This window comes from Lolium perenne, chromosome 7 (genome assembly GCF_019359855.2).
Source record: "Lolium perenne isolate Kyuss_39 chromosome 7, Kyuss_2.0, whole genome shotgun sequence".
NCBI classification, from domain to species: Eukaryota; Viridiplantae; Streptophyta; class Magnoliopsida; order Poales; family Poaceae; genus Lolium; species Lolium perenne.
This window is the reverse complement of record NC_067250.2, coordinates 332,607,901-332,679,989: the sequence shown is the minus strand read 5'-3', so window position 1 is coordinate 332,679,989 and position 72,089 is coordinate 332,607,901. Positions and strand designations below refer to the sequence as shown.

At 46.3% G+C, this 72,089-nt stretch overlaps 2 protein-coding genes and 1 non-coding gene across 3 annotated transcripts; 1 reads left to right on the top strand and 2 right to left on the bottom strand.

Moving 5' to 3' along the window:
• Positions 1-17,903: 17,903 nt before the first annotated feature.
• Positions 17,904-36,434, top strand: LOC127314327 (guanine nucleotide exchange factor SPIKE 1). Its single transcript, XM_051344783.2, has 29 exons — positions 17,904-18,336; positions 18,531-18,693; positions 18,783-18,904; positions 19,085-19,197; positions 19,302-19,357; positions 19,453-19,550; positions 19,715-19,852; positions 19,918-20,232; positions 20,324-20,587; positions 20,701-20,868; positions 20,955-21,146; positions 21,246-21,289; positions 22,001-22,070; positions 22,178-22,339; positions 22,919-23,026; positions 23,181-23,218; positions 23,789-23,933; positions 25,602-25,728; positions 25,854-26,047; positions 26,324-26,454; positions 31,457-31,532; positions 31,658-31,768; positions 31,897-32,079; positions 32,264-32,407; positions 33,470-33,643; positions 33,717-34,064; positions 34,154-34,483; positions 34,605-35,765; positions 35,872-36,434. Exons 1-29 carry the CDS (start codon positions 18,241-18,243, stop codon positions 36,124-36,126), a joined length of 5,526 nt encoding a protein of 1,841 aa, XP_051200743.1. The 5' UTR covers positions 17,904-18,240; the 3' UTR covers positions 36,127-36,434.
• A 1,617-nt stretch (positions 36,435-38,051) lies between these two features.
• On the bottom strand, positions 38,052-39,885 carry LOC139834080 (uncharacterized). The gene is made up of 2 exons (XM_071824471.1): positions 39,312-39,885; positions 38,052-38,371 (listed from the first exon to the last, which is right to left on the bottom strand). The coding sequence occupies exons 1-2, from the start codon at positions 39,883-39,885 to the stop codon at positions 38,052-38,054; spliced, it is 894 nt and encodes a 297-aa protein (XP_071680572.1).
• A 23,918-nt stretch (positions 39,886-63,803) lies between these two features.
• On the bottom strand, positions 63,804-63,875 carry TRNAP-AGG (transfer RNA proline (anticodon AGG)). Its single transcript has one exon. It is a non-coding gene; the product is annotated as a tRNA-Pro (tRNA).
• Between the last annotated feature and the right edge of the window lie 8,214 nt (positions 63,876-72,089).

Genomic DNA, 72,089 nt, shown 5'->3' with positions numbered 1-72,089 from the left:
CAATAACCAACAGCGGGACCTGGAGATCCATAATGACTCCTACATATTCAACGATGATTTCGTGATCAAAAGAACCAGAAGCAATTGTTACCAATTCCCTTTTGTCGCGCAATACTTTACTTATCCGAGATTCGATCATCGGTATCTCTATACCTACTTCAATCTCGCGTCATTGACACGAGAACGAAGCGCAACCGTCGCCTACCTTGCGACGGGAGTTACTGGCGCGCAGCGACGGTGCAGTTTCCAGAGAGGCGCAGTGACACGTCTCGTCGCGCCTAGCTCTCCGTACCGGTGTTAATGCGCGCCACCGCTCCCTCGTCCCTCACACAAACCCTAGAGCCTCAACCCCTAACCCTAGCCGCCACCATCTCAGGAGTCGATGGCCATTCCATGGCTGGTAGAGGTCGAGGTCACGGCCGTGTCTGCGGCGGCCGTGCTGGAGCAGCAACACCATCGCAAGTGATACGTTGCAAACGTATCTTTTGATGCTTCATGCTTGTTTTACACCAATTTATATATGTTTCATTTACACTTCGTGGTACTTTTATACATTTTCTGGAACTAACCTATTAACAAGATGCCACAGTGCCAGTTCCCTGTTTTCTGCTGTTTTTGTATTTCAGAAAAGTTTTACATGAAATATTCTCGGAATCGGATGAAACAAAAGCCGAAGTTCCTGTTTTACCGAAACGAAGATGGAGTCCAGAGGGCAGGGGGCAGACGAAGAAGTGCCAGGAGGCGGGCACGCCATGCCTAGGCGCGGGCACCCCCTCGCTGACATAGGCATCCCGAATGGGCCTGCCGAAGATGGTACCCGGGGTTTTACTGAAGGCCCAATACTCGAAGGATAAGAAGATTCGGGAGCCCAAGATTTACTAAGGAAGGATAGAGTTGTAATAGAAAGTGTTGTTTGTAATCTGGCGGGATGAGTTAGAAACCGTCCCGGACTCTGTAAACTTGTATAGCACGAATCCCTCGACTCCACCTCCTATATAAAGGGGGAGTCGAGGGACGAAGAATCAATCGAATCATTGTCTGCAAACCCTAATTTTCATAATCGTCGAATACTTTTCGGCTGAAACCTTCGAGATCTACTTGCCCTCTACTTCTAACTAAACCCTAGCCTACAATCCATAGGCATTGACAAGTCGATACCTTGTCAATTGGCGCCGTCTGTGGGAACTAGAGGCGTAAGGAGCTGATCTCGATGGCACGCTCAAGATCTTCGACATCGTCAACCGCAAGCAACACAATGGATCGAGGTAAACAGATCGCTGTTGGTCTTGTCGATTTTGTTCCTCACCCACCCTCCCGTTTGGATGCATATGCGTATCTGGTGGAGCCCATGGAGATGACGTTCGGAAGGTTTCACTTTCGCGTCGAGAAGGAAGGATCGTATCGTGTCGATATTCCGATTTCATCGGGATCGTCGGTGGTCGATTCCGATTTTTCAAACTATGCATCGTCAACCGAGTCAGGAGAAGAAGAAACCTCGGCGACACGCTACGTCAGCACCAGAGCAAGAGAGAAACTCGCCAAGATCTTCAACGACATGTCGTTTGAGTCATCTGCGGACTCATACATAAGCGATGGCTCAAGCGATGTCGACAGTTACGACTTCATCGACAAATCTCCTACAGTGGGCAAGGTCTTCATCAATCTCAACAATGATGTCACCAAACCCAATGTAGATCTGAGTACAAAGTATCATCAGATTTATGCCATTGAAGATCAAGAGGAAACATCTGAGGCTTTCGACGATCTGGGAAATCCATACGTCGATCCCTCCAATCTGCGACAAGGCCTGGGCAACAAATACGTCGGGCCAGAACCACGAGATAGAGTTCAACTTTCACAAGCAGCGTGGGACAGAGCCGCGAGAGCTATGAACGGTACAGAACCAATGGCTACCACGGCCACACCAGAAGAATTACAAGCATACCAATATAGGCTCGCACGAGCTGCTAGAGAATTGGAAAAACAGACAGCTGAGTTGAACAGAAGAAAGGAGGCAGCTTCTGCATCCAGCAGGAGAAGGGCAGATCTAAGTAGACAATCTAGAACTTCGGGTGATAGCCACAGGGAGGCTCGGAACAGAGGAAGATCAAGGTTACAACACATACCCGAAGCAGAAAGAGAGCACTTGGTTCAAAACCTCGACATGTCCTTTATGTCGATAGACACAAGAGGAAACATTATCCCTAAGACACCAGAAGCTGGGTATATGGCGACACAAGCTTTTATCCTCGCATCTAAACCACCTCCAGGTGATCCAAGGGAAACACTATACAATATGGCGATAGCAGGAGTTGGAGCTATGGGGACAGCGTTTGTATCAACGCCTCCCGAAGGAGCGGCAAGGCAAAATAGTCCACGACCCGCAGCAGCAACAGCGGCAGCACCTGAAGGACCAAGTGGAGCAAGAGACACAGCAGCATAAGCAAGAGTCGACAGAGCGCGGCAGAGCAGAAGGGATCATCGGCAATCCCCAGAACTTAACGACGAAGATATGTGCGGCTTGCCATGCTTCACGAGGAGAGTCCGAAAAACTCGAGTCCCCTCAGGATTCAAGTTACCCGACAATTTCAAAAAATTCGACGGCCTTCAAGATCCAGAGGATTGGCTAGTCGACTATCTGGAGACGGTAAAGCTCACAGGAGGAACCAGGGCAACAGCTATGCAAAGCATTCAGGTGCATCTGAGCGGAGCTGCACGCTCCTGGATAAAGAAGCTCACTCCAGGATCTATCGACAGCTGGGAAAGTTTCGAGGATGTGTTCGTCAAGAACTTCAGATCGACGTGCAAAAAACCTGCGTCACTAGAGGAGTTGAGAGCATGTCGACAAAAGCCAGATGAGTCAATGAGAAAATATATCCAAAGATGGAATATCATCAAAAACTCGGCAGAAAATATATCTGACGAGAGAGCAATAGATGCGTTTGTCGCAGGAATCAGGCGTGGAGATTTTGTCGAGGACTTGGGGAGGACCAACCCAAGAACAGTATCCGCGTTAATGGAGATAGCAAACAAATGGGCAGATGGAGAAGATGCTGTCTATAACAAACGACACAGGTCGCCAGAAGAGGACCGGGGGCGAAATTATCAACCAAGGCGACGGTTTCCTCGGCAGTACCAGAATTATGACGCTCCAGGACAAATATCGGCAGGTTTCCGAACAAATACAGGAGGAAACAACAGAGATGATTATCAGAGAAGCAGTGAGCAGCGAGGTGACAACAGGGACGATTCTCGCAACAACAGACAAAATAGCGGGCCAAGGTTCCCAAGACCTTTCATATCCCCTGAGGAGATGATGAACGGGCCGTGTCAGATGCACTTTTTCATTGACAACAATGGTAAAAGACAGTCAGGGCACTTGCAGAAAGACTGTCGAAATTTTCAGGCAATGCTAAGGCACGCAGAAAACGCTAATGCTCGAGCAGCACAGAGAAATCTCCGGGAACCCAGGAGCGAGGTCCACCTGCCACCACCTCCCGCAATTACAGACGACAATCGACATCAGCTCAGAATAGCAGCACCACCACCACCACCACCTTACGTTGATCCCAATTCTCATGGAGCGGTGTCGATGATTCAGAAAGCAAGGCCGTCAAATAGAGCTCAGAAAGTAATTTCACGACAAGTGTTTATGGCAGAAAAAATGCCTCCACCAACTGTCGAATACCTTAATTGGTCAGGGCAAGATATTGGGTTCACCATAGCAGATCATCCGCAACAAGTTCCTCGACCAGGGCAGTCAGCACTTATTCTGCCAGCAGTCATTGCAGGGTTTGATGTCTCTCGAGTGTTCATAGACGGCGGCAGCAGCTTAAACCTCATGTATGCAGACACACTGAGGAAGATGAACATATCCTTGGCAAACTTGAAACCAACAGACACAAGGTTCCACGGCATCACACCGGAGAAGCCAAATTACCCATTGGGAAAAATCAACCTTGACGTTCAGTTTGGAACCCGAGAGAATTATAGAATCGAGAGGCTGGAATTTGAAGTCGTGGATTTTCCGTCGCAGTACCACGCTTTGTTGGGACGACCAGCATACGCTAGATTTATGGCAGTACCACATTACACATACCTACTGTGGAGATTGCCTGGACCAAAGGGACCAATCACAGTCAAAGGAAGCTTCGCCCTAGCCGATAAGTGCGACAAGGATTTTCACCGACTGTCAGAAACTTTCGGGATGCAAGCTGAGTATTTGGCGTCAAAAAGTATGACTGACTACGACGTGCTGCCAGACGTTGGAAGGCCAAATAAAGAGTCAACTTTCAATACCGAGAAAAATTCTAAAGAGGTGCAGATCCACCCGACAGACCCGAAAAAGACGACATCCATTGCAACAAATATGGATATCGCATAGGAAAGCGCGCTCGTCAAGTTCCTCCGTGAGAACTGGAAAATCTTCGCATGGTGTCCAGCTGACATGCCAGGAGTACCCAGGGAACTTGCCGAGCACCACCTAAACTTGGATCCAGTAGCGAGACCAATCAAACAACCTTTACGGCGTTTCTCGGAACTAAACCGCAAAGCCATGCTATCAGAAATAAATCGACTTGAGGAGGCTGGCTTTATCAGAGAGATATCTACAGAAGCCACATGGGTAGCTAACCCAGTGATGGTGCCGAAGAAACACACGACAGTCCTTCGCATGTGCGTCGACTTTACGTGCCTCAATAAACATTGTCCTAAGGATCACTTTCCCCTCCCAAGGATCGATCAAATCATCGACTCCACGGCAGGCTGTGAACGTCTTTCCTTTTTGGATGCATACTCTGGTTACAACCAGATCAGATTAAAAGAAGATGATGAAGCCAAAACAGCGTTTATTACACCTTACGGCGTGTTCTGCTACAAGACAATGCCTTTTGGTCTAAAAAATGCGGGAGCAACATATCAGAGGATGATGCAAAAGTGTTTAGCAACACAGATCGGGAAAAACGTGCAAGTATACATCGATGATGTCGTTATAACGACAAAAAGGGGGCAACACTGATCGAGGACCTCAAAGAAACTTTTGACAACCTCGACAAATTCTGCCTGAAGCTGAACCCGACGAAATGTTCTTTTGGCGTCCCAGCAGGAGAACTTCTAGGATTCCTAGTTTCAGCAAGAGGGATTGAAGCAAATCCCGACAAAATACAAGCTATAGTAACAATGAGGAAGCCAACAAAGTTGAAAGAGATACGACTAATCAAGCGAGTCGCAGCATTGAGCAGATTTGTCGCCAGACTAGGAGAAAAAACGTTACCATTTTACGCTTTGATAAAGCAAGGAGATAAATTCCAATGGAACGAAGAGGCCGATAGAGCTTTCGAGGATTTGAAACGCAAAATTTCGACACCACCAATTTTGGTGGCGCCAAAGGAAAAGGAACCTCTCCTGTTGTATATTGCAGCCACACCTCAAGTGGTTAGCACAGTCCTAGTAGTCGAAAGAGAAGAAGAAGGCAAAATCCATGGAGTACAGAGGCCAGTATACTTCGTGAGCGAAGTTCTGTCGCCCTCAAAACAAAGGTACCCTCAGTACCAGAAGCTAGCATATGGAGTGTTCACAACAGCACGAAAATTGCGCCACTATTTTTCGGCACACCCGATCATAGTGGTCAACGAAGCTCCCTTATCAAATATACTAAACAATCCAGAAGCCACAGGTCGTGTCTCCCTTTGGGGAATAGAACTTTCCCCCCGGGACATCACGTATGAAAAAAGAAAGGCAATTAAGTCACAAATCCTGCCAGATTTCATCGCAGAGTGGATGGAGTTGCAAAACACAGGACCTCCAGACCTGTCGAGAACCTGGACAATGAACTTTGATGGGTCCAAGAGACTAGAAGGAGCTGGTGCAGGAGTAGTACTCATATCACCTGAAGGCGACAAGTTGAAGTACATCCTTCGGATGACGTTCCCTAACGCATCTAACAATGAAGCAGAATATGAGGCTCTCTTACATGGGATGAAGATGGCGAAAGCTTGCGGTGCAACTCGACTAAAAATCTTTGGCGACTCACAGTTGGTGGCTCAGCAAGTTATGAACCAATGTGACGCAGTCAATGATAGCATGATGGCATACAAGGAGGCGTACAACGAGCTCGAGAAGTTGTTCGATGGATGCGAAGTAAATCATATTAGCAGATTGAGCAACGACGAAGCCGACGTTCTTGCAAACATCGGGTCGCAATGCCTGACAGTCCCGCCAGGTGTATTCTAGGAAGAGATAACAGAGAGATCCACTAAGTCGACAAAATCAAAAAAAAAGGAGAAGAAACCCTCGGGGGCTACCAAAGAAAAGCAAGAAGATGAAGAAGAAGATCAGGACTTGGTCATGGTGATACAGATACCGTGGATGCAGCCGTACATATCATACATCCTCAGGAAAGAAATACCTGACGATCCAGTTGAGGCAAGGCGAGTAATTCGACGTTCCAAAGCTTTCACGGTGGTTAAGGGAGAATTGTACAAGCGAAGTATTTCGGGCGTCTTGCAAAGGTGCGTCACACCTGAAGAAGGAAGAATAATTCTGAAGGATGTACACGAAGGAATATGTGGCCACCACGCAAGTAGTCGAGCTATCGCAGCCAAGGTTTTTCGGGCAGGATTCTACTGGTTAACAGCAATCGAGGACGCCAAGGACATAGTAAGAACTTGTGACGCGTGTCAAAGATTTGCCGCAAAACCTCACTCTCCAGCAGCAGAGCTAGCACCAATACCATTGTCATGGCCCTTTGCTCAATGGGGACTTGATATGGTGGGTAAGCTACACAAATCCTGGCCAGGAGGAAAGGAGTACATGCTCGTAGCTGTCGATAAGTTTACAAAGTGGATAGAAGCAAAGCCGATAAATTCACCAGACGGAGCACCCGCAGTAAAATTCGTAAAAGGCCTCGTCTTCAGATTTGGAGTGCCCCACAGCATCGTTACAGACAACGGCAGTAACTTCACATCCCACGAATTCAAAGATTATTGCGAAGAGGTGGGTATCAAACTGAACTTTGCGTCAGTTGCACATCCTCAAACCAACGGGCAAGTCGAGAAAGCCAATGGCATCATCTGAAGTGGCATCAAGAAGCGCTGGTTAGGACCACTGGAAAAAGCCCGACATACCTGGCCAGAAGAACTACCAAGCGTGTTGTGGAGCATCCGAACAACACCAAACACAGCAACGCAGGAAACTCCGTTTTTTCTGGTTCATGGAGCAGAGGCAGTACTACCAATCGAGATAGAGCACAACTCTCCACGTATCGCTGAATATGATGAAGAAACGTCGAGAAGAGCGCTAGAGGACGACGTCGACGCACTTGATGAAGCTCGAGATGAAGTATTATCTCGGGTAACCAAATATCAACAGGACTTGAAGAATTACCACAGTCGACGTTTGCGGCCAAGATCTTTTCAGGTGGGAGACCTAGTTCTTCGGCTCACGCAAAAAAGTCATGAAAAACTCGAGTCACCATGGCTTGGCCCTTACATTATGACGGAAGTAATTGGAGGAGGAGCATACAGGATAAAGGACAAGAAGACAGGGGTGGAGGAGCCAAACCCCTGGAATGTGGCGCAACTTAGGCGGTTCTACGCCTAGAGTCGAAATATAGTCCTTGTAAAACTTCAATGTACTGAAACGCCCGCGAGTTTTCAGACGCACTCTTTTCCTTTTTCGGGGCACCGAGTGGGGCCGGGAAAGGTTTTTAATGAGGCGGGCTCGCGGTGCTGCAATATAGTAAAGATAGTGCTCATATACCTTTTTCTTTATCGACATACTCGCAGTTTCCAACCCGACGAATTTCAATATAGTTCATTGAAAAAGAAAAGCCTCGCCTTGGTATTAAAATACCTCGTGAGCTAATCAAAATGCAAAATAGTACTCAACAAAGAGGCTCGGGGGCTGATACCCGCCATAAATACATATGAAATAAATGCCTTGGTTCAAAAACCTCGCAATATACAAGTACAGTACATAGCCACCGAAACACTCGGGGGCTAGTCAAACATAGAAATATGACGATCGCTTTACAATATATAATCAAAGTCATGGGTTGCAAAACAGAGTTATTTACAAAAGGAAAATAACTACTCTTGATTCAGTATATCATCAAGAGAAATTCTGTTTTCTTCGGGAGCAGCGCCAAGAAAGTCAGCATAATGACCGTCAGTGAAAAAGTCGGCATCCATCCGAAGAAGGTCTTCAATCATTTCTTCGGCTACAGGAGAAACCTTCGTATTAATTCGGTCGACACCAACTTTTCGGCGCTTTACTTTCTCATGAACCTTTGCAACAACCTCGGTAAGGTCAAGCTTCGAGTGGCAAATCTGAAGCATGATAAGGGCAAACCTGGCACCAGCTACAAGTTGAGCTTTGACAAAACCATGGATCCTGTGGGCATCCTTGAAATTCTCCATTAACTCGGGAAGAGTTTTTGGTTGAACGTTCCGAGGAAACATGGAGTTGTAAACCATAAATAGAGTCTTGGTGCAAAAGTCAAGAAAATCGCGAGATTGAGAGACGCGATCCTGAAACCTGACAATTTGGCGAGTCCGCTCTGGGGTAGCCCAAAACAGAGAACCATGGTCAAGGGACAGGTTAACAAGGAAGTTCGTCCTAGTGTTTACCCTTTCTTCTTCGGCAACAGCATCAGCAAAGGAACCTATTCAAGTAAAGAAACAGAAAACTTCAAGAAACATAGCACGAAGATAGAAGGCAATGGAGGATGAAACAAACATACCTGACATATCTGCACTAGCTTCATTCATCAAGTCAAGCATGAAATTTTCTCGCGTAGTCGCCTTTTCAGCCTCGGAAGCAGCAATTTCCTTCGCAGCCACGGCCTCGCGAGCTTGTTGAAGTGCAATTTTTTCGGCTTCAGATGACTTACGGGATTGCTCCATCATCACAAGTGTCTGCTTCTTCGCATAATGAAGTTGCTGTCGAAGTTCATCTAGTTCTTGCGGCAAGGTATCGTCGACAGGTGCAGTATCATCAAAAGCTCTCCTCGCGCGAGAAGAACAAGGCGACACATTGGAAGGAGCGGAAGGTGGAGTATAGTTATCAAATATCAACTGAAATTCAAACAGGACAACATCAAATGACAAGCACAGATAGAGTTTTTCATTAATCTCTTGGAATAATTACAAGGGCACTACAATGGAGCTAAGGAAATACGTGTCGCCAAACGACTACTTTGGTGACAAGAGCAAAAGAAACAAAGAAAAACAGAGGCATGCAACTAGACCCCCGGCCTTGACGAGCTAGGAGTCGACGCCGGCTTAATCCCGAGATAGGCCAAGATCTTCTTCGTGTTGGGCTTGGCTGCCTTAATCAGTGACCTCCATCTTGATTGCTCTATCTGCTCGGTGTCGCCAACTTTCGTCCAATCAACAGCCTGTTGACTGTCGGCAACCAAAGCGACAGTGCTTTCAACGGCAATCTTCATATTCTCTTGGCGCATCTTCAGTCCAAGGTCATCCGGTGTATTGAACATCTTGGCAAGGTTGAGGAAAGTTGCAGGCTCCTCTTTCTTCGGGAAGAAGTAGGGGAACAATGCCGACAAGACTGCGCTAGCATTCGATACACCTTCACGAATCTCAGACCCATGAAGCTCCAGATAGGAAAGTGCGTCAAGGACAGGGTCATTGACAGGATTCGTCAGATCAAAATCCTGGTTTGTTTGGGCTGTTAAGGAAACAAAGCATTAGTGAACAGACAAGAAACAACGATTCTCATAAAAATAAAAAAGGGTCAGCAAACTTACTGAAAGTGCGGCGACTCTGAGTTTTCAGGCGCTTGAGGATTCCTTCTTCACGAGAAGCTTGCGCAGCCTTGTGCTCATCTAAGGCAGTTGTAGCATCCTCAAGTTTTTTCTGCAATTCTTCGACACCAGCAGCTTTCGCCTTGGCTTCATCAGCTTCGACCTCGGCTTTGCTAGCAGCAAGGTCGGCTTTCTTGCGAGCCGTCTCACTTTGCTCAAGTTTTCGAGCAAGTGCGTCCGCGCGTTCGTTGGCCTCTGCAAGTTTCTCTGTCGAGATATGGAAAAGAGAGAGAAGAAAGATCAAAAATCGCGACAAGCAACAGGAGTAAAAAATCAAGGAAAAACAGCAAGTATAAAAGTCGTTACCTTCGACTCTATTAGCATATTCACGGTACCCAATAAATTGGGAACCGATGCAGAGAAGATCTTTGATCATAGGCTGTTCAAGGTGAACACATCAAAAGAAGCATCGGCATGAAAAAGAGAAAAGGTGTGAAAAAACAAAGGAAAATATAGATAATCGACAAGCTTACATCATCTAAGAGCATAGTCGACGAACTGCCCAACTGAGGAGCAGGTTCAACAATCTTTTCAACCCTTGTCCTTTTTGGTGAAGGAGCAAGGGGGCTTGATGGTGGAGTAGTGGTGACGACGTTTTGTTGAGGAGGCGACGTTTCTTCTTCTTCAACTAGCGTGTCTGAGGCAAGTACAGTATGTGACGTGCTTGTTCGAGGAGCCACGTCGGCAATTGGTACTTCTTCCTCGTCATCACTGTTGGTCACAAAATCGGCAGCATAAAAAGCAAGACAGGATAAATATTTCGAGTACAAAAGTAGGGAGAAATAAAGACGACTTACGAGCTGACGAGGGATTCAACATAAGGATCGTAAGCTGCCTTCGGATGAGAAGGAACAACTTCTTCAGCCTTAGAGGTGCCAGAATCCTCGGCATCCATCCTTTTCCTTTTGTTCCTTGGAGAAACAGCAGGCGGAAGGGATTGCGTCGACTCACTGGCTTCAGACTCAACTTCTTTTTCATAAGAAGCCGCAGATTTGTGAGAACCTGCGACTTCACTCTCAGGCATGGAAGAACCTTGAGTGTCTTCAGCAACGATAGTTCGTTCTTCGACTTCTCCATCCTCAGGAAGAGGAGGAAGGGAAGCCATAGTAGGATGATTCTGCAAGAAAATAGCGACAAAAGAAAATTAGCGAGACAACAATACAGTAAGATGCAAGGGAAAGTTCAGAACAAGACAGAAATTCGAGAAGACAAAATACCTTGGGAAGAGAATTGGTAGCACTGTATGGTTCCACTCGACAAGAGGAGGGAATAGGATCCTTCTTGGCTAGTCGAGAAACTCTTCGAATTAACTTCTCCAAGTCTTTTGCAGAAAGATCACTGGAGATTCTGTTGGCGTCGTTTTCACCAGAATACGTCCAAAGGGGATTTTTGCAAGCCTGAAGAGGCTGCACTCTAATCCTAAGGAAGTAGGCAGTGATTTGAACACCAGACAGCTCTTTGCCTCGAGTGTTTTGAAGCTGACGAATGCGAGACATGAGTGCCTCTGTCGCCTTTTTCTCTTCCTCAGAAGCCTTGGCATCCCAGGAGCGGCGGCGCTGAATTCTGGCACTTCCGTCGAAGGGAATTATGTTATGCTCAACGGAGTTAGCGCTTTCTTCGTGAATATAGAGCCACTTTTTGCGCCATCCTTGGACAGAATCAGGAAACTTGACGTCGAAATAGTCGACATCAGTACGAACACAGATAACAACGCCACCTATATTATAAGTGACGTTGTGGGAGCCATTGCGGCGGAGGCAGAAAATGCGTTTCCACAGAGCCCAATTGGGAGGGATTCCGAGGAAACATTCGCAGAGTGTGATAAAAATAGAAATGTGAAGGATTGAATTGGGGGTCAACTGGTGCAGTTGAATCCCATAAACGAAAAGCAGACCGCGGAGGAAATCGTGGATTGGGGTCGAGAGGCCGCGGATGAGATGATCAACAAAACTAACCCGATACTCCATTGGAGGCTTGGGGTAGCTTTCTTCGCTAGGAAAACGGATGGCGTCTTCCTTCTTCATGAGGCCAAGCCTCTTCAGCATGTTGGTGTCTTGGTTGGAGATTTTGGATCTCTCCCACTCAAGATCCTCGGCGTCCATCTTGGATTCCGGAGTGCTGTGGCGAGTCAGGCGCGCGCGTGGTGGCATCAACGGCAATGGCAGGGCAATGTGTGTGAGTGCGGAAGATCAGAGAAAGATTGGGCGCAGGGGAAGTTTTGCGAAGAGAAATAGATGAGCGGCGCAAGTGAGGGGATGAACGGAGTTTGAAGAAAGGTTTATATAAGAATCAGGTGAAGCAGTGTGCCGTTGGATGAAGAAATCGTGTGGTGAGAATAAATCTTCTAGATATACAAGGGCAAAAAGGTAATTTTACTGAGATAGGCGTTACCGTACGTGCGCCAGAAAAAGCGGACGACGTGTGTCCCCCACTTGCACGACGTGTCAACGTGGAAGAAGCAACGGACCCACAGGACAGAAAAAACACGACTATTAAACAGAGATGAAGGGAAGCATACCGACAAAAATTTGAGAAGATTGGCGACAGGAGGAGTTATTTGAATACTTCGGGAGCCTTTGATCAAATACAAGTTTTTGCCCAAATGTTCGGGGGCTACTTCGGAAAAAAGTAAAATTTCGAGTATGGCAATATAGAAAATGTTGAGCCTACAACCAAGCACAAGTCCTTGGCTGTAGCCTCGGGGGCTACTCCCATCGGGAGCGCTGTTCGCGCACCCGAGAGAGATGAAAAAAGAAGAAGAAAGAGATCATATTGGGAAGTAATGAAAATATAGCGACAAGGTGGACTAAAATGTTGAGCCTACAACCAAGCACAAGTTCTTGGTTGTAGCCTCGGGGGCTACTCCCATCGGGAACGCTGTTCGCGTACCCGATGAAGTTCAAAAAATAAAAGATAGAAAAGCAAGAGAGTATATTTTGAGTTATAATTAACTCTACATATACTCCCATCGGGAGAGCAATATAAAGTCAAAATTGACTCGATAAAATGTGCCATTCCAACAGCCGGAAAAGCACTCGACAATATATTCTCAGAACGCCAAAGTCGCGATCAATTTCTGAATGCCGCAAATTTGCGAAGGTAAGACCCCAGATCCGTTCTGCTGGGCGTGGCATCGCCAAATACTGCGCTCTGCTACTTTTATCCGTATCAACAGATACGAAGAAAAATCCTAACGGACGCGTTAGGTACCCGATAAATTTAACTGGGACTCGACAGAATGGTAAGACCTTAAGCGGCACCTGTCGAAGTTTACACCAGTATCCCGAGGTCATGTCCAGGGACGTGATCTTGAAGTAGGTTTTTGCGGATTGCCACTAGAGCAGTTAACTAGTACCTGATCCGTCAGATGAACTAGCCCCAACTACCGGTATCCCTGTACAACATAGAATTTTATGTGAAGAAATATAAAAATAAGTTAAAGCTTTCGAGTAAAAATAAACAGTGGAGATTTTCCCTGACTCTACGATTCAAGCAAAATCTCGGGGGCTACTGACATAGGCATCCCGAATGGGCCTGCCGAAGATGGTACCCGGGGTTTTACTGAAGGCCCAATACTCGAAGGATAAGAAGATTCGGGAGCCCAAGATTTACTAAGGAAGGATAGAGTTGTAATAGAAAGTGTTGTTTGTAATCTGGCGGGATGAGTTAGAAACCGTCCCGGACTCTGTAAACTTGTATAGCACGAATCCCTCGACTCCACCTCCTATATAAAGGGGGAGTCGAGGGACGAAGAATCAATCGAATCATTGTCTGCAAACCCTAATTTTCATAATCGTCGAATACTTTTCGGCTGAAACCTTCGAGATCTACTTGCCCTCTACTTCTAACTAAACCCTAGCCTACAATCCATAGGCATTGACAAGTTGATACCTTGTCACTCGCCGCTCCTAGGGGTGGTGTGGGCCCCTCGGGTTCCCACCGACCTCGCCCTTCCGCCTATGTATTCATCTGATCGGGAAAAACCTAAATACCCGAGCCTCCATCCACGAAAAGTTTCGTCGCGGCCATCATCGTCGACCCTAGCTCGCGGGGGTTCTGAAGCTCTTCCCGGCACCCTGTCGGAGAGGGAGATCATCACCGGAGGCCTCTACATCGCCATGCCCGCCTCCGAAGTGATGCGTGAGTAGTTCATCCCTGGACTACGGGTCTATAGCAGTAGCTATATGGTTGTCTTCTCCAATTTATACTTCATGTTTAGATCTTGTGAGCTGCCTATCATGATCCAGATCATCTTTATGTAATGCTACATGTTGTGTTTGCTAGGATCCAATGAATATTGAATACTATGGTTGAGATTGATTATACACTTGTCATATGTTATTTGTGATCCTGCATGCTCTCCGTTGCTAGTAGATGCTGATGGCGTGTATTTCACACGTTCGTTGGGCAACCCCAAGAGGAAGGTATGATGCACACAGCAGCAAGTTTTCCCTCAGAAAGAAACCAAGGTTTATCGAACCAGGAGGAGCCAAGAAGCACGTTGAAGGTTGATGGCGGCGAGATGTAGTGCGGCGCAACACCAGGGATTCCGGCGCCAATGTGGAACCTGCACAACACAACCAAAGTACTTTGCCCCAACGAAACAATGAGGTTGTCAATCTCACCGGCTTGCTGTAACAAAGGATTAACCGTATTGTGTGGAAGATGATTGTTTGCAGAAAACAAGAAACAAGTATTGCGATGGGATTGTATTTGATAAAGAGAATTGGACCGGGGTCCACAGTTCACTAGAGGTGTCTCTCCCATAAGACGAACAGCATGTTGGGTGAACAAATTACAGTTGGGCAATTGACAAATAAAGAGAGCATGACCATGCACATACATATCATGATGAGTATAGTGAGATTTAATTGGGCATTACGACAAAGTACATAGACCGCCATCCAACTGCATCTATGCCTAAAAAGTCCACCTTCAGGTTATCATCCGAACCCCCTCCAGTATTAAGTTGTAAAGCAACAGACAATTGCATTAAGTATGGTGCGTAATGTAATCAACAACTACATCCTTATACATAGCATCAATGTTTTATCCCTAGTGGCAACAGCACAACACAACCTTAGAACTTTTCACATCTTGTCCCGGTGTCAATGCAGGCATGAACCCACTATCGAGCATAAGTACTCCCTCTTGGAGTTACAAGCATCTACTTGGCCAGAGCATCTACTAGTAACGGAAAGCATGCAAGATCATAAACAACACATAAGCATAACTTTGATAATCAACATAACAAGTATTCTCTATTCATCGGATCCCAACAAACGCAACATATAGAATTACAGATAGATGATCTTGATCATGTTAGGCAGCTCACAAGATCCAACAATGATAGCACAATGGGGAGAAGACAACCATCTAGCTACTGCTATGGACCCATAGTCCAGGGGTAGACTACTCACTCATCACTCCGGAGGCGACCATGGCGGTGTAGAGTCCTCCGGGAGATGATTCCCCTCTCCGGCAGGGTGCCGGAGGCGATCTCCTGGATCCCCCGAGATGGGATCGGCGGCGGCGGCGTCTCTGGAAGGTTTTCCGTATCGTGGCTCTCGGTACTGGGGGTTTCGTCACGGAGGCTTTAAGTAGGCGGAAGGGTAGGTCAGGGGGCCACACGAGGGCCCCAGATGACAGGGCCGCGCGGCCAAGCCCTAGGCCGCGCCGCCCTATAGTCTGGGCGCCTCGTGGCCCCACTTCGTCTCCTCTTCGGACTTCTGGAAGCTTCGTGGAAAAATAGGCCCCTGGGCGTTGATTTCGTCCAATTCCGAGAATATTTCCTTACTAGGATTTCTGAAACCAAAAACAGCAGAAAACAGCAACTGGCACTTCGGCATCTTGTTAATAGGTTAGTTCCAGAAAATGCACGAATATGACATAAAGTGTGCATAAAACATGTAGATAACATCAATAATGTGGCATGGAACATAAGAAATTATCGATACGTCGGAGACGTATCAGATGCTCTGGCCAATTATGTGCTTGTGACTCCAAGAGGGAGTATTTATGCTCGATAGTGGGTTCATACCTCTAGTAATCTGGGAGAGTGACAATAACTTCTAAGGTTGTAGATGTGTTGTTGCTAGTAAGGAGAACACAACAATGCTTTATCTAAGGATAATTCTATTGTTTGCTTTACACACTTTGCTTAATGCAACAATCTATTGCTTGCAACTTCATACTGAAAGGGGTGCGGACGCTATCCGGAAGGTGGATTATTAGTCAGTTGGATTACGTCTATGTATCATGTTGTAATGCCCAAATGAATCTCATAGTAATCATCTTGTCATGTATGATCTTTATTCTGTCAATTGCCCAGATGTAATTTGTTCACCCAACATGTTATTTATCTTTATGGAGAGACATCACTAGTGAACTGTGGTGCCCGGTCCTTTCTTTTACACTTCGAATACTTGTTCTGTTTTATTGCGAACTCCCACATCAATAGCTCTTTTTCTAGCATTCACACATTGTTCTTTATTTCACTACAAACAAACAACTCTTTCACACTATATGTTAATCCTTTGTTTTCAGCAAAACTGGTGAGATTGACAACCTCACTGTAAGTTGGGGCAAAGCTGGGACGTGTTTGGGGTCGCGCCTAGGCGCCCCAAACACCTTCCATTTCCAATAGTTTTCTTTTTGGACTAACAAAAGGTTTTGAAAATAGGAGCAAGTAGAAGCCAAAAAAAAACATGTAAAAGTTTTTTTTGTCTTTTTATACAAGGCACAAAACATGCCGGTTTCCCCAAAGGGTCCCTCAAACCTTTTTGGGGCGCGCCGGACATTTAATCGATCCCAGTCGCGCGTCCGAAAGGCTCTTTTTGTCCGGTGCAACCCAATACGCTATCCGGCGCCCCGAGGCTGTTTCTGTTCCACAAGGGACGCTTCGGGCACGCCGGACAGAGTGAGAAGCGAGGCGGGGAGTGGCGGACTCGATGCGTCATTGACACAAGAACGAAGCACAACCGTCACCTACCTCGCAATTGGAGTTATTGGCGCACATCGATGGTGCGGTCTCCACAGAGGCGCAACGACACATCTCGTCGCGCCTAGCTCTCCATGTCGACGTTAATTAGTGCCACCGCTCCCTCGCCTCCCTCCGGCGTATAAAAAGGGGTGCTCGCGCATAGTCCCTCTCACAAACCCTAGCGCCTCAACCCCCAACCCTAGCCGCCACCATCTCAGGAGTCGATGGCCATTCCATGGCTGGTAGAGGTCGAGGTCACAGTCGTGTCTGCGGCGGACGTGCTGGAGCAGCAAACGCCATCGCCAAGGTTGCTGTCCCCTGTGCCATCATCGTATTTCGACGGGGAGTGGGAGTTCGAGTTCATCGTCGTCCTCAATGGCGACCCACTCAACATCTAGAGGCTGTCGGACAAGTTCGTCGAGGTCGTCGCCGGCAACGAGCCGGTCACACTATCGGTGTGGGGGGCTAGCTACGGCTTTTGCCGGTGGTCGGTGGACGTGCTCTTCAACGGGTGCGACAAGATGTACCTCCACACCGACTGGGACAAGTTCACGCGCTCCCACGACCTACAAGACGGCTAGTGCTCACATTCTGCTACCGAGGCAGCGAGGAGATGAGCGTGCAGGTGTTTGACGACACGTCCTGCCGCCCACAACGATAACGAAGAAGACGATGATTGAACATGACGAAGATGACGAAGAAGCCACCAGTGGATATTCTTTCTGCGCATCGAAGAACAACAACCGGGTACTCTCGGAGCCAGCTGGATTTTCCAATTTAGGTGACTAGAGTGCCCGATAGTGTTCTTTCTGGGTAGCACACGAAATATGCGAGGCAAACACTAGTTAGATTTTCTCATTTTGTAATATTTTAACCATGTTCCAAACTCCCGTATTAGTTTGTGTAATGTTCCTTCTGTATATTAAAATAAAAATGCAAAAAAATAAAAAAAGAGTTATGCTAGGCGCCCAAACACCTTCCATTTCTAATGGGTTTTCTTTTTGGACTAACAAAAGGTTTTGAAAAGAGAAGCCAAAAAAACAAATCTTTGCTGTTTTCCCTAGGATTTCTCTTTCCAGTGAGGAAGTAAGTACTCATCCCTCCCGATTCCCACTGATTCCACTCCCCACCTGCTGCTTCGCTTGGCTTCCTCTCCACTCCACTCCACTCCACTTCACCGAACCCGAGCCCGAGCAGGAGATGGCGAGCGCGAGCAATGCGCAATGAGCGAAGGAAAGATTTTGCTTCCAATTTTGTTCAGTGAGCCTTAGCGGAGCCCACCGCCGCCGGGCGCCCCGAGATCCCGCCCCGTGCTCCGGGGCGCCGCAATCGCCGCTCCCCTTCTTCCCCGCCCCCCTGGCCGCTGCTGTCTTGGTGTGCCCGGCGCGCCGTCTAGATCCAGCCCGCCCCTGGGCGTGTGGCGGCGACTGGTAGAATGGACGATTCCGCGACCGCGTCGGGGGAAGGGCAGCGGTTCAGGCGGGTTCCGAGGCAGTACCGCGGCGGGCGGAACCTGGAGCTGGATCCACTGGTATGTCCCCTTCCTTGCTCTGAGAGACCAAGAACTTGACGTTCCAGCTATTTCCTCGGTATTGGTATTGCACATCTCCCGAGTGGCTGATAATTCAGTTTGCTACTTTGGATCTCACAATCACGAAAAATCTACAATTCAGGGCAGAGAATCAGGGATGAAAGAGCTAAGCTCATTTTTTTTTCTTCTTCCAGCTCAATGAAAATTTGGAACAGTGGCCACACCTAAATGACCTGGTACAGTGTTATAAGGCTGATTTCGTGAAAGACGACGGCAAGTATGGACGCTACGAGAGCGTCACGCCTCCATCCTTTCAGAATCAAATCTTCGAGGGACCTGACACCGACATGGAAACAGGTAACCCAACATCCCCCCTGGTGATCAGATTAGCTTCTTATGCACCGTTTACTTATTAATAATTTATATATTTTTGCTTTGGCGTATAGAATTACAGCTTTGCAACGCTAGGCAACCCAAACCCGAGGAAAGCATTGAAGATGATATGCCGAGCACCTCGTCAGGGAGGCAAACATACCGGGGTGAACCGTTTGCTTCGTCTTCTAAAAAAGCAAGTTTCTTTGCTTAATACTCATAAGTGGCCCGTCTTGAGTTTCTTGTTCTCCTCATTTCTCTCAGTTTCTTATCTGAGAATTTCTCTACCAATGTACCATATACTTGGCAAATCATCATTAGCATATGAAGTACCATTTGCCATCTTGACACATGTTGCCCTGCTTGGTTTTTTCAGCATTGTACTATCTCACCTTTACCAGCATATGAACCTGCATTTGATTGGGACAACGAGAGATCTTTGATATTCGGCCAACGTGTGCCAGAAATTCTCCCTGTAACACATAGCAGGTTTGCTTACACATCTCTTTGCTCTTGTTCGCACTTCTTGCTCTGAGCAATGCTTGTTATCACTTGCTAGTCACATGTCATAACTTGATCTCTACTGCCTGCAGTGGATTGAAGATAACGGTCAAGGTATTATCTTTGTCATTCCAAGCTGGATTAGTCGGTGAGCAAACACAGATGTTTTTCTTTTGTTTGTTCCAACGCTGCTAAACTGCACCATGATGGTTTACCTAGCTTTTGACAATGTATCATGTGCAGAACCTTTTAGTGGTACAATCTGCTTGTACAACAGAGATAGGAGAGAAAAGCTATCGGAAGACTTCTACTTTCACATACTTCCAAAAGAAATGCAAGATGTAAGGAGCAATGTATACTTCTCTTCTGGGCCATTATTTCTATCCTCTAGATTTTGCTACTGATACCTGCAGATAGGATCAGCTCTAGCTTGTCAATTATACTGAAATTCCATATTAATCTCATTCAAATCGCTGACCATTTTCATTCTTTCGCATTTGATCAGGGCCATATTTCTTTGGACCGTCGAGGTATTTTCTCATTGGACGCCCCTTCACCATCTATCTGCCTCCTGATCCAGCTAGAAAAGTCTGCTACTGAAGAAGGGGGAGTAACTCCTTCTGTTTATTCCCGTAAAGAACCCGTAAGAAATAAACCTCCCTCTTTTAATCGCATGTTCCATTACTCTAATGCTCAGTTTTGTGACAGGTACACTTGACTGAGAAAGAGAAGCAGAAGCTGCAAGTTTGGTCTCGAATCATGCCATATAGAGAGCCATTTGTGTGGGCAATGATTCCTCTGTTTGAAAACAACCATGCTGCTGGTGCTGGTGATGCTGCCTCTCCTAGCAGCCCTTTAGCACCAAGTATGTCAGCCGCAAGTTCTCAAGATAGCATTGTGGAGCCTGTTTCCAAGCTCACTTTAGACGGAAAACTTAACCATTATTCAAGTGGAAGCTCAGTTATCGTCGAGATATCGAACTTAAACAAAGTGAAGGAAAGCTACATTGAGGACTCCCTCCAAGTAAGCATTATTAACTGAGCAAAGTCAGTTAATGTTGCTACTTAAGTGATTATGAACTAATTAATTATGCCAATTCTTGTGTCTCTTGTAGGACCCGAAACGGAAAGTACACAAACCCGTGAAAGGTCTGCTGAAGTTAGAGGTGGAAAAACTTCATAATGATCGTAATGACGTTGATAACATGTCTGAAGGTGGGATCATGACCAATGAATTACATGATGCTGGTGAGCTCAGCAATGGCAGACACAGCAGGAATAACGTTGATGGAATCCACAGTTCTCATTGTTCTGGTGGCACTGTAAAGAAAGAAACACACCAGAATGGTCAAAGTTCCAGTGCAGAGAATGGCAACAATGTAACTAGACGGGTTCTTCATCCGCCTCCTTTTGTGTTGAGTTTTCAGTTTTGAACTTATGTCTTCGGATTAAATGTTCTTTTTTATATGAGATTCATTCTTTCTTTTCACAGTTTCAAGCTTTTGACTTCCGGGTGATGGCCCGGAGTGAACCATTTTCACAACTTTTCCATTGCCTCTATGTGTACCCATTGACTGTTAGCTTGAGCCGCAAAAGAAATCTATTTGTAAGAGTAGAATTGAGAAAGGATGATTCTGACATACGTAAACCTCCAATAGAGGTTTGTTTACGAAATTATCATACTCCCTTTGTTCGGTTGTTGCTCTCTCTTCAATATTCTTAGCCAGTAGATATATGGGGTTTCAGGCTGTTCATCCAAGGGACCAGGATACAACAATGCAGAAGTGTGCCCATACCCAAATTTCTGTAGGCACGAGAATGTCATGCTACCATGATGAAGTTAAGATCAGTCTGCCTGCTCTATTGACACCCCAACACCATCTTCTGTTCACATTTTTCCATGTAGATCTCCAAATGAAACTTGAAGCCCCTAAACCAGTATGCCTTCTGTTCCTTGTCAATTAGGACACACTACTATGGCTGGTTCATCCTATCGTCTTCATTTTGCTGGTGTCTAACATCTTTGCGCTCCTTCAGGTGGTTGTCGGATACGCTGCACTTCCACTATCGACACACATTCAGTATGTATTAATTTGTCACCTTTTTTACTTTCTATGTACATGAAATGCTTTAATTGAAGGAGTCTGAGTCAGTTGCTTCATGCGCGGGATCACATCCAAGTCAATGTTTTACGAATCATACTTTATTAGCATGTTATCTTATTCTGTTTATATGACAAAAAGTGAATTTATTAACTATGCTTTATTGCTAAATTTGGGAGGTGATCTTTTGTGTTGTTTAAGTCGTTAAATGTTGTGGCTACATATATTTGGCTAGCAAATTAACTATCTAGTAGTAAATTTTGTTTAGTGTTCTTGTCACTTGTATAATTAAGAAGTAAACACCGTGATACTCATTCAGCAGCAAGACTGCATAGTGCATAACTGCATACTGCTGACTGTACTTTCTAGCACAGCAGAGCTTATACATGTTAAAGAGATTAGTCTACTGCCTTTGTCAGATCAAACCATGTAAGGAGTAAAGATAATAAAAAAGATGTGAGCTGACTGCCTTTTGCAATTGCAGTTTGCATACCATATACTTCTACTTTTGGGGAAATACCTTCTCTTCCATGTAATGTTCAAGGACCATCTAGAAAATTGGATCACATCCTGTCTCGTTGCCACCACCAATTTACGAGGAACTCTGAACTCTGAAGTGCTTGCAGTTTCTTAAAAATTAGTGCAAACTGAATTGAATTTGATATGTAACAATTTTTGTGAATCCAACAGGTTACTTTCAGACGTATCTTTGCCAATTTTACGAGAGCTTGTTCCACATTACCTGCAGGAAAGTGGAAAGGTTTGCTACTTGTCCTGTTTCTTTTTGCTTTTTACCTTGATTGCAGAATTATCTTCAAACACATTTGCTGCAATCTTACCTGAGAGTTACAATTTTTATTTATACAGGAGAGAATGGACTGCCTGGAGGAAGGAAAAACTGTTTTCAGGCTGCGGTTAAGACTTTGCTCTTCTCTGTTTCCAGTTAATGAAAGGATACGAGACTTTTTCGTTGAGTATGACCGTCACACACTGCATACAAGTCCACCTTGGGGTTCTGAGCTTCTCGAGGTATCTGTTTTGTTGTTGAATTGCTTAGATTGGAGCTTCTGCTGGTAGTTTCCTTCATGACTCATCCCTGCTGATGTTCTTGCATTTGTGCTAAACACACAAGCAGGATATCCTTTTTTTGCAGCCAAACATATGTTAGTCTATTTGGCCAGTTATTTATTAGTGATGTTTTACAATAGCAGAATTAGTGCAGACCCAAAGTCTTTATCTGCTTAAAAATCCTGTTCCGACTGTTATGTGTTGAACCATTTTCCTACTCGAGTTATTTAGAAGCTTGTTAAAACTTACTGCCGACTTGGCGTGCTAATAATCTGAGCCTTTTCTGCTTTTGTTTTGGTCTTTCATAATAAACGTACCTTTGAGCGTTCTGTTCATTATCATGCCTTGATGGTACCCATTGACTAAATATTGTGCTACATGTGTAATTTTAGATATAGAAAGAGCATAGCTAAAATTATCTGCACTGTGTACTGCAATCTTTGGTTGTGATATTTTGTGCAAATTTACATTGTATTGGTACTTTGCACTATATACCGATGATATATTTTTTTTTACCTTGGCTTTTATTTTGGATTGCAGGCCATAAATAGTCTAAAGAATGTTGAATCTACTGCATTGTTACAATTTCTTCAACCAATACTCAATATGCTGTTGCATCTTATCGGCGATGGTGGTGAAACCCTTCAGGTTATTACTTTGCTTATGTTTCCATAATGCAGAATTGTTTTGCTCCTTCTCGAAAGAGCACATCTATCTTTGACTGAACTACATTTGTTGCCAAGTGTTAATCTTGATGATATTGCGCACGAGATTTGACTCTACAGATTTATTTTTGTTGCAGGTTGCTGCATTTCGAGCTATGGTTAATATTCTAACCCGGTAATTCCCTACTTTTTTGTTTGGTTCATGTTCATGCCTCTGGTATTTGTACGCTCCAGTTTCTTTCTAGAGCTCTGGCATTCCATGGTCATCCAGCTTTTTTCTAGAGTTGTAGCATTCCATGTTCATCCAGTTTCTCAAGTCCAATTTCGAACATTTAGACAACCTATAATTTATTGGAGAAAAAAAAATCAAATATCTGGCTGCCATTTTCCTCACATGTACCATAAAGTCTGATTCTCTTAGTTTCTGCTGGTGCTACCGTTTGAGTAAAGTATAGATTGTTAAGTTTTATCTTATGTAAACGCTTGCTGGTCCCACTTGCATATGTTGGAGTACAACAAACACTGATGTGGGAAAGCTGTTAATATTATGTTGCCATATTGCCATACTTGTCTTTACCGGTCCTACACAAAAGATCTTTGCGCTTTCATATAATCTTTAGCAAAATCAGAATCTCTGGCTTTGGTTCTTTAATTTTTTTACGATTTCCCAGTAGATATATTCATTCGGGAGCTGTAATCATGTATGTATCTCAAATGTGTTATAGTCGATGCATTTCTATTGCAGGGTGCAACAAGAATCTTCTGATGGAGCTGAGAGAAATAGGTTTCTTGTTAATTATGTTGATTTTGCTTTCGATGACTTCGGTGACCGGCAGACACCTGTATACCCTGGTTTATCTACTGTTTGGGGTAGCCTAGCTCGCAGTAAGGTTAATATGGATTTCTTGTCTCTGTTTGAAATGATTATGGAATTTATTCTACTCAATTTCTTGTTGTGTTTAAATTTTATGTATGAACCTGTAAATGATGGTCACACGGGTAAGCATTCATCTGAGGGAGGGCTCTGATTGGGGGAGGATTAGACCTGGAAGAGTCGGCCAAGAGGAGTGCATGGCAGGACTTAGAGACTAGGATAGCCTTCTTTGTTATTCATCTTCCATGTAAAAGAGATGATAATTCCCTTATATAGCCATCCGCCTAACAAGATATTTAGTGCAACCAATAAACTGGAGACAACATCATATCAAGAGGAGTGCATGTTGGGACTCAAGATACTAGGATAGACTTCCTTGTTATTCATCTTTGATGCAAAGAGATGATAATGTCCTTATATCCGTCCACCTACAAGGATATCTAGGCAACCAATAGCTGAAGATAACATTATATCCAGCAGTCGATATGCATTATAGGATAATATATGCATGAGTCGCCTGGCTGTCTGCTGCTACCTGTATGCAGACACCCCTATGGTCTTGCCGTCTTGGTTGTCTGCATGAGCTGGACCATGGCCATGACAGAATCATGTATGCCTCACTGATGACATTGCCAACTCTCTACTGCTGAAATATCTTAATGCCTGGATTATGCCCGTGTCAAGGATTGCGAGTCGACGAGTCGACGGGTCGTTCTGGGGCAGCGACTCAGAGACTAGTCAAGACTAGTCTCGACTCAGCAAGACTCATGTTTAACACTAAATTACTAATGTGTTTAATGTAGGATAGAATATAAGGCTAGGGATAGAGTGGGGGAAAACCTGGGCAATTCCTTCCAATGGCCAAGGCCTTCCTCTTGTCCATGAACCAGCAGCCTACAGGTCGGGGACAGGGGAGTGGGGGAAAACCTGGGCAATTCCTTCCAATGGCCGGCAGGTTCTTGCAGAGGCGGCGGCCAAGGGAGAGAACACCAAGATGTGTTTTGGCTTTTGGGTTTGAGCGGGGGAAACTGTCTCTCGATCTTGGTTTCACGGGGGAACACGGGGGAAAATGGGAATGGGAGGAAAGAATGGAAAAAATTGGGGTCATTTTTTAAGTCGACCGACTCACAAACCTGGACTAGTCGAGACTAGTCAAGACTAGTCGATCGACTCGCTCGACTCATCAAATGAGTCGAGTCGACTGGCCGAGTCGACCTTGCAAATGCGACTCGTAGACTAGTCGTCGACTAGTCTCGACTAGTCTTTCGACTCGCAATCCATGGCCCGTGTTGCCACTTGCCGCTAGCACTGTTTAATGCAGCACTGCTCTCAGGTGTCAAAACATGATATCATGTAATTCTACTTAAACATGGCATTAATTTTATTGTGCAAAAGGAACACAAACCAGATTCTACAGCTATAACTATTGAACTGTTGATGATGCACTTGCACTAATAATAAGCATTTACGTAACAGATTAGTTAATACAAGCTGATTTGGTTATTAACCTTTTGCTGTTACTGTTATTGCATCCCAATATATCCACTGTTAACGTTTGTTTTTCTTACACTTTTCTACTTATCTTGAATACTCCAGAGGTGGCTGCTCATTCAGTCAACTTATTTTAACAGAGATGCATCTCTCTGCTGCTCTGCTTCACCATTATACTCTTTTGTCATTTTAGGCTAAAGGTTATAGAGTTGGACCTGTCTATGATGATGTGTTGGCAATGGCTTGGTTTTTTCTGGAGCTTATTGTAAAATCAATGGGATTGGAGCAAAGTCGTCTCTTCTACCACAATCTTCCACTAGGTAGCACCAACCATCGAGTGCTTATAGCTGTACCTACTAGTACTGTATCAGTTTCAGTCCATATATATATATATATTTAATTGTACTATGAAGTATGGTTATAATTGCTTGCTGCCATGCAACAGGTGAAGATGTCCCACCGCTACAGTTGAAAGAAGGAGTCTTCAGATGTATCATGCAGCTATTTGATTGCCTTCTAACTGAGGTTCATGAACGCTGTAAAAAAGGTTTAAACTTGGCGAAGCGTTTGAACAGCACTCTTGCTTTCTTCTGTTACGATCTTTTATCATTCATTGAGCCACGCCAAGTTTTTGAGCTGGTAATGTTGGAAGTCACATTTAAGTTTGTCCCTCTGGGGGCTCTTTTGTTATTTATGCTTTTGAACTCTTGACTTCTCCCTGCAAATGAAGTCCTGCTTTGCCTCAACATTGAACTGTTTCTTTTCAAGTACGGCCATTTGATCTCATATCTGTGCTTGTCTTAACTTATTTGCTCTTTTTTTACTGATGATTTGGTTCGATGGAGTAAAGCTAGTGAGGAGCTCTATTCCAAGTATGGATATGCATAACTAAGTAGAAGTATCTTTGTTCTTCAGGTATCATTATATATGGACAAGTTCTCAGGGGTTTGCCAGTCAGTCCTTCATGATTGCAAATTGACATTCCTGCAAATAATATGTGATCATGATCTTTTTGTTGAGATGCCTGGTCGAGATCCTTCTGATAGGTAGGTCTCAGTCTTAATTCGTGGATTACCTAGCTATGGAAGTGTAATATCCCAGTTTGCCGAATTTGTTTCAATTGGCCAGCAATATTGTTTCAGTGCCTTTAGTCTCTTACTCTTCTTGCCCCAAGTTCTCTTTACTGCCAATAGGAAGGCATTTTATTATGGTTTCCATTAATATTTATGTCATAATGATTTTATACTTTTTGTGTTCTCTAATCCTTACAACGATTGGGCCTTGTGTTACTTACCCATTACCAGTCCTGGTTTACCCTTTGCGTAGATGTTAGAATGATATTGATTATGTGCAAATATCCTCTTGAAATTCTAATCAAAACATTAGTGAATATCCCCTGCGCTAACATGCTGCAAATCATTGCAGACTTATGTTTTTGGATGAGTGTATGTGTAGGCTTTTGGGGAAATTGTGGATGGGTTGATCAGACCCCTTCAGGTCCTCCACACCCTCATATATATATAGCTGAACTAGGTACATGTTAACTAGTACAGTGGAATACTCTAGAATCTGGTAGGACACTAGCCTAGACTAACATTCACTGGAATGTTCCAGGCACTCCTAGGACAGCACTAATATACTATTACTCCTTGGAATATTCTGGGCTCTCCTAGGTCAGTCTCCAACACTCCCCCTCAAGATGGATGATACATATCTATCATTCCCATCTTGTTACAAGCTGAACTACACTCTTTATTTCCTAATCCTTTAGTTAAACAGTCTGCAATTTGTTCGCTAGAGATTACATGACTTATCTTAATTATACCGTCATCCAACTTCTCCTTTATGAAGAAGCGATCAATCTCCACATGCTTGGTTCTATCATGTTGAACAGAATTGTTTGCGATGTTGATTGCCGACTTGTTGTCACACCACAAATTTAAAGGGTCTTTCCTCAACGATTTCGATTCACGAAAGAAGATTCCTCACCCATAACATCTCACTCAAACCTTGCGACATAGCTCGTATTCAGCTTCACTGTTGACTTTGAAACCACTGGCTGCTTCTTACTTCGCCATGACACTAAATTTCCCCCGACAAACACACAATAACCAGATGTTGATCTCCTATCATCCAAGCAACTTGCCCAGTCAGCATCACAATACCCATCCACATTTAGATGACCATTCCTTTTGAACCATAGTCCCTTTCCTGGACTACCTTTCAAGTACCGGAGGATTTGGTTGACCGCATCTAAGTGTCCGCTTCTAGGATCATGCATGTATCTGCTCACTACACTCACAGCATATGAAATATCAGGTCTCGTGTGACATAGATAGATGAGCCTTCCAACAAGCTTCGGTACTTCTCTTTGTTCAATTGGTTCCCAGTTGGCGCATAATTTGTGGTTTTGATCAATAGGTGTTGATGCAACCCGACACCCAAGCATGCCTGTGTCACTAAGCAAGTCCAATACATATTTTTATTTGGAGAGAACAATCCCTTTGGGGGATCTAGCAATTTCTATGCCAAGAAAGTACTTGAGTTGGCCAAGATCCTTTACCTCAAATTCCTTGCGTAGGCTGTCTTTCAATCGTGATATCTCCACCTCATCATCTCCGGTGATTATGATATCATCAACATATACGGCAAGGATTGTAATCTTGCTATTTGAGTGCCGATAGAATACCGTATGATCCCCATTACACTGCTTATATCTCATAGCACATATAACTTGTCTAAATCTATCAAACCATGCACGTGGAGATTGCTTCAGGCCTTATTGAGATTTTCTCAACCTGCATACCTTTCCAGATGTCCTAGGAGTGGAGAAACCAGGTGGGATATCCATGTATACTTCCTCCTTTAAATCTCCATGCAAGAATACATTCTTGACATCCAACTGATGCAAAGGCCACCCGAAGTTAGTTGCACATGAGATTAGGATCCTTACCGTGTTCATCTTTGCCACCGGCGCAAAAGCCTCATCATAGTCAATCCCATATGTCTGACTATATCCTCTCGCATCTAGTCTTGCCTTGTACCTTTCAATTTTCCCTTCTGGATTTTGTTTCACGGTGTAGATCCATTTACACCCAACAGCTCTCTTTCTGTGGAAGATGTACAAGTTCCCAAGTTTTATTCCTTTCGAGAGCATTTAACTCCTCTATCATGGCCTCACGCCACTTGGGGTCTTGCTTTGCTACTTTCCGATCTCTTGGGATCACCACAGTTGCAATGATGCGATGAAGGCCCCGTAGTTCGTAGATAGAGATGCATATGATACATAATTAGCAATGTCATGCTCCTCCCGGTACCAATTTGGAGGTTTTCTAGCTGCAGACTCGGGTTCCTTTTCTTAAGGCAATGGGCAAGTCCATTGAATCCCTCGTAATAGATGGTCTGCGTCATCGGACAATTCATCGGTTTAACACTGTTGGAGCATGTTGCTCCCCCGCACTGTGTGTCACTTGTCGTGGGAGCCTCGTTGTTGCACATGTTGCTCCCCACACTTTTTGTGTGTCACTTGTCGTGGGAACTGTTGTTGCTGCTTTGCTCATCTTTGCGATTTTCTCCGTGTATACACTTTCAAGTTCTCTTCCTCGTTTGGCTTTCTCCATCTCTCCTCACTTGTAGCTTGTCTCCTTGTAGACACCCTTAGATTTTCTTCCTCATTTGGCTTTGTCCATCTCTCTTCACTCGTAGGAGATGGAATTGAACCAACAACAACTCTGGATGGTTCATGTTCCTTTGTCCTCAAAAGTTCACTCTCCCCCTCTCGACTAGCTTCGATTGTGCTAGGAGAGTCAAAGTCAAACAACGAGTTGAGGTCCGTCTTCTCTCCATAGAACGGCTCAGACTCTCTAAATGTCATATCCATGCTAACAAATGTTCTCCGCTCACTAGGGCTCCAACACTTGTAGCCCTTTTGTCCAGATGGGTATCCAATGAAGATGCACTTCACAGCACGAGGATCCAATTTTCCCACCGAAGGTCTATGGTCTCTAACAAAGCAAGTACACCCAAACACCTTTGGCGGAACGATGAACTCATTTTGGCTATAGATCATTTCATATGGAGTCTTCATCCCAAGCACTCTTGAGGGCATCCGGTTGATGAGATAAGTAGCAATCATAACCGCTTCACTCCACAAGAATTTGGGCACATTCATGGTAAACATAAGTGATCGAGCCACCTCCAGCAGATGACGATTCTTCCTTTCAGCTACTCCATTCTGTGGAGAAGTATCAGGACATGAAGTTTGATGAAGTATTCCTTTTTGGGAAAGAAAATTGCCAAATTCATTGTTCACATACTCCGTCCCATTATCTCGTCACGATAATTTGAATACTAGCGTTGAAGCGATTTTGGACATATGCATAGAAGTCCTTGAAGCATGTAAGCACCTCACTTTTATGTTTCAGAAGATATATCCAAGTCATTCGGGAGTAGCAATCAATGAAGGTGACAAAATACTTCATCCCGCTAACAGAGACCACCGGGGAAGTCCATACATCAGAGTGAATCAGTACAAAGGGCAACGTGCTCCGCAGTCCACGACTCACATATGATGTCCTGGTGTGTTTTCCAAACTCACATGCATCACACACAAGTTTTTCTTTGTCCACCTTCATTTCTTCAGGGAATATCTTACTCATAGTGTCAAAGGACATATGGCCCAATCGACAATGTTGGAGTATCAACCTTGCCTCATCATCATTGGTAACAACTGTGAGAGCAGTGCACAACGCTTCATCGGTTTCCCTTCTATCCAAGTACCACAATCCCTTATGTCTCACACCTATCCCAAGCCTCCTTCCAGTCTTCCTCTCTTCAATTATACAATTATATCGATCGGCAATTATTCGACAATCAATATCATCAACCAAAGAGCTCATAGACACCAAACTCACCGGAAACGATGGAGCATATAATACCGAAGACAATGTAATGGACGGAGTGCATTTCACTGTGCCGACCCCTTTCACAGGTTGATAAGTTCCATCGGCTGTTTGGATTGTCTCTTTATGCATGGGTGGATGTGGAGTATATGATGCAAACTCACTCCACTTACCCGTGACATGTGCTGATGCTCCCGAATCCAGAATCCAATTTGAACAAGTTCCATTTAATGCAGGAGCCTGACTTGAGATTGCTTCTTCTGTTTGTGCAAGATTCACACAATTTCCTAGGACAGTTGTTTTTCCACTTTGTTTTGGAATTTCTGCACTCTCCCTTGATTGTCTCAACTTCTCAATCTCCTTGAGCAATTGAGTCATTTTCTCAAGTAGCTTCTCAATTGTTTGATTCTCCCCCATTGATCAATATTGCTGAAAATCACCAACAAACCAGCTTATGTGCTTCTTCTCTTCTCTGCTATATTTGACCTACTCTTGCAGATCTCTCGACCCCTCTGGATCTTTCTTCTGGCTGCACACGCAGCTTAGGTCTCTCCTCTGTCCTCTACTCGCACACGCAGAAATCAGCACCTTTGCTTCTCCCTCTTCACTGCAAGCCACAAGCAGCTGCACCTCACCCAGCTGCTCCCTTCACCACCACACCGAACTTTGCAAGATTCACCACCACTCCGAATGCTGCAGACGGTTGGCTCCGCACCTCTGCAGCAGCTCACATCAACACTTCTACCTGGGCAGCACTCCACTCCTCTGCCCGTCTGTTGTATTTCCCCTGGATTTTGCGGAACTCCACCTCACTCCACCGAATCACCACAGGCAGCCCGTAGCACACACCATCACTGCCTCTAGCTCTGATACCATGTAGGCTTTTGGGGAAATTGTGGATGGGTTGATCAGACCCCTTCAGGTCCTCCACACCCTCATATATATATAGCTGAACTAGGTACATGTTAACTAGTACAGTGGAATACTCTAGAATCTGGTAGGACACTAGCCTAGACTACAACATTCACTGGAATGTTCCAGGCACTCCTAGGACAGCACTAATATACTATTACTCCTTGGAATATTCTGGGCTCTCCTAGGTCAGTCTCCAACAGTATGTTTTACTATGATACCTCCTTTTTTACAGGAATTATCTCTCGTCCGTTCTTATTCAAGAGATCTTTCTCACCCTTGACCATGATGATTTGTCACAGCGAGCGAAAGTAAGCATCTCAATTGAACAAAAATACTCTGGGCTACCTCTCAGTCTATTGCTTCGCTATCTCACATGTGATCGTACCTATTCTTGCTTGTTTATGTGTAAACCTACTGTTTGTGTTTATTGTAGGCGGCTCGCATTTTGGTTGTCCTAATATGCAAGCATGAATTTGACGCAAGATATCAAAAAAATGAAGACAGACTTTACATTGCTCAGCTGTATTTTCCTCTTATAGGACAGGTGTGTGATATTCACTTCACAGTTAACTTCCTTGAAATGAATATGAATAATCAGTACTCTGTTTCTCTGCAATGTTTGCCATATAGATGGTTCTTACAATTTATTTCCTGTGAGAACACTCATTGCAGATCCTGGATGAAATGCCTGTGTTCTATAACCTAAATGCCATTGAAAAGCGTGAAGTGCTAGTGGTCATTTTGCAAATCATAAGAAACTTAGACGACGCAACTCTTATAAAAGCATGGCAGCAGAGCATTGCTAGAACTAGATTGTTCTTCAAGCTGCTTGAAGAATGTATTACCCATTTTGAGGTTTGTACAACAATCCTTGGTTGTTTGGAATGTTGAGTTCTGAATCTTTGTTGCTATCAAATCATGTTGTTTTGTAATACTCCCTCCGTCCCACAAAAGACCAAATTTAGACAAAGTTGGGACATCTTTTGTGGGACGGAGGGAGTAGTTTATTTTGTACTAATCTCTTGAATGCTCACTGCAGCATAACAGAATGGGAAACAGCTTGCTCCTAGGCTCTAGTTCTCGTAGCCCTGATGCTGAGCGCCCTGCTTCCCCCAAGTATTCTGATCGGTTATCCCCATCAGTCAACGCCTATTTGTCGGAGGCTTCACGCCATGAAATAAGGGTATGTTGACACATTATTTATAGGAGCCTAAGTTTCCAGCACTAGTATTTTTTACCTCTTGTTTTTTCACAGGGTGAATAGTTTGCGTATGAACAAGTCACAGCTGACATGTCTGAATTTGAATCATGTTGACTTTCTTGGGATCGTCCTGGTCTAGGATAGGTTGGATACACCTTGGGTAGGGTTTGTATAGCATGTACTAGAGAGGATTCAAATAGCTTGTCAGCATTGTTACTTTGTGCTTTTTGCGGAAATTAATCTGGTAACAGTTAAGATGCTATTGGAAAGAATGTGGTAGTAGCCATCTCTAGAAGAAACTGGTTGGACTTGGCTTGTGTTATTCCAAAGAGAACACTAAGTAGACTTCACTTATATAAGTCTATGAGATCCACTACATTATAAACTAAATTAAACATTAGCGAGTAAAGATTATTTTATTGACTGTGTCATCAGCTCTCTGATTGTAATAATCATGATGCTGTGGCTGGCAAGACTGATTAATCAGCTGAGATGGCTCTTTCTCACAGTACTGGTGCTGCACTTTCAACTTTGGCCATTGCTTTTTTGGCTTTTCTTAATGTCACTATAAATGCATAATACTTCAGAAGATGACCACTGACAAATTTAATCTTGGACATTGCTTCAAGGCTTGTTTTTTTTTTTACAAAGTGTATTCCATCTAATGCCAAGCCATTGAAGCCAACCATCCTTGCCTAATCACTAAAAATCCATTGTTTGGTGGATCATTCCAGCTAGTGACACTGGTAGTTTGCAGGACACTGCCTCTCAGAATCTTGCTTGAACTAATATCTATGCCCCTAAGTTTGCATTAAATCGACTCCTTGTTAGTTTGTTGTCTCTGGCCCTAACGGAGAGGTTTACTTTAAGTTTCAGAATAAGGCTTGACTTTCACTAATGTTAAATGAGCATACAATAGTGGAGTTGAGCTTATTTGATGCTAGATAGTGATTTTATTTCCTTGTTCTAAATGCACATAATTTGCAGGAGTGGTGACAAAAATCTCTGTGATCATGATTTAATTGTGACTGCTATTTAATGCAGCCTCAGGGGACACCGGAAAATGGATACATGTGGAACAGGATTAGTCCTCAACTAAGTTCCCCAAATCAACCCTATTCATTGAGGGAAGCACTTGCCCAAGCACAATCTTCAAGAATCGGATCAACGGCCAGGGCATTGAGAGAGTCTCTACATCCGATGCTGAGACAAAAGTTGGTAAGCATTGCATCCCCATTTGAATCTTGTGGTGTTCTAAACTTTCTTCAAGTCTGACAGAAAATTCCTGCAGGAACTCTGGGAAGAAAACCTTAGCACTGCTGTGAGCCTTGAAGTCTTGGGAACAGTTGACAAGTTTTCGGTTGCTGCGGCTTCCCGTAGCATCTCGACTGACTACGCAAAGCTAGATTGCATAACATCTATCTTGATGGGTCTTTTATCTAGGAGCCAGCCCTTAACCTTTTGGAAAGCTTTTCTTCCTGTGGTCTATAATATATTCAGTCTACATGGTGCAACACTAATGGCAAGGGAGAATGACCGCTTCTTGAAGCAGATTGCTTTTCATCTTTTGCGGCTCGCCGTATTCCGAAACGATTCTGTTAGAAAAAGGGCTGTTGTTGGTTTGCAGATCCTTGTCAGGGTAAGTAAGCTGCTCGCTGAATTTCAGTTATTACATAAATTCATGAAACGAGTTATCCTGATGGTACAGATGTTCTCTTTGTGCTTCAGAACTCGTTCAACTATTTCAAGAGCACCACGAGGCTGAGGGTCATGCTGACTATTACTTTGTCGGAGTTGCTGTCCGACGTGCAAGTAACTCAGATGAAATCTGATGGATCTCTTGAAGAAAGTGGCGAAGCTCGGCGTCTTAGGAAATCGTTGGAGGAAATGGCTGACGTAAGGAGTAAGGATCAGTTGAACGATTGTGGCCTCCCTGTTACTGCACTAGAAGTGGCTGCTGAAGGTTCCACGGACAATAATTGGTCTTGGGTAGAGGTTAAACATCTATCCAAGTGTCTAGTCCAGGCCCTTGATGCCGGCCTTGAACATGCCCTTTTGGTAAGCAAGTTTTTTAGCATCAATATCTGATTATATCCTCTTAGCGGTGTCATTTTTATGGATCTGAATTTCTTGAGCAAGTACTGAGCACTGAACCTGTAAATTTCAATGTTCTTTCCAGGGTTCCGCAATGACTGTGGACAGGTGTGCAGCTGCTGAGGGTTTCTATAAGCTAGCATTGGCCTATGCGCCTGTTCCGGATCTCCACATTATGTGGTTACTGCACCTATGTGATGCACACCAGGAGATGCAATCATGGGCTGAAGCCGCGCAGTGTGCAGTTGCTGTGGCTGGTGTGATCATGCAGGCACTTGTTGGAAGGAATGATGCTGTGTGGAGCAAGGATCATGTTGCTTCCCTCTGTAGGATTTGCCCTATTGTGGGCACTGATATCGGTGCAGAAGTAGCCGCAGCGGAAGTCGAGGGATATGGTGCGTCCAAGCTCACCGTAGATTCAGCCGTCAAGTATCTTCAACTCGCGAACAAGCTCTTTGCACAAGCTGAGCTATACCACTTTTGCGCTAGCATCCAGGAGCTCATTATTCCAGTTTACAAAAGCAGAAGGTCGTATGGGCAGCTGGCTAAATGCCACACGTCGCTCACGAGCATCTACGAGTCGATTCTTGAACAGGAGGCGAGCCCTATCCCATTCAGCGATGCCACGTACTACAGAGTTGGATTCTATGGGGAACTGTTTGGCAAGCTCAACAAAAAGGAGTATGTGTTCAGGGAGCCACGGGATGTCCGTCTGGGTGACATCATGGAGAAGCTTAGCCATACCTACGAGGCTAAGATGGACGGCGGTCACACCTTACACATCATTCCTGACTCGAGGCAAGTCAATGCTGAGGAGCTGCAACCCGGCGTATGCTATCTGCAAATAACTGCTGTCGATCCTGCGATGGAGGACGAGGACCTGGAGAGCAGGAGGGAAAGGATCTTCTCCTTGTCTACCGGTACTGTCCGTGCGCGTGTGTTTGACCGTTTCCTCTTTGACACGCCGTTCACGAAGAACGGGAAGACACAAGGCGGCCTGGAGGATCAGTGGAAGAGGCGCACGGTGCTCCAGACGGAGGGTTCCTTTCCTGCTCTGGTGAACCGTCTAATAGTGATAAAGTCTGAGTCCCTAGAGTTTTCGCCTGTCGAGAATGCGATCGGAATGATCGAGACAAGGACGGGCGCGTTGAGAAACGAGCTGGAGGAACCACGTAGCTCTGAAGGTGATCAACTGCCAAGGCTTCAGAGCCTGCAGAGGATACTCCAAGGAAGTGTAGCTGTTCAGGTAATCCTGCAACTTTGCATGCACAACATGAACCAACCAGTTTTAACTTCGCTTGCTACTCCTCTCTTTTGCTAATTTCCCCCAAACAAATGAACGTGTGATGCAGGTAAACAGTGGTGTATTGAGCGTGTGCACCGCGTTCCTATCTGGTGAGCCCGCGACCAGGCTCCGGTCGCAAGAGCTGCAGCAACTCATAGCTGCGCTGCTGGAGTTCATGGCTGTCTGCAAGCGCGCGATCCGCGTACATTTTAGATTGATAGGGGAGGAAGACCAGGAGTTCCATACTCAACTCGTCAACGGGTTCCAGTCCCTCACTGCGGAGCTCTCTCATTACATCCCTGCCATACTTTCGGAGTTATGACCGTGGCAGTTAATTAGGTAGCATGTGAATGGTTGGAGCAAATGTCAATATTTCGAGTAGCTCTGTTGTATAGTTTGAAAGTAACCAGTCTGCAATTCTACAATTTTGGGGTGTAAAGTGTGTGTGATGTATCTGCCTGTAACCACTGTTGTTTGTTTGCAGTTTGCTGACAAATTAGCTAGCGACTGTTGGAGCCGGCATATTTTTTTATTGTTATTATTCAGGTTTGATGGTGCAAATTGGCCACTGTAAAAAATGTGTTTCTTCAAAAATTTACAATAAAAATATGAGCTGGTTAATTTTTTTTTTGTGGAGGATGAGCTTGTTCATTTTGTGGAGCACACTTTCAGTTACCTGATGGATGAATGTTTGCCACATTTGTTTGTCAAGATGATAATGAGGCCATATGCTAAGCCTGTGTTATCAATGTCTTGTTTGGGCAAGAATGTACTTCTTTTTCCCTAAAAAAAGAGAATGTGCTTCTTCAAATTAAAGTACGAGCTTGTTCGTTCCAGGAGTTTGAACCTGGATGGTGGCAGCTGAGAAGATTCAGTCGAGTAACAAACCAAGCTGCATGATCTTCAGCCTTCCTCTTGGTCTTTTATTACTAACATCTCATGCTTGTACGCTGGACTTCAGAGGATACTTTTGTTTCTGAAATGTTCTTTTTCGAAAATCCCATTGCAATTTTATTAGGACAAAGGAGCTGATTGATGGTGTGAAGCAATCAAATTGTCAAATATCAGGAGACTGAAGAATCTGGAGCTACAGCTGCATGATCTTGAGCCTTCCTCTTGGTCAGTTATTATGCTCCAGCAGTATCTGCCCCATTATTGTCTACGCATTCTTGTATCTAGACATGTAAAACCATTTCTTTTTTGAAACCTGAGTAAAACCATTTCGGGATGTGCTTTTCTGGATTAAACATTTAATTTGAATTTTAGGTACATGGTATCCCATATATCGTCTACCTGATGGGAAATTTCAGGCTGCTTTCCTGTCGTACCATTCGCTTAGACAGTGTTCATCGAATAAGCCCATCAGACCAGGCCGGTCATGCCGGTATTCTTTTGCCGGTCATGGGGCTGCAATCTTACAATGACAAGGTAAAATACTGGCCGACATGGCTCCTGGGCTCCTGGCACTTCAGCTTGCTGATGATTTTCTTTCAATTAATCCTCAAGCCTTGGCACAAGCTTGCTGTTTGGTCCCAAGTCTATTGTTTTATTTGTTTGTTTGTTTGTTTGTTTGTTTGTTTGTATGTTGGTAGCACATCTTTTTTTTTTTTTGAGAACACGTATCATTATATTAAGATTGCAAGACGGACCAAGATATCCAAAGCACCAAGCATACAACCATGGAAGCAAACTCGGTGTACCACCAGCAACAACCCTTTGGGTGTTGCTCACGGCCTAAGGCCGGGATAGCTCGGTAATCTCTCCCCCATGTCTACCTCTACAAGCCAGCCAAGATCGCCATTCGTCAAGGATCGCGTTGAAAACCAAAACCATTGGCGCACTTCTTCCCTCGAAGATCCTGCGTTCTAGCCATATCTAACACAAAACAACCATGATCAACGAGTTGGATTTCTTCCTCTCCACCATCATGAAGGAACTGTCCGCCTGGATCCACCACTCATTGATCCCTAGGCCGGGCGCCAGCGTGATGCTTGGCAGGCCCAAAGCCACCACGAGCCCACCCCAAATCCCTTGGGCAAAACTGCAGTGTAGGGAGAAGTGGTCAAGTGTCTCATCAACCGCGTCATAGAGAGGGCATAGCGTGTGGGAAGGAAGCCCACGGCGCAACCGCTGATCCGCCGTCCAGCAGTGACGCCGCAGTGCGAGCCACGCATGCATCTTGAACCTAAGCGACGCGAAGGAATGCCAGATGAGTGGTGCCCCCGGGAGACCGACGGTGCCATGGAACTAAGCACGGTAGGGCGATTTGGAAGAAAACCGTCCGTCCTCATGCCACTTCCATGCAAACGAGTCCTGGCCGCCGCCGCGGGAAGCATTCATGTCCTGGATCACCGCCCACAGCCTCAGGTACTGCACCACCGCATCGACCGACAACTCTCCTGTGATGTCGCCGGCCCAGCTGTTGCCCGCGAGCATATCGTGGATGGTGCACCTTTTGCGCAAGCCTGGCCAAACAAGCTTTAAGATGTCTGTCACAATGGCCTCCACCGTGAGCCCAGGGACCCATGCGTCCTCCCAGAAGAGAACAGAGCCCCCATTGTGACATCCTGGCCGAGGGCTTAATAGGATTGATAGGATACTCATATTGCAACTTCTTTTCCGGAAGCTCATCACCAAAGAACTCCGAGGTTAAGCGTGCTTGGTCCGGAGTAATATGAGGATGGGTGACCGACCGGGAAGTAGTTCCCGGGTGCACACGAGTGAGGACAAAGTGCGAAGGAAAGACATGAGTTGGTCTGCGGGGCAAGTCTAGAGATCCTAGAGAGCTGCCAGGGGTAACAGGCCCGGCCGGGGGTGGTCGGGGTGTTACATTTGGTATCAGAGCCGACCTTCACGGTTACATGGGCGTGTGCGGGTCAGGGGTTCGGGCATGTGGTGCATGGCTGGAGTGGCCCGTCGTGGCACACGGAATGACACATGTGCTGGCACTGGACGCACATACGTGTGTCAAGAGGGGACGTTCCTAGCCTAGGGCTGATCGACGAGGGCGTCGATCTTCTAAGGGGGGTGAATGTGACATCCTGGCTAGGGATTAATAGGATTGATAGGATACTCATACCAAAAAGTTGCAACTTATTTTCCAGTAACTCATCACCAAAGAACTCCGAGGTTAAGCGTGCTTGTCCCGGAGTAATATGAGGATGGGTGACTGACCGGGAAGTAGTTCCCGGGTTCACACGAGTGAGGACAAAGTGCGAAGGAAAGACATGTGTTGGTCTGTGGGGCAAGTCTAGAGATCCTAGAGAGCTGTCAGGGGTACAGGCCCGGCCGGGGGTGGTCGGGGTGTTACACCCTTCCCCTAGGGTAATACGCACCGAGGCGTGAAAAAAAGCAGTTGAGCTCTGGCCGACATGCAGGTCTAGGCCGCTCCAAGGCCTCACACTATTTGTTTTTTGCAGCCAGAGCCACCAGGTGCGCAGAGCGGTATTCATCACGCGCAAGTTGTGCAAGCCGAGGCCCCCAAGCTCTTCGGCTGGCAGACGAGACGCCACACGACGGTGCAGCTGCCGCCCTGCGCATCCTCCTTCCCTTCCCAAAGGAACCCTCTCCTGAGCTTGTCCACTGCTTTAATGAACCAATGGTCAAGGTCCAAAGCCAACAACTGGTAGACAACAGAGGCCATCATGACCTCCTGCACATAGACAAGGCACCCTTCCCTCGACATGAGCCTCGCTTTCCAGAAAGGTAGCTTGGCTGCCAGCTTGTCCACCACCTGAAGATCGGACTTGCGCGGCTTGGAAATATAGATAGGCAGACCAAGGTAGGTGCATGGTAATGGCATTATTGAGTAGGGGAGCGCCGCCGCCGCTGCCTGCAGAGCCTCGTCAGAGCACTGGATTGGCGCCACAGAGCTCTTGGCGAAGTTTTCTTTGAGCCCTGAAGCCGCCCCAAAACAGGCCAACACGCCCCAAACCGCAGAGATTTCCCTCGCATCAGGCTTGGCAAAGATGACAACGTCATCCGCGTATAGCGAAACCCGATGCCTCAATCCGATAGGGGCAAGATCAGAGAGCACTCCCACATATTCCGCCACCCGAAACATAGCTGAGAGAACATCCATGGCTATGAAAAATAGCAAGAGGGAGATGTGATCCCCTTGCCTCAACCCCCTCCCGTGCCGGAAGGAGCTCCCAGTGCAACCATTGACGAACACGCTGGTGCTGGTAGATCACAACAACATCGCAATCCACGCGGTCCACCTTGGCCCGAACCCTCGCTGCCGCAACGCACTCAAAAGGAAAGGCCACGATATGCTGTCGAAAGCCTTGGCTTCGTCCACCTTGAGAAGCAACGAAGGGATTCTCTTTTGATGTAGCAGCTTGGCGGACTCCCTGACCAACATGTAGTTGTCTTGTATGCAGCGTCCTCGAATAAAGGGCGTCTGGTTGCCATCCACTGCATCCTGCATCCGGGGAGCTAAGTGCCTGGCTAAGATCTTGGTGAGCAGACGCGCGAAACTGTTGACGAGGCTCACATGCCTAAAATGCTTCAGCTTAGCCACGCCATCCTTCTTCGGCAACAAGGTAATTTCACTGAGAGCCTCAAAACCCTGATCCGACCAATCCACATAGATCTCAGCGCCGCTATGACGTCCACCTTAATAATGGGCCAACAATGATGGTAGAGCTCAGCATAGAAGCCGTCGGCGCCAGGCGATTTATTTGTCGGTATCGCACAAGACAAATGGCATCCCAAAATTCCTCCTCCAAAAACTGGGCTTCCAGGCCGGAGTGGTCCAGAGGTTGCAACCCAAGCGCACCGAGAGAGAGGTCAAAGTCTCTAGGCTACGCCGAGCCCAATAGGCCCATGAAGAAATCCGTCGCAAGCCCCACCTTGCCCCCAGATCAGACAGAAACAACTCGGTTCCCAGAGCGGAGGGCAGCGATGTGGTTGCGTTGCCTCCGACTGGAAGCCATGATGCGGTAAAACAGCGATGAAGCACATCTGGTTTGGTGAAGTGGATGGTTCGGTTGGCTACCGTGCTTTTATTCTCGAAAATGAAAGCTACTAGCGCTCTTCCTCTCGCACCTGAGCCCTGATGCCTGATCCTTGGTCTTAGAAGCTGAATCTATGTGTTTGTTCACACGTCCATTCTTTACATCTCACTCGCACACTCGTATTGCAAGGGAGTGGTGGTTTCAGACAAGTCCTCAAATCCACCGTCTCAGGTCGTGAGAGAAAGGGTGTTGGCGCTGAAGCCGGCGATGGCCAGGGCTGATGTGTCGAACAAGGACCAGGTGCACAGCAGAAATCGGCACCCAGACTACCGAGTTCTTCCTCTCCCGGTGCCGGTAGACTACAGCCACGTGCGCGGTGTTCCCTGATGCCGGAACCTTGTCGCCGCCAGGGTGCTTTTCTTGGTTGGTTGCACCGGAAGAAGAAGAACGACTTCCAGACGTCTGGCAGTGGCATGAAGAACGAGGCATGATCGAACAGCGTGCCGCTCACCATCGACATGGCGTGGTTGATGCTCGAAAATTGGATGTCGTTCGGCACCTCATCGACGATGGCTGTCGTCCCCTCCTGCGCCTCCCAAGGACGACACTGCACTCTTCTACTACAATGAAGAGGCCAAGGAAGACAGTGACGACTTTGTCGGCAGCGTCTTCTATGACTTGCAGATGGCCATGGAGAGGGCCGGGAGTTCCACCTGCCGGACACGATGACCAACGACGAGATCGATAGGCTCGACATCCTCTTGTTGGAGGTGCCGTAGGTGCCTCCGCTGTTGCCCTGATACGCTACCGACATAATGCCGGCATGCCTCACGGAGGATGAGGCTCTCGAACCGGCACTGCATAACTCAGCCTCGCACTCGTCACTGCCCCCCCCCTCTGCCGTTCAATCCATGGGTTGCTCCGCCTCCATCACCAGCAGCATCGGTGTATGCTCCGCCGGCTGCCAACTGACCGTGGGCAATTCCGGAATTCATCATGATCGACGACGAGGATGAGGATTAGACTAGCGTAGCAAGCGCTACATGGGCCTTTTAGTTTGTTTTCCTTTATTCCCTCGCACATTTTTTGGTTCCCTGGACAATTTCCAGTGACAGTGAGCAATACATGGTTAGACGGGCGTCGACAATACTCGCCTTTTCATGTTTTCTTCCCGTATTCATGGGCTATAGCACGCAATTTTTGGTTCCTGAGACATTTTCGACCACCGATACATGATTACATTGTTTGAGGTGCATCGCCAAAACTCGCATTTTTCATGTTTTCTGCCCATTTTTGTGTGTTGTAGCGCATAGTTTTTGGTTCCCATGACAATTTCTAGAGATCGTGACCACCGAAGCATGGTTTCAAAGACATCGCCAAAAGTTATATTTTTCATGTTTTCTGCCTATTTTCATGGGTTATAGCGCACATTTTTTGGTTTCCAGGAGAATTTCCGGCGACGGTGACCATACATGGTTAGACGGGCGCCGGCCATACTCGCATTTTTCTAGTTTTCTGCCCATTTTCGTGGGCTACAAAGCGCAACTTTTGGTTCCCGGGACAATTACTAGCGACCGTGACCAGCAATACATGGTTTGAGGTGCATCGCCAAAACTCGCATTTTCATATTTTCTGCCTTTTTTCTTGTGTCATATCGCATAGTTTTCAGTTCCCGGGACAATTTGTAGCGATCATGACCACTGATACATGGTTTCAGTGGCATCATCAACACTCCTATTTTTCATGTTTTCTGCCAATTTTCATGGGCTATAGCGCACATTTTCGGTTCCCTGGATTTCCAGCGACGGTGACCATACATGGTTAGATGGGCGTCCACAATACTCACCTTTTTATGCTTTCTGCCCATTTTCGTGGGCTATACCGCGCAACTTTTAGTTCCTAGGACAATTTTCAGCGACCGTGATCACCGATACATGGTTTGAGGTACATCGCGAAAACTCACCTTTTTCATGGTTTCAGCCCATTTTCGTGTGTCATAGCACACAGTTTTTGGTTCCCGAGGCAATTTCTAGCGATTGTGACCACCGATACATGGTTTGAGTGGCGCCACCAAAACTCGCATTTTCATTTTTTTTCTTCGCATTTGTGTGAGCTATAGTGCACATTTTTGGTTCCTGTCACGATTTCCAGCGACTGTGACCACCGATGCATGGTTTGAGAGGCTTCACGAAAACTCTTGTTATTCATGTTTTCTGCCTCCATTTCCACGAGCTATAGCTCATATTTTTAAGTTCCCGGGATGATTTGAAGCGACGACGACCACCGATACATGGTTAGACGGGCGTCGACAATACTCGGCTTTTCATGTTTTTGCCCATTTTCGTGGGCCATAGTGCGCAATTTTTGGTTCCCGGGAAAATGTCTCGGGAACCAAAAATTGCGCGCTATAGCGCACGAAAATGGGCAGAAAACGTGAAAAAGTCGAGTTTTTGTTATGCCCCTCAAACCATGTATCGGTGGTCACCGTCGCTGGAAATTATCTCGGGAACCAAAAAGATGCATGCTATAGCCCACAAAAATGGGCAGAAAACATGAAAAAGTCGAATTTTGGTTGACACCCGTCTAACCATGTATCGGTGGTGACCGTCGGTGGAAATCGTCATGGGACCTTAAAGCTGTGAGCAATATCCCACGAAAATGGAGGCAAAAAACCTGAAAAACACGAGTTTTTGTGAATCCTCTCAAACCATGTATCGGTGGTCACGATCGTTAGACATTGCCCTAGGAACCGAAAACTGTGCGCTGTAGCCCACGAAAATTGGCACAAAACATGAAAAAGGTGAGTTTCCGCGATGCCCCTCAAACCATGTATCTGTGGTCACCATCGCTGGAAATTGTCTAGGGACCAAAAATTGCGCACTATAGCCCAAGAAAATGGGCACAAAACGTGAAAATGTCGAGATTTTGGGACACCCGTCTAACAATATATCGGTTGTCACCGTTGTTGGAAATCGTCATGGGAACTTAAAAATGTGAGCTATAGCCCATGAAAATGGTGGCAGAAAACATGAAAAGCACGAGTTTTCGTGAATCCTCTCAAACCATGTACCAGTGGTCACAGTTGTCGGAAAATCGTCCCGGTTGCAGAAAAATATGCGCTTTAGCCCATGAAAATGGGCAGAAAACATGAAAATATGAGTTTTGGCGACACCACTCAAACAATGTATCGGTGGTCACGATTGCTAGAAACTGTCTCGGGAACCGAAAAGTGTGCGCTATAGCCCACGAAAATGGGAAGAGCACATGAAGAAGGCATGTTTTGGTGAGACCCGTCTAACCATGTATCGGTGGTAACCGTCGCTGGAAATCGTCACGTGAACTTAAAACTGTGAGCTATAGCCCACGAAAATGGAGGCAGAAAACGTGAAGAACACGAGTTTTTGTGAAGCCTCTCAAACCATGTATCGGTGGTCACGATCTCTAGACATTGTCCCGGGAACAAAACTTGTGCGCTATAGCCCACGAAAATGGGAAGCAAACACGAAAAAGGCAATTTTTTTGCGATTCCCCTCAAACCATGTATCGGTGATCACCATCGCTGGAAATTGTTTCGGGAGCCAAAAAATTGCGCTCTATAGCCAACGAAAATGGGCATAAAACATGAAAAGGCATGCTTTGCCAAGACTCGTCTAACCATGTATCGGTGGTCACCATCGCTGGAAATCGTCACGGGAACTTAAAACTGTGAGCTATAGCCCACGGAAATGAGTGATGACCCACAAGTATAGGGGATCGCAACAGTCTTCGAGGGAAATAAAACCCAAATTTGTTGATTCGACACAAGGGGAGCCGAAAAATACTTATAAGCCTTGACAGCGGAGTTGTCAATTCAGCTGCACCTAGAAAAGCACTAGCAACAGGGTGTTGTGAAAGCAGTGGTAATATGATGCGGCGCCAGAAAATAGTTGGTACTACTTTGATGGCGTGTTGATAGGGAAATGTGATGCGGCAGTAATATGAGAGCAATAGTAACACATCAGTAGCACTAACGCAGAGGCAATGACAATGGAAAATATCCCAGCGCGCGGTTGATTGAAAAGCAATGATGATGAAATAAAGGACCGGGGTTCCCGACGATCTACGCTAGCGGTAACTCTCTAAATAACTAGTGTTGGGTGAACAAATTACACCTGGGCAATTGACAGAATTGAATTTAGCATTAAGACAAAATATCCAGTCTATTAATATCATAGGCATATTTTCCATATATAGTCATACGTGCTCGCAATGAGAAACTTGCATAACATCTTTTGTCCTACCATCCCGTTTGCAGCGGGGCCTCAAGGGAAACTACTGGTAATTAAGATACTCCTTTTAATAGAGCACCGGAGAAAAGAATTAACACGTGGTGAAAACATGTGATCCTCATATCAAATCCATCCCCTCCGGTTATCCCAATTCGAGATCACTTTGGGGCCTCGGGTTCCGGACAAAGACATGTGCATACAATTTGTAGATACAATCTAAGCAACAATTATAGAGCCTAGATCTAAGATCATGCCACTCGTGCACTAGTGACAAGCATTAAACATAATAATATTGCAGCACAAAAATACTTCACAAACTTATAATATATACTAAACATAATGATCAATCCATCGGATCCCAACAAACACAACACTGATTACATCATATGGATCTCAATCATGTAAGGCACCCCATGAGATCATTGTATTGAAGCACACGGGAGAGAGTACCATCTAGCTACAGCCAAGAACCCATAGTCCCTGCGGGAACTACTCACAAACCATCATGGAGTCGAAGTGGAGGCGGTGGAGTCGATGGCTCCGGGGGCACTTCCCCGTCCTAGCAGGGTGCCAGAACAGAGACTTCTGTCCCCCGAAACTTGGTTTCGGCGATGACGGCGGCTACGAAACTTTTCATGGATGGAGGGTAATATGTAGCGGAGTTTTTAGGTCAGAGGGGTCTTATAGGCGAAGATGCGATGCGAGGTGGTGCACGGGGTGCCCATACCACCCCTAGGCGCGGCCAGACCCGGGCCCGCGCCTGGGCCTGGTATGGCTGCCCCATGGCACATCTCAGTCTCCCCTTCTGGCTCCCGGGGTCTTCTGGTACATTAGAATTTCTGTGTTTTTTCCAGAATTTTCCGAGCACTTTCATTTTTGGACATTTTCTGCAATAAACAGACATAATAAACAGTGGCACTGTGGCACTTGCTAATAGGTTAGTCCAATAAATGTCATAAAATGATGCAAAGTGCACATAAAACATAGAGGAATTGGTGTAGAACAAGCATGGAGCATCAAAAATTATAGATACGTTTGCAACGTATCAACATCCCCAAGCTTAACTCCTGCTCGTCCTCGAGTAGGTAAGTGATAACAAAAAAATAATTTTTGAAGTGACATGCACCTTCAAAGTTCAAAGAATGACTAAATACAAATAATTTAAGAACAAGTAATAACACATTCATGATTCAATCAATAATAATTTTGGGACCATGCACATAAAACTAAGTATGACAACTATGCTCTCTTAATGGTGCATGAACCTAGAAGATGAAGACTCAACATAAAAGTAAAATAACGGCCCTTCGTAGAGAGAAGCATAGATTACTCATGTGCTAGAGCTTTTTATTTTGAAAGCATGGAAACAATTGTGTCAACGGTAGTAATAATTCATATGGGTTATGTATAAAACTTCCTATAAGTTGCAAGCCTCATGCATCGAATACTAATAGTGCCCGCACCTTGTCCTAATTACATCGCATTACATATGTTTCAACCAAGTGTCACAAAGGGGTACCTCTATGCCACATGTACAAAGGTCCAAGGAGATAAATCGCATTTGATTTCTCGATTTTGATAGATCTCAACTTGAGGACATCCATACCGGGACAACATAGAAAACAGATAATGGACTCCTCTTTTTAATGCTTTAAGCATTCAACAATAATAATATTCTCATAAGAGATTTTGAGGATTTGAGTGTCCAAGCTGAAACTTCCACCATGATACATGGCTTTGGTTGGCGGCCCAATGTTCTTCTCTAACAATATGCATACTCAAACCATTTCAACTCATGGCAAATCTCCCTTACTTCAGACAAGACGAACATGCATAGCAACTCACATGATATTCAACAAAGGTGTGACAGGTTGATGGCATCCCCAGTAAGTCAATGGTTACCTCTCAACAAGTAACTTATAAGAACTAAGATACATAAGTGACATATTCCTTACCACAATAGTTTTTAGGCTACTTTCCCATGAGCTATATATTGCAAAACAAGGAACATTTTGTTTTAAAGGTAGCACACAAGAAATTTAATTTGGAGTGGCTATGAAATACCACATATAGGTAGGTATGGTGGACACGATTGGCATTTTGGTTTTTGGGAGTTGGATGCACGAGTAGAGCTCATACTCAGTACAAATGAAGGCTAGCAAAAGAAAGGGCCAACCGACTAAGAGAGAAATAATGGCCATAGTCATGCATAGCGACAAAACTTATTAATCAAAGCATATGGTGATATTAAAAGTCAAAATCTAAATGATCATCAAGTCAACTCAATTAAACATCAAACGAGATCTTTTATTTGCATCACTATTAATATGAGACTTTTTACTCGTATCCAACACCAATCAACTTATTTGAAAAAACTCTCATAGATAATAAATATAAAGACCAGAGAGCTATTCATAAGGAAACTAATAAGCTCTGAACATAATATGAATGAAAAACTAGAGCTTAAACGCAGTACTCGCAAAAATAGAACGCTCGTTGAACATATGAGTGAAAACTAGATCGTTCATGCAATTAAAGCGGAGCATGTCTCTCTCCAAAAGAAATATGATGGGGTCAGCCACTTGTTACAGCAAACAAAACAAAACAACAGAAAACAAAACTAAAGAAGCTCCAATAAAAGCACATAATGCATGAAGCAATAAAAATATAGCGCAATTGAAAAATGACCTAGTGCTTTTTACTGATGAAGAGGGGGTGCCTCAGGCATCCCCAAGCTTTGACGCTTGAACCTCTTGGATATTTCTTGGGGTGTCCAGGGGACATCCCCAAGCTTGAGCTTTTGTCCATTCTTCATCCTATTGCATCATTCTTCTCTCCCTACACTTGAAAACTTCCTTCACCCAAAACTCAACATAATTCATTAGCAATATTAGTGTAATCAAAACAATTAATCCACTTGGTTCAAGTATGACATATTTAAATCTTATATTAAAACATTGACTACTGTATAAAGTTCTTAGGAAAGCTCCTTCTTTCAAAAGAACTCAAAAAGAAAAAGATTAAGAGGCAAATGCACTAATGGCAGAAATCTGTCAAAACATAACAATAGCTAAAGATCGATTTTTTAGATAATTCTCCGTCGCTCAGATCGAAAAATGTTGAAGTAGTGAAAGTTATATAATAACCTGGGGAATATGCTCGTACATTTTCAGCTCAAGGTGATGTTCTGGTGATTTATGCGAATTTTTCTCGCGACAGTCCAGAAACAGAAACAGAATTGCAAATTCCCCAAATACTACTTTCTTAGCATTAGAGACTACTCTTGGCACAAAAACAAAATAAAAATGATAAGGAGAGGTTATTACAGTAGCAGTGACTTCCGAGACTCAACAAAACAGTAAAATAACAGAAATAAAAACATAATGGGTTATCTGCCAAAAAGCTCTTTCTTTATAGCAATTAAGATAGGCTTAGTAATTAAAGAAGATGCTCATATATGTAATATGAATTGAAGCAAAAGAGAGCATCAAGAAGCAAATATGAAACACATTTAAGTCTTACCCACTTCCTGTGCATGGGAATGTTGTACACAAATAAATTCACAAAGAACAAAGTGACAAGCATGTGAAGGTTAAACAAGAGTAACTTTAATATTTTCATCATGTAGAGAGGTGTTTTAGTACCATGTAAATTCCTACAACCATATTTTCCTCTCTCATAATAATTTTCAGTAGCATCATGAATAAACTCAACAATATAACTATCACATAAAGCATTCTTTTCATGAACTTCAAACACATAATTTTTATCAAGCTAAAAAATAGTAGGATTAAAACAATCAAACCCACTTTTAGCAATTTTATAACAAGATGATTGATCATTCTCAAGAGGTATGGGACTACCAGTAGAAATCCTATTTTCAGTAGCATTATAATTTAGGGATTTATATTTTCGTGCCCTCGGGTCCTTAGTTGTGCTCAGTTTCCCCAGCTCCTTAGTTTTTCCTCAGTTTTCCCCAAGTCCTTGTTTGAAACGCGCAGAAGCAGCTCAGACGGCAGGATTCCTGTTTAGTTGACCGTTCCGTGCTGACGTGTGGGGCCGCGTCGTGTCGGCCCGCGTCGCGTGGGGCTGGTAGAAAGGGACCGCGTGGGACAGGACGAGATAGCGTTTGGTTGCACGTGAGCAGGAGCTGGGTTTTGTCTCTCTCGGCCCAAATTGGCATTTTCCCTTTTAAGAGTACCTTTTCCGCCTCCTTCTCTCTGCCTTTTTTCACCTAATTGATATCAAATCTAGAGAAGCTTGCATTTCTGTCTTTCTTCAATTATTATTTGTGCCTTTTGGCCCTCGTTGTTTGCCCAATATGGCAGCAAATCTAGTAGGGAGCCCACTCTAGTACTCCATCTGGTCCATATGCATGTAGTTAAATCTAGAAGAAAATCTACAGGGAATGTACGATAAATTCATACGGTCATATAGTAGAATAGGGATAGATAATAGGGATCCCTCCCAAGATAATAAGATGCATACACCAACCAAACATAGTAACAGGTTCGAGGTTCTTCACAGCACCATCATACTAACAACATAACAACAAGGGATCCCTAGCTCAAAGGGATCCCAACAACAAAATGGAGGAGGCAGCAGCATCACACGTCTAGGACTCCGCCTACCCCATCTGCCTCTGCCTCCACTTGTTGCTCCCCTTGGGAGCCTTGGGCTTGAGCGGAGGCATGCGCCCGGCGGAGATCTCCACCCGCTGGATGCTGCGGAGGTGCATGTCGGGCGCCATGTGCTTGGCGCGGAAGGAGTGGGGGTTCACCGACGCGCCGACCTTAGGGTTGGTGTTGCCGATGTTCTCGGCATGCGTGAGGAGGCACTTGAAGTCAGTGCCTCCGAGCCTCCTAGTGCAGAAGGGGCACCTGTAGACACCCTTGGCGAAGTAGGAGACGTACTGGCCGACCTACAGCCTCCGCAGCACCTGGCGAGTCTTGATGTCATGGTGCTCGTTGTTGCTGCCGACGTCGCTACCAGATAGCTGATCCATATCAAACGGGAACTATTAGTGAATGAGTTGCAACGATGACTAACGTGCATGATAACAAAGTTAGGAAAAACAGAGGCAGCCTCAGTTAGAGTGGACACGATTATATGTCTACAGGGATGTAGTCATCGAACCAAAGCTCATGCACAACAGATTTGTACACAGAAATGGTTCGCTGAACCCTCCCTGTAAAAATCTGTGCCCACCGATTCATCATAGGCAAAGAAACAGATTCCAGATCTGAACTTGAACACATTCTAGATTATTTGCAAAATTAAACGGTTGATATCTTTTGATTCGTGCATATAATAACTGATTGAGATCCTATGATTACTTGCATAAATTAACTAATTGAGATCCCATTATTACTTGCATAAATTAACCGAACGGCTGAACCCCAAATCTTAAACAAAATCAAGGAGGGATCAAAGCAAAATGGAATAAAATCAGCGCAAATATTAGCCCAATACTCATCCATCCACAGATCCATCTACACCAGCAAAAATAGGGTTCAAAAAGGAATGGGGAACAAAAAAAGGAAGAAAACCGTAGTTACCTCGTTCCATGCGTCCTCCATGGAGGTGTCGTAGGGGTTCGGGGGCGGGACGTACGGCACATACTCGTAGGGGTCATATCCCGGCGGGATCTGACCGCGACCAGCGGTAGCAGCCTCCGATGCACCGGCGGAGGAGGCGGCGACGTCCGTTGAGGGGACGGCGGCGACGTCCGTTGAGGGGACAGCGTCGAAGAGGGAGGCGTCGCGCTTGGAGCCGACGGCGCCGTGGACGATGGGATTGGCATTCTCCTTGTCCATCTCGCCGGCAGAGGAGAGGGAGAGGGTTTTTTGCTTTGGAGAAGATGATGGGACGTGAGAGAGGCGGCGTTGCATGGGCGAGTGAGCGTGACAGAGATAGTGGGAGGAGGCGTCTATAAAGGCGAGGGGTGGTTAATGCGACCCGCGTCCTACGCGTCCACCGCTGCACGTCTGCACGTCTTGGACTTCTGCAATGCGACACGCGTCCACGATTGCACGTCTTCGACTTCTGCACCGCGACCCGCGTCTACGCGTCAACAATTGCACGTCTTCCATTTCTGGATCGTAACACGCGTCCTTGAGTCTAACCCTGGAAATTTAGATATACTCAGGTATAACCTCGAGTATTATACTAGAATTTTTTGTGTGCTCAGTTTTCCCTTTGAGTGCTAATACTGGCTAGTGCTGTTGCGGTCAGAAACCCACCGGCGAGCAGCGACGGGCAACACAGTAGAGCCGGGAGGCTCCCAGGACTGCGGCTGGCCCTGGTCCCTCCGAGCGACGGCCCGCAAAGACTCGGCACGCACGTCCGATGCTGGTGCAAGGGCGTGCCACCTGACCTATACCTGGTCAGGAAGGTGATGGATGTGCCTCGCTTAGTTTCCTGCATGGCATACACGTAAACATTAAATACGAGCCTCGATCGGCTCTCAGGTTGTCCTGTGAATCGGCTCAAAGAGCCGATCCACCCATGATCCGTACGAGGTGTACGAATATATGGTGGTCCTGCTTGATCGAAATAAAGCTAAAACGACCTACTACGATTTAGGGTTTTCACCACATAATCGGAACATCCTACTCGTGATTGAGCCTGGCGGCCACGCACGGTGATCGTAAACCGACCCTAGACAAGGCCTAAAAACCAACACGAGGTTGATCCCCGGAACATCCTGTCTAGGGCTAGCAAACTACACCCTACGCGCCACTGGATCCTTCAACCCGTTTGTAAGGCCTAACTATGCAGATATTAAACTAATCCTTGGAGAACAAGGAGCAATCATAACGGATTGGATCTACTAAATAATGATCAAGCGGGGTGCCGCCCTTACACCTAAGATAGGTGTAAGGGCGGCTAGACGTCTCAGGGTTGCACGACGATAGCATATGATACGATGAACAATGCTAACCCTAACACGTCTAAGATAACTACGTCGCTCGCCATAAAAAAGGCTTCAGCATGAACAACGAATAGACATGTACTGCCTAGATCGCAAGATGCGATCTAGGCAGCATGATGCTTACCCGGAAGAAACCCTCGAGACAAGGGAGTTGGCGATGCGCCTAGATTGGTTTGTAGTGAACGTGATTGTTGTTTATTTCATAAACCCTAGGTACATATTTATAGTTCGTAGACTTTCTAACGTGGGAATAATCCCAACCGTGCACGAGCCAAACTCTAACTAACCGATACGTATCCTACTATATTACAAATACATGGGCGAACTAGCCCAAACTTTGCATATAAGGCCGATTCATGTATTCCTTCCATGTATATTCTTCAAGCCCATCTTGATCGCGGCCCACCTCTGACTCGGTCAAATTCTGGTGATAACACATGCCCCCCTGGTTTTGGAATTGATAATTCCAAAATCACTCTGCTTTTTCTTCGTCGGGTCATGTCGTGGCAGAACCGTCGCAGTATCCTTCATCATGATGCCTTGCCTCTTCCATTTCTGCGTGCCCTGGCAATTTTTTCGTTGGGCACCACTTCCTCGGAAACTGCTATGGCATTGAATTTCCACTATATCCCCTTTTATTTAACCGCTCCAAACAGTTTGCTTCTTCATCCCCTTCGCATTAGCACTCCAAAAGCCCTCCTGCGCCACCATGTCTTCTTCCTCCTCTGCCTCATCGGGTCTTTCCACCCAATCCTCCTCCTCCCGCGAGCCGACGCCGGAGTGGAACCCGGAGGAGGCCCATGCGGCCAACATCCGCCGCGCCATCGAAGCCGGGGAGGAATCCAGTCACGATTTCTCCGTCTGGTCTGAGGACGACAAGTCCTCGACCGACGGGGAAAGTGACCTCCGCTTCCTCGCCGACGGGGAAACGGAGGAGGAGAGCGATGACGATCGCTTCTCCTGGGATGACTTCACCTCCCCCGAGGAGAAGGAGGAGGAGGAGAAGGAGGAGGACGACACCTCCTCCGACGAACCGCCGGCCAAGCGCTTCTGCCCCTGGCCGGGGAACCTCAGCGACTTCGACAGCGACGACGACGACGCTGACGAGGAGGACGAGGACAACGAGGGCCCGGCCGGCCGCCGCTGCAGCAGCGACAACGAGCCCGCCGGGAGTAGCGCCGACAGCAGCGACGACGGCGACGACGAGGGCAGCGACGGCCCGTAGATAGGACCCTTAGCATAGGATCAGCAGTAGTAGATGGGGCAATGTACCCACTAGCATTTCCTTTTGAGAGCAATCAGCTCTTTATGTAAGAAATCCTATTTATCAATGAAGAATTTCCCCCAGTTTGATTTTGCCGATTTCCTTTAAGCTAATTTAGCCGATTCCCCCTCATACTGACTTTGCCGATTGTTCACTTAGCCAATGCTCAATGTGCCGATAGCAACGCATCGGTTCTTCACAATCTACCCTTCAACTCTTCAACTGATGACTTTGAGATCTGGTGGATAATGTGGAAGACCCTTGCCTTCAAGAGAGCCCTTAAATTTCTCCCACCAGCTCCAGTGATCCTCTTCTGCGTGAACTCCCATTTTTGAAGAAGGTTGCGACGAAGGACCAGCCGATGACACCCCAATCGGCTTCTAAAACAGAGCATCTACCAGGCCAGCTGCCCCCCGAGCCTCAATCAAGGCGAGAATAGCGGTGAGGATGCACAGATCAGACAAAGGGCTTTGAACTCAGGTAATTCTGAGACAGCCACCTTGCTGAGCCAGCCAAACTTGCCCCCATCGATCGCCTCTTCTTCCGTTGAAAGCCGATATTGTAGACGAAACACCAACGGCTTAATGAGCAAAAGGCTGCCTTGCATGCCGAAACTGACGCTTCCGACAGTACTGCTGAACTGGTGTAAAGGGTTGGAAGTCCTCGAAGAGAAAGTTCGGGCCCCAAAATCGGCTCACTGCAGCTGAGGAAGCTCTCATTGTTCACTCCCTCAAGGAAGCAGAAGGCCTTGAAGCTGAACTGAAGACCGACTTGGTGAAAATCCGCGTCTTGAACACGCAACGGGTAGATCCTGTGTAATTGCACTAGAGTCGACGGCTGTGCATCGGCTTAGTTTCTTAGCTCTAAAGTCGATGTCCGTGCATCGGCTGTATACCATGAGAAAAAAAAATTTACTGGCCGATTTTTCTATCGGCCCCCAATATTTCACTGCACATGTATCGCACATGTTCATTTGATTAGGTGCCCCCCGAGCCGAATCTGTCAGGTAACTGCGGATATCGACTCTGTAGTTAGCCAAGGCACTGTTTTTGAACATCGGCTCCGTTAGGACTAATGTTGACTCTCATCAGCCGACGTAAAACCGCTGCTCATTAGATCGATGTCGAATACAGGCAGAACGTGTGGTGAAGATAATTTTGGCCGATTGCTGGAATCGGCCTCCACGTTGATTGAATCGCTCAATGAAGGTTTTGCAATGTTCCTCCACAGATCTTTGGGGCCGATCCCAAGGATCGGCCTTGCCACGTTTGTCCATAGGTTTGTTCTTGCTATACGGTCAGGCCGGTGGATAAGACCAGCCTAACCCCGTCCTTCGTCACGTCGATGCGCTCGCAGTCGTCCAAATTGATGCATGAGAGTGGCTCTTGGCCTGTTGTCTCCCAAGCGTTCATGCCAGCCGTTGAAATCTCGGCTGAGTCATCTGCATGGACGACCTCTACTTCATCTCCATCCCACTGTATTACGCATTGGTGCATCGAGGATGGAATGCAACAGTTGGCGTGGATCCAATCTCTTCCTAGCAGGACAGCATAGGTGCTCTTTCTATCGACAATAAAGAACGTCGTAGGGATGGTTTTCCTTCCTACGGTCAGATCCACGTTCAGAACACCTTGTGCGTCAGACGCTTGGCCGTTGAAATCGCTCAATGTCATGTTGGTCTTGATCAGATCCGAGCTAGAGCGTCCCAACCGACGTAGCATGGAGTATGGCATAATGTTGACTGCCGCTCCGGTGTCCACCAGCATCTTGTTGACAGGCTGCCCATCGATATAACCTCGCAAGTACAGGGCCTTCAGATGTCTGTAGCTTCTTTCTCGTGGCTTCTCAAAGATAACTGGCCGTGGGCCGCAGTCAAGTTGTGCCACAGGTGCTTCGTCTAATCCTGGAGCACTAAACTCCGTCGGAAGGATGAACACCATGTTTGTGCCAGCCGATGTTTCATCATCGGCTTTCTTTTGTCTGGGGCGCCACTCTTTCCTTTGTGGCCGACCTTCTTCGTCCAGGGTTCGCTGAATTTTAGCGGCCAGATCAGGCCGCGCCTTCCTCAACGTGTGCAGGTATAACCTTTCGGCTTCCTGTAAACCACGTAGTCGCTGAACCCTACGCTTTTGGGAACGGCTGAGTCCATCAGGGCACCACCTTGGCCGGTGGTACTTATCTTCTTCTTCTTCATCGTCTTCCAATTCCTCTAGATCTTCCACCCGAGAGGACTCAGCGTGCTTGTTCCGAGGTGGGAGAGGCCCTAGACGTTTGAACACGGACACGTTAGCTGCATCCTTCCTCTTCTGTCTACATTCTGGGCAGTTGCCGATTGTAGGCAATCGGCTCATTCCTGAATCCCAGCAGTGTCTGAAGAAGGGACAGTCCCAGTGCCTATCCTCGTCGTCTCGCTCTCTTGACTTTTCCTTGGCATGGCGCTCATATCTCTCCTCGTCGCGATCATGCCGACGATGTCTCCTGGCGTCCCCAGCCAGACGATCTCTTTCACCATCGTCGATGGGTCGTCGGCGTTGGTCATATTGACTCACATACTTGTTGAGGAGGTGATCAGAGAGAGGTCACTGATATCTCACATTCCTCACTTCTCCCTCTGTGATGTAGCGCTTGCCATCGTGACGGAGCCGATCACGTGAAACGGCTTCCTCTGTGTCCTTGCTACGAGAGCAGCTGCCCTCGTCTCCGTCCTTACCAGAGTGGTGTCCAGGTCCTACCATGTTGATATTGAACGAGAATCCTGGCTGGCACCCTCCAGGGTAAGTGCACTACACCATGTTAACGGCGGGGAAAGGGTGTGTGTCGACTTTCATGGCGTACTGGCTGAAAATTAGACGCCCTTGTTCTATCGCCATTTGGACTTGCTGCCGCCACACCCTGCAGTCGTTGGTGGCATGGGTGAACGTGTTATGCCACTTGTAGTATGGATTTCCATTCAGCTCCTGTGCCGTGGGGATCTTGTGGCCTTTGGGTACCTTTAGCTGCTTCTCCTTAAGTAAGAGGTCGAAAATCTGCTCAGCTTTGGTAACGTCGAAGTCAAACCCTCTGGGAGGACCTTGTGGCTTAACCCACTTGCAGGACACGGGGCTTGCCCCCCGAGTCCATTCAGCCACTGCTACCTCTTGATCTCCCGCAGAGCCTTCGTCTTCATCTGCCTCAACCAGGACCACCGCACGCTTGAATTTATCCTGGTATACATCTGGGTGGCGCTGTTCATATACTGACAGCTTCTGCACCATGTGCGCCAGTGAAGGGTAGTCTGCTTGGGAGGCCACGTCCTTGATCGGTGATGCGAGACCCACCACCGCCAACTCGACTGCTTCTTTTTCAGTCACACGAGCCGAATAGCATCGGTTCCTAACGGTCCTGAAGCGCTGGACGTATTCTGACACTGTTTCTCCGCGCTTCTGACGCACTTGTGCTAAATCGGCAATGCCAGCCTCGGAAGCCTCTGAGTGATACTGCATGTGGAACTGCTCTTCCAACTGCTTCCAAGTCCGGATTGAGTCTGGTGGCAGTGATGTATACCACCCGAAAGCCGATCCTGTGAGGGACTATGCGAAGAACCTCACACGCAGCTCATCTGATGCTAAGATCGTGCCCAGCTGTGCCAAATATTGGCTCACATGCTCGATGGAGCTGGAACCATCTGATCCATTAAACTTGGAGAAATCAGGGAGCCGATATTTGGGTGGTAGCGGGATCAACTCGTACTCGTTGGGGTACGGCTTGGAATAGCCGATTGTCCTCCTTTTCGGCACCATGCCGAACTGGTCTCTCAGGATGGTACTGATCTGATCCACGGTGCTGGCTGCAGGAGTCAAACTCTGAAGATTCGCCGGAGTGGCATACTTAGCCAGCCATGCTTGCTTTTCCAGCTCTGAGCCAACTGCAGGAGCTGAGCTCTGGACGTTTGTCGGAGTGGCATACTTAGCTAGCCACGTCTGCTTCTCAAGATCTGTTCCCGAAGTTCCTCCTGTTGTTCCAGAAGTCCCTGCTGTTGCAGTCTGGTTTGTGAGTGCCCAGTTACTGTAGTCTGGCACGTATGTGCACGTGTATCCGTGAGGGATCTCCTTAGGCGCCTCATGCAAGAACTGGTAGTCACTAGGGTCACCACCGATCTTGTAGACGACGTATGCCGGTGAATTCGGCACTTCTGGTGCTGCCAACGCGAATGGCAGCGGTGGACGGGACTGGAGTGGCATCTCTCCTTGGTAAGTCCCGAGAGCTGGTCCTGACGGAGAGTACTGATGCCTCATGATTTCCTGGATCACCCGAAGAGCGACACGCTCCAAAGTGTTCACCAGGCTCTCAGAATGGCGGTGCAGCGAGTGAGCTACCAGGAAGTTAATCTCCTGACGCAGGGACCTGGTGCGTTCTTCTGACGGGGCGGACAAGTCCACTCCATCGAGCGCGCCTTCAGGTGAGAACCCTTTCCACCTGATGCCATGTGAGCGGGTTCTGTGAAAAGAGCCGATGAGGTCGGCTTCGAGGATTGCTTTGACCTCGTCATACTTCTTCTTGAGCTCCTCGGTCAGATCCTCGTACGTGATCGGGGTGCCTTCCGCCATCTCAGATGTAGACGGCGATGCGGTTGATGTCGAAGATCGTCCCACCGGGCGTGCGAAATGTGTTGCGATCGAAACCCACCGGCGAGCAGCGACGGCAACACCGGAGAGCCGGGAGGCTCCCAGGACTGCGGCTGGCCCTGGTCCCTCCGAGCGACGGCCCGCAAAGACTCGGCACGCACGTCCGATGCTGGTGCAAGGGCGTGCCACCTGACCTATACCTGGTCAGGAAGGTGATGGATGTGCCTCGCTTAGTTTCCTGCATGGCATACACGTAAACATTAAATACGAGCCTCGATCGGCTCTCAGGTTGTCCTGTGAATCGGCTCAAAGAGCCGATCCACCCATGATCCGTACGAGGTGTACGAATATATGGTGGTCCTGCTTGATCGAAATAAAGCTAAAACGACCTACTACGATTTAGGGTTTTCACCACATAATCGGAACATCCTACTCGTGATTGAGCCTGGCGGCCACGCACGGTGATCGTAAACCGACCCTAGACAAGGCCTAAAAACCAATACGAGGTTGATCCCCGGAACATCCTGTCTAGGGCTAGCAAACTACACCCTACGCGCCACTGGATCCTTCAACCCGTTTGTAAGGCCTAACTATGCAGATATTAAACTAATCCTTGGAGAACAAGGAGCAATCATAACGGATCGGATCTACTAAATAATGATCAAGCGGGGTGCCGCCCTTACACCTAAGATAGGTGTAAGGGCGGCTAGACGTCTCAGGGTTGCACGACGATAGCATATGATACGATGAACAATGCTAACCCTAACACGTCTAAGATAACTACGTCGCTCGCCATCAAAAAGGCTTCAGCATGAACAGCGAATAGACATGTACTGCCTAGATCGCAAGATGCGATCTAAGCAGCATGATGCTTACCCGGAAGAAACCCTCGAGACAAGGGAGTTGGCGATGCGCCTAGATTGGTTTGTGGTGAACGTGATTGTTGTTTATTTCATAAACCCTAGGTACATATTTATAGTCCGTAGACTTTCTAACGTGGGAATAATCCCAACCGTGCACGAGCCAAACTCTAACTAACCGATACGTATCCTACTATATTACAGATACACGGGCGAACTAGCCCAAAATTTGCATATAAGGCCGATTCATGTATTCCTTCCATGTATATTCTTCAAGCCCATCTTGATCGCGGCCTACCTCTGACTCGGTCAAATTCTGGTGATAACAAGTGCAATATGCTCAGTTTTACCCTCAAGTGGCTGGTCAACAGACAGTCAACAAATGGGATTAACTAGTTAAATGAGTCATTTAATGTGCAAAAAATCCGAAAAATATTGGCACATACTCATGGAGTCTTTACCACAAATTGTCAGTTCTCAAAACATAGATAAGTCATAGATAAATCAAGTTTTACCACAAATTGCCACTTCTCAAAGGCCTTCTCAAATCACCTAGTAGCTATGAAGGTGCATGGTTTTCCACAATAAGCCCTTCCCAAAACAACTTTCCCCAAAACATACTTTATCTAAATGAGGCCACAATTCTCACACTCATGTATATTTGTATTGCAAATAGTTTGAGATAGGCCAAGATGGGTTTCATTGTACAAAACACGCATTTTCCATTTTTTAAATCTCATATTTGAATCCCTTAGTCTGTTTATTACATAGGTGCCCTTGGTTTCTTGATACTACTCAGTTTTGCCCTCTCCCTCCACAAATTCTCTCACATGTGCAACATTGCCCTGATTGGTCTAGCCCATGTCATGCGGATCGTGCCCGCCGACCGTTGATCGTATGATCTAACGGGCAGGATAACCCCTCTCTCTCTATCGACGGTTACCTTCCACTCTCTAAGTATGCTAAAGGGCGGTTTTCTGTATTCATTTTCACGCGCTAAAAATTATAAACTCTTTTAGGCATTACTTTTCACGCAAAAATTGATAAACCATCACCGATTTGTTGTAGCCATTAATTTTCACGCAAAAAATGATAAACCATCACCGATTTGTTGTAGCCATTAATTTTCACGAAAAAATGATAAACCATCACCGATTTGTTGTATCCATTACTTTTCACGCAAAAAATGATAACCATCTGACATAGGCATCCCCAATGGGCCTGCCGAAGATGGTACCCGGGGTTTACTGAAGTCCCATGACTCGAAGAATATGAAGTTCGGAAGCCGAAGATAGCATTAAGGAAAGCTAGAGTTGTATTAGGAAATATAGACTTGTAATCTTGCGGGACGGGTCAGAAACCCTCCCGGACTCTGTAATGTAGAACCTTAATAAACAACCAATGAGTGCATACTCATGATCCACTAAAATAAAACTAGGTACAATTCACATGATACCATCATTTCATGTCTTTATTTTTGATTAACACCTATAGGATCCACTAGTGCCACCTAGATGCAAACCCTAGCTTGTTAATTAGAGTAATGCCATTGATCACCACTCCTATATACCACACCATTAGAATCAACCTCAACCATCAAGCCCTAGTAGAACCATAATGATGAACCCTAGTACCAACCTTGTGTAGTAATTCACATTACATGCTCCTATCCAACTAAACCCTATTTAATAAATAATAAACCATCTAGTTTAGAAGCCATTAGAAGTTACTTAGTGAAGCAAATGTGAAATCATAGTAAACCCTAATAGTTAACTATAGCACTATCTTGATAACCATCCTTTGATATGATGCTTAGAAGAAACCATAGCAATAAACCTACCAATACTTGCTATATAGAAACCCATTCCAAGTTAAGAACCAACTAGTTCTATTAGGGAAACTAAATGAATCCAATAGTAAACCCTAGAATTCCATAGTTTCTATTTATAGTAGTCTTATTCTTATTTGACCTGTTCTTCAAAAGTTATTCTTTTTGAAGTATAATATAAGTAATCATCAACCATGTCCTGTAGAACTTAAAATGGATAACTACTTTTGATTTCTTATGCAATCATTATTCCTTTATGTGTATGCATGTTATAATACCTTATATTACTTGTTTATGCTTTTAATATCACCAACCCTAATAATAACCTTGTTTGAGAACCATTCTAAAAGTGCAACACACCCTAAATAAATCTTTACAACTCATCAATCCTAAATCATCGGGATTAGGTTACGCTCGGGACGATTGCATCTCATACTATGCATTATAAGCATCTTTTCCAGTTCTTTAAACATTGTCCTTACCGGACAATGATGGTATTTCAGAATTTGGAGTTCTCACGTATCGAAGCTTTTGCCTGCATAATCTTGCAGTCAAGAAAGGCAAGTTCATCGCTTGCTCATGTCATTTGATTATATGCTAAGTACTATACTTATCACTCCTGCATTGAAAAGAAAAGTATTATTTTATAATTATGAATATGACTATGTGGTGGGCAATGGAACCATGGTATGTGTTGATATGGTGGAGGTTCCATTGCATGGGTACTACTTATCTAGGACTAAGTACCAATGCCGTCCAGTGATTCTAGCGTCGTACATATCGCGTTGACCATAAGATCTATAATGGCTCTGGGGAATTCAGCTGTATCTTTTCCCTCCTGCACGCCAACGGACTTGATAGAGCCTGGCGGGGTGTTGGGAGAACACTGCCGTAGGTTGGGATAGCCTTTAAAATCTCCATCCGTGTGGATGAGAGGCTCTACCGTCTATGATGGATTGTCCGACATACATCGTGGGTAAAGCCGTATTATCGGGAGATGTCTACCGGGGATGTATGGGTGGACAAAAGGGTGGGTTTGCAGGGTCGCGGAGAAGGCAGTGATTGGCTTGGATCTTACACCTGGTCCCACACCAAGGAAGTGTGGACGGGAAAGTACACCCGGTTGGTATCAAGGATAAGTTCTCTTATGGGAAAAGTAACGCACCTCTGCAGAGTGTATCAAATTGTGGCTGTCACTCCCTGTTCCGGGAAGGGAACTACGAACGCGGCAGGAAAGAAACTCCATGAAGTTCTGTTCAACCTGTGAAGACTGACGGGCATAGTTTTCAGAATAAAATAAATCTTTTGAAGAAATGTTTATGAAAACTTGCATTGGCCTAGAACTTTCTGGTCTATGGCTGTAGCTAGTGCATGATACACCTATTTCCTAATATGAACTTGCTGAGTACGCTCGTACTCATTCCCTCCCATTTGAACCCCCTTCTTAGATCAAGGCACCGAAAGAGAAACTACCGTGGAACTCGGAGACAAAGGAATCAACTGCAACAAGATGAAGAATCCAAGTAAATAAGTCAATGAAGTCAACTTCTGTAGCAACTAGATTGGGAAGCTTAAACTAGTAATAGAAGGGAACTTTTCCCTAATCCTAGCACCTAAGTAGCTAGAATTCTATAGCAAGCCTAGCATCTCTAGAGATAGTGATAGCAATAAGATAGACTACGAGTCGTTCTTCTGGAGCTTTATTTTAAGTTGTGCCTCACTGTAAAGTAGGAGGCTGTGTTGATCTTATGTAAACAGTTCGTGTGTACTTCTATAGACATACCTTGGACTCGCATATGTTTCTGTTGTACCACTCTGAGGGATGTAATATGAGTGAAACGGTGTTTCACTTGTGTTATGTCAACGACTTGTGTACTACACCATGCAGTGGTACGCTGGGTCACCACAAATGTCTACTATCGTGACCACCGATACATGGTTTGAGAGGTATCGCGAAAACTCGTGGTTTTCATGTTTTTTGCCTCCATTTTTATTGGCTATAGCTCACAGTTTTAAGTTCCCATGTCGATTTCCAACGACGGTGACAACCGATACATGGTTAGATGGGTGTCCCCAAAACTCGGCTTTTTCACGTTTTCTGTCAATTTTCGTGGGCTATAGCGTGCAATTTTTTTGTTCCCGAGACAATTTCCATTGACGGTGACCACCGATACATGGTTTGAGGGGTATCACGAAAACTTGTCTTTTTCATGTTTTCTGCCCATTTTTGTGGGCTATAGGGCACAGTTTTCGGTTCCCGGGACAATGTCTAGCGATCATGACCACCGATACATCGTTTGAGAGGCTTCACGAAAACTCGTGTTTTTTCATGTTTGCTGCCTCCATTTTGGTGGGCTATAGCTCACAGTTTTAAGTTCCCATGGTGATTACCAGCGGCGGTGACCACGGATACATCATTTGATGGAAATCGCGAAAACTCAACTTTTTCACGTGTTCTGCCCATTTTCGTGGGCTATAGCGCAGAATTTTTGGTTCCCGGGACAATTTGCAGCGACAGACTGCTACATTGTTTCAGGGGCATCGCAAAAATTCGCATTTATCATGTTTTCTGCCAATTTTTATGGGCTATAGCGCACAGGATTCGGTTCCCGGGCAATGTCTAGTGACAGTGACCATTGATACATATTTTGAAAGGCTTCACGAAAACTCATGTTTTCTGCTTCCATTTTCGTGGGGCTCATAGATTTAAGTTCCCGTGACGATTTCCAGTGACGGTGACCATAGATACATGGTTAGACGAGTCACGGGAAAACATGTCCTTTTCATGTTTTCTGCCTATTTTCGTGGGATATAGCATGCAATTTTTGGTTCCTGAGACAATTTCCAGCGACGGTGACCACCGGTACATGGTTTGAGGGCGATAGCGAAAAATCAACTTTTTCACTTTTTCTGCCCATTTTTGGGCTCTACCGTGCAATTTTTGGTTCCCGAGAAAATTTTCAGCGACGGACTGACACAAGGTTTGAGGGGCATCGCAAAAACTCGCCTTTTTCATGTAATCAATAAAGCATGGTGTTATTTTCTAAAAACACATTTTCTTAGCCTTTAATTGTTTTTTTCTTTTCATGTACTCTTATTCTCCTGAGATGGCATACATGGTGTTGCAAAGAACATAATTTTACAACGCTAGTTGTCATGAGATCTGTGTAGTTTCTCTAGCTACCAAGGATAATGTGACTTTTAATACTCGATATGATGCGTCCATCCAATGGTGAAAGTGTAAAAACAAAACAAGAACAGTTTTTTAAGGAAAAAAAGTAAAGGGGCATTCCGAGAATTGAACTCGGGACCTCTCGCACCCTAAGCGAGAATCATACCACTAGACCAAATGCCCTTTGGTTGATGTAAAAAATATAACCTATTCTTCTTTTAAAGCAGGTAAAACGTCTTTTGCTATCCCCTTGATATGCATACGTCCCGTGAGGCGTGAGGTTGGAAGAAAGATGAAACAGCAGTAGTAGTACCACTACCAGTATTGAACAGCCCGACGGCAGTACGGCACTACACCTATACAGACGGCTACTCTAGCTAGTCTAGTAGTAAGGGCATTTCGGACATTCAAATTGTTCGCGGGCGTCCATTTGCGTCGCCTGGCGGACGAAAAAATGGTCGTGCGTTCGTTTGCGTCTGGTGCTTGCTCCAGCGGGACGACGCATTTTCAGCGCGGGCAAGAATTCAAAAAAGAGGTTGTAGCCACAAATTTGCACGAAATTACAGTCTCAAATTAAGGTCTGAAATATGTTCATCCCACTTTTCACATGGTACGGCGCAAAGTGGAGTCCAAAAGGGGCACAACAAGGCCTGAACAGCAATTTAAAAAGTCCAAAAGGAGGCCAAGGTGTTGGGTGCATGGTGCCGGTGATCAGGAGTCTCGCGCGCGGATGATGGCGCGCCTCTTCATGAACCAGGCCCTAGTGTCGTTGTCGACGCCGCTCAAGTCGGCTAGCATGATCCTTGTGTCTTCTGCAAGGGTCTTGGCCTCAGCGTCCATCCTCCTGGCCTCGGCGTCACACAATTTGGCCTCGGCGTCTGCATTTTTGGCCTCGACGTCCATCCTTTGGACCTCAATGACCTCTTTCGTGAGGTTGAGGAAGATGGCAGCTGCGGCTTCTTTTTCCAAACGCCTCTTCTCGTCCCTAACAGCCAAGGCGACTTGATTGTCGGCCATCATCTTCTCCATGCTCTGGGTGAACGCAAAGGCTTGTGCCTCCCGGGCTAGATGGCCTTAGTTGCCTTATGGCCGCGCGGACGAGGTGGAAGGGCTTGACGGCCATGATCGTAATCTTCGCCGTCGAGGTTGTCCGTTGTCCCATTCTTCACAACCTCATCGTAGGCCGCAAAGCTTGTACTCCACTTTTGCGCGTCCTTGAGCCTGTGGTAGCCCTTCTTATGCACTACCTTGAACCTCTCCAAGGCCTGGGATACCTGCAATCACGCCAAAGCCGCGAATGATGCACATGGAATGATGCACATAGAATGATCATGGTTGTCTCTTGTTTACCACTGATATGACGCCAGCGCCACTAACGGGGTTGTTGATGCAATGTTCAACGGCCGAGCAGAACTTGCTTGTCTCTTGTTTGATGTAGTTTCATCTTTTTCTGAGGGACTCTTCCGTGCGAGGGCTTGAGATGTGGTAGGGTGGGTGCATCTTTGTCTCATTGTACTCCTGCATGACCTTAGCCCAGTACACATTGCCCTTTTGTTGGCTGCCATTGATGCAGTCATGGCTTGTTGCCAGCCACGTGTTGCACAAACACTTGTCCTCGTCGTCGATGAATCCTTGTGTCATGTGGCTCTCCCCCTTCTTCTTGGTAGCATTGTCCGTGGTGAGGACAGGCTCTGTTGGCTGCGTTTCAGTGGCCTGGGTGGAGAACAGCCGTGCGTTTGCGATGTCCTCCGCATCCTGCGTCGGTGCCCACTACTGCGGGCCTGTCCCGGCCCGCTCATCGCCAACGAAGCCGCCGCCGTAGATCATGACCTGGATGTCTGTCTCATGGAGGTCCTTCCAATAGTCCTACGAATGACCGCACGTCAGACGCATAATACACGGCAATCGCACACATTGAGAGAGCTCGCGTACTGGGTCGTCCAACGTCGGGGCAGGCGCTATCATTTCGTCAAACAGGTTGCGGGGCTCCGACATCCTCTCCTCCGGCAGCTGGCGCGTCTTGTGTGTCGCGCCCGGGCATGAGTCACCGCTTCTAGGCGTCCGGTTGAGGTCGGGAACCGGCGCCCCGTTGAACTGCAGCGGCGCGCCGTTGAACTGCACCGGCGCCACGCTGGAGGCGAACCGCGATGCCCGGTTGAGTTCCAGGATGCAGCTGGGAACTTAACGAGCTCACCGACGAGGACGGAGAATCGACGCCGGCGATCCCCTCTCGCTTGACGAGCATGTAGCCCTCCGCTAAGCTCGGATGGAAGGCTACTTGCGCGATGCCGGCTTTCACCTGCATCTGGCACGCCTGTTGGTTGGCGGCCGTAGCAGTCTTCTCCTTCAGATTCCTGCGCCGGCCGCGACGCTTCGCGACCTCGACGCTTTTCTCCTCCTTGGAGAGCACCTTATTAGCCGCCTTCAGCTTTGCATCTCGGCCGCTGGTGGTGGCCCGCTTTGCTTCCGCCGGAGCTGCAACCTCCATGCTGCCTATGGTCGTGGCTACGGGGGAGTGTGGGGCGGCGGCGGGTGCGACGATTTGCTCGGCATCCACGGTGGTGGCTGCGGCGGCGAGGACGTCCATCGCTTCTGGACTACTCGCGCCGGTCTACTTTGATTTTTCGCGCGGGGAATGGCCACTGGCGGGAATAATATCGGCATGGCTGCCATTAATGCGCAAGTCCTACATCTTTTTCGGCGGACACTCGGCACGACCGCACAGCGTCCACGGAGACGCAAACCTGGCGCATATTTGGGCCAGGTTTGCGTCTCCGCGAACGGCCCGGTCACTTTGCGTCGCCCCGCTGGAGGAGGGCGCAGATGCATTTCCGGTCACGGCGGACACAAACGGTCGATGGCCGTCCATTTGCGTCGCGCCGCTGGAGATGCCCTTATAGGACCGATCGATCGCTAGCGGACCCTCTGGAGTAGACGCATCTTCATCATCGACACGTACGTACTCGTCGTCACACCATCCTCCTTCCATATGTTAGTTAGAGCATCTTCAACGGCACGACGCAAACAGACGTTGAGCGACCGTTTGCGTTCGTCGGGCCGAAAAATGCGTCAGGTCCCTGCTCCAGCGTCGCGACGCAAAGTGATGGGGTCGTTTGTGGCGACACAAACTTGACTCAAATAGGCGCCTCGGATGCGTCTTTGCGGACGCTGCATGGACGCGAAAAATGTCTACTCGCGTCTGACGGATGTTTCGTCGGGCCCGCCTGGCAGCGACCCTGGCATGATGTGTCTTCTCAGGCGCGCCAGCGAATCACCACTGCATCGCTTCGGCAGCCTGCGACACGTTAATGGTGATGCCTCGTTGCTGAGCGCGGAGTTGATGAACGAGAATTTATGCGCAACGTTGAGTGGAACCCCAAGAGGAAGGTATGATGAGCACAGCAGGAAGTTTTCCCTCAGTAAGAAACCAAGGTTTATCGACCAGTAGGAGAAAAAAGTTCTCTCCCGAGGTGTTGCGAACCAACTCATGGCAGGTCGCACTGCCGGCGTCAGCAGCAACATGGAGACCTGCACACAAACAACCAAGTACTTTGTCTCCAACTTTCAGCGAGGTTGTCAAGCTCACTGGTTTTGCTGAAAACAAAGGATTAAACGAACCGTGTGGAAAAAGAATTTTTTGCAGAGAACAGAACAAAAAATAATGTAGAAGATTGCAACTAAAAGAAGAAGGACCGGGATCCACAGTTCACTAGAGGTGCCTCCCTAATAAAATAAATATGTTGGGTAAACAAATTACAGATGGGCAATTGACAAACAGAGATTCTACGCTAATGGTTGGTGCAGAATACATGCTATGAAAGTATGCGGGCATTATAACAATATACATAGACCGTAATCCAACTGCATCTATGGCTAATAATCCACCTTCAGGATTGCATCCGCGACACCCTCTAGTATTAAGTTGCAAGCAATGGACTATCGCTTTAAGCAATGTGTGTAAAGTAAACGATGAAACTACCCTTGAATAGTACACCGCTGTCTTCTCCCTAGTAGCAACAACACATCTACAACCGTAGAGAACAAGGTCACTTCCCATGGTTAAATAGAGGCATGAACCCACTATCGAGCATAAATACTCCCTCTTGGAGTCGCTGGCATCTACTTGGCCAGAGCACCTACTAGAAACGGAGAGCATGCAAGATCATAATAACATAATACATAATCTCAACCAAAGCAATGTCTCTATAAATCGGATCCACATCAAACCAACATGTAGCAATTACAAATAGATGATCTTGATCATGTTAGGCAGCTCACAAGATCTATACATGAAGCACAACAAGGAGAGGTCAGCCATCTAGCTACTGCTATGGACCCATGGTCCCGTGGAGAACTACGCACGCATCACCTCGGATGAAGAAATGGCGATGTAGTGGCCTCCGGCGGTGATTTCCCTCTCCGGCAGGGTGTCGGGATGGACTGCAGAACCCTCCCGAACTGGAGTTTCGGTTGACAGCAGTGTCGGAACTTTTCGTGGATGGAGGCTCTAGTCTCTGGGGTTTTCCACATACGAGGAATAAATAGGCGGAAGGGCGGAGCAAACGAGGCGATGAGGCGCCAGTACATGGGTCAGGCGCGGCCAAGGGTGGGGCCGCGCCTGCCCTATGTACTGCCACGTGGCAGCTCTCCTGCGCGTGTCCTTCTGGCTCCGTCTTGGTCCCAGAGAAATAAGACTCTGCGCTTTTGTTTCGTCCAATTCCGAGAAACTTTCATGTACAACTTTTCTCAAACACAAAAACAGCAGAAAACAGGAACTGACACTGCGGCAATGCGTTAATAGGTTAGTCCCAGAAAATGCTAAAAAAGTGTGGAAAGGTGCACATAAAACATATAAGAATTGTAACAAAACAAGCATGGAGCATCAAAAATTATAGATACGTTTTGGACGTATCACTCGCCTGCCGAGCGGCCGTCGCCCACCTCCACCAACGCAGTAATGGCGACGCCACGCGTTCCGCGGCCGTCGCTTGCCTCTGGCCTATATAAAGAGGGTGCGTGCTCTTCTTTCTCATCCACACAAACCCTAGCCTCCACAAGCTCCACCGTCGCACCGCCTAGCTCTTCCTGTGACACAACCAGGCCCGTGAGGAAGTCTATGGCGGGTCCTGGTGCCCGGCGAGGCGGTCGAGGCCGCGGGCCTGGGCGCCCTTGGGGCCGAGGAAGGGGCCGCCGTGGTTGACCAGCTACGGTCCCACGGTAGGCGTCGCATGCGCCCTCCTCATCTTCGCAGGAGGAGCGCTGCTTCGAGTTCCTCCTCCACATCGATGACGACCCACTCGGTATCAAGCGGCTCCTAGACAAGTTCGCCGAGTTCGTCGATGGTGTCGAGCCGGCCCAGTTGCAGCTACGGGAGGCCAGCTGCAACTTCTGTCGGTGGACTGTCGAGGTATTGTTCGAAGGGCAGGGCAAGATGTACCTGCAGACGGGGTGGGACAAGTTCATGCGCGACCTCGCGCTCAAGCCCGACTTCCAGCTCACCTTCCTCTACGAGAGGGACGGCGAGATGATCGTCCAGGTGTTCGACGACACAGCCTGCCGCAGGCACTACCACACAGGCGACTCCTGGTCGGACACCGGCAGTTAAAACTGTTAGAGTGTTGTTTTTTGCAGCGAATATGGCTACGAGCCAATTGAAGCCGGTAGTGGTGGTTTCTGGATGTTCTTCCTCAAAAGGACTAACAGGGGTATCAGCACCAGCTGGATTTTCCAGTTTGGGTGACTGGGAGTGCCTGAGAGTGTTTTTTCTTGGCAGCGAACATGCGGAACCAACACTACTGGCTTTCCTCATTTTGCAATATTTTAATTTGTATCAACCATGGTTCAAACTATATATTAGTTTGTGTAAATATGTTCCAAATTATGTATTAGTTTGTGTCAAACTATGTTCCCAATATGTAATGCTTCGAACTATGTTCCCAAATGGAGAAGAGGAAAAAAATAGAAAAATTATGTCACCCCGCTGGAGCCACCCCAAACGCAAACGGACGCGTGAATAAAAACGATAATTTTCCCATCCCCAGAGCGACACAAACGGACACCCGCAGACAATTAATGCATCGCCCCGTTGGAAATGCCCTTACACTGAAAAATGGATCGCTCCATGAAGTATGTTGCCGTCCGTCGGACTAGTCCAATATACCACACCACGCACCTACTACTACTCTGTACTTATTACTACTCCTTTTTTAATTCAATACCACATATATTCATAGTAACAAATAGTACATAGTAGAGATACACCAGCTGACTCCAACGATTACAAAATAAAGTCTAAAAGATATTAACAAATCTTCGAGGTCTTCAAATTCTTTCTTCTTCCAAAACATAATCTTGTACTCTTCTGAAGGCAGCCAAAGATAGATAGTGAATCATAGACCTATAAATACCGATGAAGGTTCTCCTATAATGTTAATTTGAGCCACAATATCAAAGCAACCATTAAAGCAGTCATTCAACATCGGCAAGAGTACTAACACCAATATGTCAGAAAATAACAACCGACTAGCCTTGTCAACGTCGATGGAGATCCGAGAATATAAATCACCATTGTCGAGGACGTAGCAGCCAAGACAAAAACTGTGAGAATAATCCTCCTCGCGACAACAACGACAAAAGATCCAAAATTGATCTGGCGAAGTTGTCAACGTCGATGGAGAGCCGAGAATACAAATCACCATTATCGAGGACGTAGCAGCCAAGACAAAAACTGTGAGAATAATACTCCTCGCGACAACGACAAAAGATCCAAAATTGATCTGGTGAAGCAAGATCTTAAGGCCCATACCTAGAGGATTGTAATCGTTCAACACCACCATTAACATCGGGAAGGAGATCTCGTCATCGAACGAAATCCTGAAGATCACTTATTGCAGATGATGTCATCTCCATTGAGGAGAAACCAACAAAAAGACAACTACCAAAAACATAACATAATCAACTGAAAACACTACTTTTTTATTAAAAAAACTTCACGCATAGATCTGGTTCTTCACTCCTTCCAAAGCCAGCCAAGCCGATCGATCTATAGAGGAGGCTGAAGTGGAAGCGGCTAGCATTTTGGAGAGGCGGCCGCTGTCCTTTTTCCCGTATGGGTAGAATTGGAGAGTTACTTATTAAAAAAATGATTGGCCGTACTGGGGAAGAAACCCAGCAGCGCTGGTTATTGATAGCGGTAATTGTGTGCACAACACCAAGAATGCGAGTAGGGACACTCGAACTCGGGCGGGCTGAGAGCTATCAGCAGCTCACTGCCACCAGGCTATGCCTTGGTTCACAATTGGAGAGTTACTTATTACTACTCCTTAGTTGCATGGCTGGATGTCAATATCAATCAACCGCTCGACCAGTATAGTATACCATATACTTGCCGATATACTATTGTAGTCAGGGGTATGTACAGCGCAAGCTAGCTAGCTGTATCTCGATTTGTTCGCTAGCTAGTACCGTACTATATACTTACTTCATGGCCATCATCAGGCATAATAATAATAAGAAAATGTAAGATGCATGCCTTTCCCGTCCATCGCTCCATCTGAAACGACGAGCCCTCTACGTTTTGTGTCGTTGCGTTGCGCCCCTTCGAAACCAGCCCGTCGACGGATCGGTCGTTTCTGAATCGAAGACATAGAAAAATAGAGTGGTGTGGTGTGTCCAGTGGTACGTACTGTAGTACACTTGCTCCCCGGCCGCTAGCAGCCAGCGTTGATCCATTGGGGCTTTCGTCGGCACGCCGATTCGTGTCAGAGACCGATCCATCTGTCCCGGACCGTCCGATCGGGATCCAAACGCATGCAGCGGATCGAGGGTGGGAGGCCAGATGAGACGAGACGAAGATGGGCACGAGATCGCATCAGCCTCTTCTCCGACTGAATATAATAATGGAGGTTGACTGACACCATGCATGCATGAGGCGGGCCCCCTCTCCTTGCCTACACCATTTTATACTGCAACGGCCGAGATGGAACGATTTGCTACGAACCAAAATTCCAAGTTTTTTCCAAAAAGGAACAAAATTTGCTTTCCAGCTTCTGAAACTAGGCTTGATGTTGTTGAAAATCCAAGAATTTCGGTGCTTCCATATGTCCCAACAAGCCAAGCCAAGATGACCACTCTAATAAAGCAAGGACCACCAAAGACCTTTTTAGCAGTATTTACAAATAGTTTCAAATCCTGGTACTAAACATGTAATTGAATAATACATGTCTCCAATCTTCCAAGGAGTTGCTATGACAGAGCACACAACTATGATTGTTGGTGACATTCCGGTGTCTTCTTAACAACATGTCCTTGGTATTCATTCGGTCATGTGGTATTAGCCATGCGAAAACTTGTGCTTAGCAGTATATTTACGTACTTTTCTAGAGCCAGATAGAAGGA

Excerpts from the sequence above, each read along its gene's own strand:
- LOC127314327 (XM_051344783.2), top strand. The coding sequence starts at position 18,241 with ATGGACGATTCCGCGACCGCGTCGGGGGAAGGGCAGCGGTTCAGGCGG. Across the intron at positions 26,048-26,323 it reads CACGCCAAGTTTTTGAGCTG|GTATCATTATATATGGACAA; the intron begins GTAATGTTGGAA and ends TTTGTTCTTCAG. Across the intron at positions 32,408-33,469 it reads CTTCACGCCATGAAATAAGG|CCTCAGGGGACACCGGAAAA; the intron begins GTATGTTGACAC and ends TATTTAATGCAG.
- LOC139834080 (XM_071824471.1), bottom strand. The coding sequence starts at position 39,885 with ATGGATGTTCTCTCAGCTATGTTTCGGGTGGCGGAATATGTGGGAGTG. Across the intron at positions 38,372-39,311 it reads CAGCTGCACCGTCGTGTGGC|GATGTCACAATGGGGGCTCT; the intron begins GTCTCGTCTGCC and ends GCCCTCGGCCAG.